Source organism: Gymnoscopelus microlampas (genome assembly GCF_963454915.1).
Source record: "Gymnoscopelus microlampas genome assembly, chromosome: 18".
NCBI classification, from domain to species: Eukaryota; Metazoa; Chordata; class Actinopteri; order Myctophiformes; family Myctophidae; genus Gymnoscopelus; species Gymnoscopelus microlampas.
The window spans coordinates 33,407,991-33,480,079 of NC_139955.1; the positions used below are offsets into that span (position 1 = coordinate 33,407,991).

The 72,089-nt window shown below is 41.7% G+C and overlaps 2 protein-coding genes across 8 annotated transcripts; both read left to right on the forward strand.

The window, feature by feature from the left end:
* The first annotated feature begins 1,012 nt into the window (after positions 1-1,012).
* tlx2 (T cell leukemia homeobox 2) lies at positions 1,013-19,743 on the forward strand. 5 transcript variants are annotated; one of them, XM_084085857.1, is made up of 6 exons: positions 1,013-2,372; positions 11,891-12,187; positions 14,429-14,666; positions 17,733-17,913; positions 18,655-18,753; positions 19,318-19,743. In XM_084085857.1, exons 1-6 carry the CDS (start codon positions 1,871-1,873, stop codon positions 19,327-19,329), a joined length of 1,329 nt encoding a protein of 442 aa, XP_083941983.1. In that variant the 5' UTR covers positions 1,013-1,870; the 3' UTR covers positions 19,330-19,743. The 5 variants fall into 5 exon arrangements, with proteins under 5 accessions (XP_083941983.1, XP_083941984.1, XP_083941985.1 ...); XM_084085858.1 differs by having other exon boundaries at positions 17,736-17,913; XM_084085859.1 differs by having other exon boundaries at positions 11,927-12,187.
* Positions 19,744-26,593: 6,850 nt separating this feature from the next.
* Positions 26,594-50,575, forward strand: npm1b (nucleophosmin 1b). 3 transcript variants are annotated; one of them, XR_014599532.1, is made up of 12 exons: positions 26,594-26,663; positions 27,651-27,733; positions 28,265-28,384; positions 28,615-28,708; positions 29,657-29,748; positions 31,709-31,770; positions 31,930-32,005; positions 39,411-39,509; positions 45,124-45,222; positions 45,399-45,473; positions 47,474-48,530; positions 48,565-50,575. XR_014599532.1 is itself a non-coding variant. In XM_084041300.1 (11 exons), exons 1-11 carry the CDS (start codon positions 26,612-26,614, stop codon positions 47,525-47,527), a joined length of 906 nt encoding a protein of 301 aa, XP_083897426.1. In that variant the 5' UTR covers positions 26,594-26,611; the 3' UTR covers positions 47,528-48,555. The 3 variants fall into 3 exon arrangements, 2 of the variants coding, with proteins under 2 accessions (XP_083897426.1, XP_083897427.1); XM_084041300.1 differs by lacking the exon at positions 48,565-50,575 and having other exon boundaries at positions 47,474-48,555; XM_084041301.1 differs by lacking the exon at positions 48,565-50,575 and having other exon boundaries at positions 31,709-31,767; positions 47,474-48,555.
* Positions 50,576-72,089: the final 21,514 nt, after the last annotated feature.

The window sequence follows — 72,089 nt, forward strand, 5'->3', positions numbered from 1 at the left end:
TATATATATATATATATATATATATATATATATATATATATATATATATATATATATATATATATATATATACACTTGACTTAAAACGATTTAAAAACAACTATATCTTAGTTATAGTGCTCAGTGTGAACGGCCCTTAATGTCAGATTAATAACACTGTATTAAATTTGCAAATTTCAATAATGCAGGCTATTCTATTTGTGCATGTGTGTTTTTATCATAAACAACCACATAGATTGGCTCCATGATTAACGTTGAGTGCTGAATCTGTTAACTTCATTGTATACGTCCCAATTGCTTGAATGACTTGCTGTCATAATTCAGGTTACTGTAATGCAATTGGCTTCGTCATAGGCCTGTATAGTCTTAGCGTCGCCGTGTCATTTCACGTCCTTTATAGGCCTATTTATTTACCTCATCATGGTACGACGTTGTGCAATTGATTCGGACCGGCGTTGAATATAATGAATGGGTGTATATCTTCAATGTGTTTAGCCGCAGCTTGCATTGGCTCATTGAAAAGTGTTGGGATAGGGTTCTCAAAGTGGGGTCTGGGGACCCCCAGGGGTCCTTGAGGGGGCTCCAAGGGGGCCCCAACAAAATGAGTTGATACAACATCACAATAACTACTACAAACCTATTTTACTTCGGATATTCAAAAATTGCAGATACAAGCTCACAATGCTAATGTGAAGCTTAGATGTGCTATTTTTTTAAACATTTGAAAAAAAATTGAATAGGCTTTTTTTTTTAATCCTCTTTTCTGGGGGTCCCTGGCACACCATCTTTTCAGATGGGGGTCCGTGACCAAGAATATTATCAATTTGGGGGTCCATGACATGAAAATGCTTGAGAACCAATGGGATAGAAAATGAGTTGCGGCTTCTTTAAGAGATGCGAGCAGGCAGGAAAACAACTGTGTGTCCAACGGGAGGGAAGGGGGGGGGGGGGGGGGGTCTGCTGGAGAAGACCATGTCTCACCTGCTGAAACGCACTTCAACATTCAACACAACACAGCTAGCTCTCGCTCCTCCAATTAATATTCATGTTAGCAAGGTTAACGTTTCATTTTGTTTCATTTTTTTGGGGTTGTTGTTGACGCGACGCAGTTGAGCAGACTATAGCTTATGCATGCCCTCCTCATGTGCTTATGGATTTGTTTGTTGCCACCAGAATATAGGCTAACAAAGACCATCAGGATCTCCTGAGAACTCCCCCCAAAATATTACGGATTTGGTCTGTATAAAGTCATCGGGAGATACCCGTCCGCCGTCTTCGTTTTTGTTTTTCTCGCTGTCTTTTGTCAAATTCGTTGGGAAATGAATGTTCTCTAATAATGGATGTATTTCTACATATATCTGCACTGTCGAGTGATATACAGATCATTTAGCAAACAACTGTGGACATATAAAAAATGGTAATGGCATATTGGATAGCGCTGGACACGTTCTTCTGAAGGAAGTAAAAATCAGGGCCGATCCTGATGCTCGTAAACGAGAAAACAACGAGAAACTACGACTGCGAATGTGGTGTCATCTCGGAGGACGGCGGCGTGCGCGTGTAGCCTATACCGATAAAACCTTTATGTTTTCTTTTCAACATTAACACATGATAAAGCATCATCCGAGGTGACATCAAACAGCGATCCCACCAGAAAGAACAGCAGCTGATACAAGCGCCACAACGCCGCCGAGTCACCGATGAATCGATGAATTGAATACACAGACAGGACCCCAATGGAAACAAGCCGTGAGGCTTTCTTGGGTTTATCCTTTTAGCATCCTTTTGTATGAAACTGTACCTCTGTGCTTTTTTTTGTTTTGCAAACTGTTAATAAAGTAGCCTCTTCAATCAAAAAACAAAACAAAACATGGAGCACACGGGCATCGAAGAGGTGAGTGGCCAGACCCACCACGAGCCCATCAGCTTCGGCATCGACCAGATCCTCAACAGCTCGGACCCGCAGCAGTCCAGCAGCTGCATGCTGCCCAACCGGACCGCCGCCGCCGACACGGCGGACTACGTGTACGGTTACAACGGCGTCTACAACCCGGCCTGCTCCATGGCGGCGGGGCTGGCGGGCTCCTACAACGTCAACATGAACATGAACGTGAGCATGAACATGAACGTCAACGTGAACTCCGGGAACAACGCCGCGGGCGGTGGGGTCGGCGGCGGCGGCGGCGGGGTCATACGCGTGCCGGCTCACAGACCCATGCCGCCGGCGCCTCACCCGCCCCCTCCCGGCCACCATCACCACCATCCGCCCGGGATCGCACCGGGGATGGCCGCGATGCCAGGCATGGGGAACGCCAACTTCACGTTTCCTTGGATGGAGAGCAGTCGGAGGTTTGCGAAAGACAGACTAACAGGTAAAAGATAAAATACGTTCATAAATACATAACAAATAAAGCCCGGGTGGTTGTTTGGTAGTGTTGCTGTGTATTCCCCGCTCACTCACCCCCATGTCAGTTCTTTGAGCCCCATGCACATAACCTTAAAGAGTAGTTCATCCAAAAAATGACTTATTTACTATCAATTACACACCCCATGAAGCCTTTAATTCATGGAGATTTTTATGTTTTTGTCGCATTCTCGAGCCAATAATTCGGTGACCGGGTGGCTGCTCAGTAGGAGACTCAATTGAGTCAAGTCTCCGCTGGTCATCAAATTATTGGCTCAGGAATGCGACAAAAACAAAAAAATCTCCATGAATCCAAGGCTTCATGGGGTTTGTAATTGATAGAAAAATAAGTAATTTTTTGGGGTGAACTACTCCTTTACTAGCGCGCTCCCATTGTAGCCAAAGTGTGTATGTTGAACAGTGTGAGAAATTGGCTCTAAAAACATAATGCTATTATGCTATAGGCCTAATTTGTGTTATAGGTTAATATTACAGCAGGCATAACCCATAAATATGCTTTACTTAATATTCCATATAGGCCTATAGCTTTTCAGAGAAATATTGTGGATTAGAATATCCACACTTAAATTCACAGGTAGAGGTATAGCCTGCAGTTTCAGAAAAATATTACAGCCATTGATAACCAAAAAGGGCCCTGGTGGCGGTTAAAGTAGCCTATATAAAATGATATGTTGTCAATGCAGAGATGATTTCATCGTTAGCTTGTGATCTAGGACAAATCATATGCGAACCAAGTCAGTTTTTATTATCCTGGCAGTGGCCCGTCTGATGAACGAGAGGAGAAATTGACACGGACACACAGATGAATCAGTATTGGAGCCATCACTCTCCATTTAGGACGGATGACGCTTAACGACGAGCCCCCTTTTTTCAGAATGATGAATTATATCGTTTTTTTCTTTTCTCTAAGCTTATTAAGAACACAGGAAGGAGATGAAATAATAGGATATGACAACACAATAGCTATAGCTAAAAATAGTACAACACAGAAATAAAATAAAAACAAACAACAGCAACACATACAAAAATAATAATAATAATAATAATAATAATAGAATATTAATAATAATAATATTAATAATAATAATATTAATAATAATAACAACAATAGCAGCAACAAAAATGGCGCCTAATAATATATCGGTTATATTTTAATTAAATGCAATGTCTACTATTCCTTTCTAATGCTTTAATAGCCTATAACTGTATAGCCAGTGCCAATTAAAAAGAGCTTTGCGTGCATAGCTTGCATCACTCGCATAATAACGGACATTGGGGCCTGCATGTTGCCAGCCATCTATCTCTAATAGTTATACACATTCATTTAATTCACTTTCAGTTGACAAGTGCAGCTCCTGCACCTTTGCATGCGCCTAAAGATTTTATATAGACATATACACCGGCCTAGGAAATCCAATATATTATTACTATACATCTGAAGGTGAGAATAATTAGAAGAGAAATTATATATCAATAGTTATTAGTTAATACATTTGCCTTCAACTCCAGCCTACACATTTCGTTATTTCTAGGCCTAGAATTACGTGCTATTAAAAAAAGGGGGGGAATGGCTTAGATTGCATCACTCTAAAGTATAGGCTCCTAGAGCTGTCATGTAATATCGCAAACTAAACTGCAATTTGTCTCAGCACTGAAATCGGAGGTTGTGCGTAAAAGTTGTTATTGAATATCGCTATAGGTCATCGACGTTACTTTCCATACACGTTGTTATTTACAAACCGTAATAGCCATGAGAGTCGCATATTGGCCATATGCACATAACTAACGAATAATAATGAATCCATGCACACATTATGCTGAGTTGTATTCAGCTTGTATTGCAGGTGGTAAAGTGTCACATTTTCTTAATTTAGACTGTAACTTCTTCTACTTGTCTCATCGAATTGTATTTCTTTATTGTATGCTGGAATGGGGTTTGCTTAGGCTATATTTGCTTTTATAAATGAAGGCATATTGACTATAATATAAAATGTGTGTGTGTGTGTGTGTGTGTGTGTGTGTGTGTGTGTGTGTGTGTGTGTGTGTGTGTGTGTGTGTGTGTGTGTGTGTGTGTGTGTGTGTGTGTGTGTGTGTGTGTGTGCGTGCGCGCGCGCGCGCGCGCGCGCGGGGGGGGGGGGGGGGGGGGGGGGGGGTGAAGTGCTTTTTCACCTCCATATATTACTACAGGTTGAATTTCCATTAAACTATAATAGCCTATTAGTCGCAGTGTGACGGCAGGTGCTATCGTCTGGTTTATATCCGTGTTCATATCTCTTAATGACGTCACCGTTATGAAGATGAAAATGAAGAGCAATCATGGCTGGGCCCCGCATTAAATATTCACCATTCTGTGTTTTTTTTCTCTCTCTCTTTCACCCTCCATCAATAATTAAGAACCATGGGACGATATGTCAACTGGAAAAAGATACAGTGTAAATAGGCTTATCAATTTTACTCATATAGCCACAATGGGCCTGCAGTTTAATTCCTCCCAGCTATGTGTCCTGCTGTAATTATTTTGTGTTGTTTCTTTCCACTCTATTGATTAGTCCAGCTGATTCTCAAACTTCTGCGCGTCAAGGACCCCCAAATTGACACATATTAGCCCACGGACCCCCATTTGAAAAGATATGCCAGGGACTCAACCAGGGACTCATTTTTATTTCTTGGGAGTCCCAATCTACACTGCAGTATCATCATCGGTGTTGATTTAACTCTAAGTTACATACAAATAAGGGTCAATTGGTTCCTAATTAATTTGTCTGGGGACCCCCTGGAACCCCCGCAAGGACCCCTGGCCCTGGGGGTCCCCGGACCCCACTTTGAGAACCACTGGATTAGTCAATAAGCTCAGCCCTGCATCCTTTCTGCCTCTCTTTTCTATTTTTAATACAAAGGGCTTCAACTGACTCGACTGTCGTTGGTGGTGGAGATCGTTTTGAAATTAAGTAATAAACAAGGGGCTTATAAATAAACACCATGCAGGGATGGTTAAAGACTTCACAAGATCCTGTATTTTAGTAAATAGACCTGTATGGTGATTTCTTGCATGTCCTGATATTTAAGCTATACTTTTACAGATGTGAATTTAAGTGTGGATATTCTAATCCACAATATTTCTCTGAAAAGCTATAGGCCTATATGGAATATTAAGTAAAGCATATTTATGGGTTATGCCTGCTGTAATATTAACCTATAACACAAATTAGGCCTATAGCATAATAGCATTATGTTTTTAGAGCCAATTTCTCACACTGTTCAACATACACACTTTGGCTACAATGGGAGCGCGCTAGTAAAGGAGTAGTCGAGAGACCGGTCACCGGTTTATAGCCAGGCGTTCGGTATTTTAGGTCAGTGGTTCTCAACCTGTGGGTCGGGACCCCCAGGGGGTCCCCACATGATTTTGGGGGGTCCCAATGATGACAGTGAAGTGACAATTTAAGGACTTTTTACATATTTTTAATACCTAATTATTATTATTTTTAAAGAGGGAAATAAAATAAAAAAGACCATCACTGCATCAAAAGTAATCAACAAACTGTATTATAAAAACTGTTCAAACATTGACCAAATATTATAAGAAAGAGGCAACAATTGTGAAAATAGCAGATAGAGACGTTGTGATCTTGTAGATTGGCTATTTTCACAATATTTTCACAATAAATGTAAATACTGCCTACAACTCCAAGTGCTTTTATCAGGGTGGTCCTCAGTTCAAATATGATTTTTTTTTTTGGGGGGGGGGGGGGGGGGGGGGGTCGCGGCCTGAAAAGGTTGAGATCCACTGTTTTAGGTCATATAATAGAGTCACTCGAATATAGACTCCCTTATTTTGAACCATTCGTCTCGTTTTAACTGCTGCGCCAAATTTCACCGCAACTGTCACAGCACAGCACGGCATGGAGTCATGGACCAGCACCAGCGGATTGAGACCCGATATTCATAGCAGACTAGTGGTCTATCTGGGGAGATGATGCTTTGCGCTGTAACGGAATACCACATGTTTTTATGTTAATTGACTTCTTGGCAGTTTGCAGGATTAGAGACGTAGAGAATAGCATTAACGGCTTCAAATGTCCAAGCATACACAGACAGCGTTAAACCAGGCCTCAGTGTGAAGGGAAGACTATGTGGGTCAATACATATCAACCATGTAAAAATACAAATGGCTTTGAGCTATATTATTCTACTGTTATACAGTTATACTAAAACACCTGATCTGGAGATTAAGGATATGGCCTAGGAGGTTATTTCTTGGGGACATAAAGCCAAATTAGTCTCTTTTTTAGACACATTTTCATTGCTCGGCAACAATTTTGACAATGATGAGTATAGGCCTGTTCAATTTATGTGCGTGACCCGTTGCAGAAGGCCTAGCCAAAAATAATCACAAATTCGTGCAACTGTCGTTTATTTCATAATGTTTGATTGGCCATTTTGATTGAATACTTTATTAATAGTTTGCAAAAAAGCACAGAGATGCTAAAATGATAACTAAAATTCATCGAAACATTTAAAGACAAACAATAATATACAATAATAATGCAAAAACATCATATAAAAGAGTAGTAATCCAAAATAAAAATATATACAGTAAACGGTGGACTGGCTCTTTGTGCGCTGCCTATTGATAGACAATGGTTTAAGTCCAACAGAGAACAACCAGGGCCAACAGAACCAGTCTTATGCCATATACGTCTCAGCATAATGTAATATAAATTCATGTCCATGCTTAGCTTTCTTATAGAGCCACGGACGGTTCTTCTGAAATCTCTCTATAAGCCTCGATCCTCCGTGTGACAGAAGTCAGTGTCTCTGCTTTGTCTCACGGTGTAATAAATAGCAATATATGTTCATGTTATATTTCAATATCCCCTTTAGAATCCTTCACGGATATATTTATTAGATTGCTACAAAGGTAATATCCGCAGTGGGGAAAGGGAGGCGCTGTCGCCATGAAGTGTTATTAAGTATAAGTGGTTTTATTATGGGCAACATATTCTCCACGGCGGCATTTTATTTTTTTGATATGCTTATGCTAAATTGTATTACCCAGGCTGCAGATTTAGTCTTCTCGGCCATTTCCTCTGTCATTGTGTATAGCAGAGTGGCTCACAGCCTCAGCCTGATGACCAAAATGTCTAATATCTCCCCCGGACCATAGGGAATTATCTTCAATCTAGCGGTTAAAATGTTGACTTTCCACGTGGGAGACATGCATGGGTTCGAATCCCAGGCGTTGCAATTGCACGGGGGGACGAAAAACGCCCCCTGAGAGCTATTTGAAAATAGCCGATCTACAAGCTCACAACGCCCATTGTAAGCTTACAGATCTGCTATTTTTAAAGAAAAGTCTTGGAGAACAAATCCACAAAATCTTGTATGGGGGGGACGGGGTCTCTTTGGCACATACTATTTTCAGAAGGGGGGGTCTGCAGACAAATACATATAATGTATTTTGTTGGGGGGGTCCTTGACATGAACATGTTTGAGAACCACTGGTTTAAACATGCACGGACAATGTTTGCAATGTTTTCTCGTGAAACGAGATTTAAAATCTCCCCCCGTTTGTTTGAAATTGAATAGGTCCAGTGTGGCTTCACTGGCAGTGGCTTGATCTCTGGCCTGACTGGAACACAATACATGTTATAACTGTTCCATTTGGGGGGTTTGAGTCCGGACTCCCGGCGCGCGCACGCACGCACACACACACACACACACACACACACACACACACACACACACACACACACACACACACACACACACACACACACACACACACACACACACACACACACACACACACACACACACAAAGGTGCTGCAGTAGGCCTTATAAACTCGGAGTGTAGGCTAGACAGGAAGGAAGCCTACCGGTGTTCATTTAACTCCGAGTAGGTCTATATTAGTACAAAATAACCAAAGGGATTGTGTAGGCCTATCACGATACATTTGCGGAGTATAGGGAATTGATTTGTTGTATCACCTAGTTAACGTTTCTCTCGTGCATTGTTGAATACTGCAGTTGTTGAATGAGGAATAGTCGTTCTTTAGTAAATATAGCATTATTAACTCTGTGTGTGTGTGTGTGTGTGTGTGTGTGTGTGTGTGTGTGTGTGTGTGTGTGTGTGTGTGTGTGTGTGTGTGTGTGTGTGTGTGTGTGTGTGTGTGTGTGTGTGTGTGCGTGTGTGTTTATGGGCACTGCGTGCCCATGTGTGTGCGTGCGTGCGTGTGTGTACAGTAAAGTAAATTCATATTTATTTATTTAGTCTAGCTTTTCTTAGAATTCATTTATTATTTATGACATAATTCCCGACATAACGTGTTGCCATGCAGCAGAGTCAGGCTACATTTAACCCTTTGTCACCTTTGTGGCAGCCAGACAGGTGACGGTGCTCTGTTTGGGGTTTTAGCCAAAGCATGCACGCCAAAATACACTTTCATATCACTAAGCTATCTTCCAACAATAAAGGCTACATTCCGTCTTTAATCTGGCATCATGTAGCCAGGCCTATCTGCCAATGCTATATTTGCTTATGCCTATTTGTCAATAAAACGGTATGCCTATAGGTAAATATAACATAGGCCTGCCCTAGGCCTATATCATGATTTAACCTATATAATTGCTATTAAAAAAACTAAGACTAAACTCAATATTTTAAAGCTTGCATGATATAGAAACCATTCCCAGGAGTGTCAGTTCCCTGCAAGTTGTCAGCAGCTTCGGATGTGCTTGTGTGTTTTTACTCGTGTTGTTTGTAGTCTGAACGTGCTTGTATGTGCCTGGTCCATTAGCAGCCTCGCAGATGGCCTGAAATAGCCGTCTAATGCAGTATTATCTGTTCCACATGGGCCTGCTGTTGGAGACAGCAACACACACGCTTCTTGGCTGCATGAGAAAGCCATATATAGGGCATAGCAGTGGCGGCCATTTTGTCGTGCCACAGATCGAAAGCCCGTTCATTTCCCCCATAGAGATTTCCGAAAATATCTAAATTAATTATTTTAAGCCTGGAACCAAACCATCCAGGCTCCTGGAGAATCATGACCATAAAACATTTGATTCTGTGTAATATATATATATATATATATATATATATATATATATATATATATATATATATATATATATATATATATATATATATTACACAGAATCAAATGTTTCATGGTCATGATTCTCCAGGATCCTGGATGACTTGGTTCCATGCAGGCTTAAAATAATTAAAGGTAGGGTAAGTGATTTACTTTGGTTAAAATAAGTGTTAAATAGCTCTATATTCTGATAGTACTCATTGCTATAGAGTGTTTGTTCAGTAAAGGGAGTCTCCCATGTCTCTCCAGCTCTTTATTAAACAGAAAATTAATTTTCAGTACTCTCTACTGATTGGCTTAAAATGTGTCACCTATACCTGAAAATGTATTTATATTCTATTTACTAAAGAGCTGGAGAGACCCCTATGACCGAACAAACACTCTGTATAGCAATGATTATCAGAATATAGTACTTTAACCTTTTAACAAAAAATATATATATATACTGTATACAGAGTGGCACCACTCACACTTTTTTTTTAGGGCAAAGAGATGTTATGCCATTTTTGGCGTTGCTCATCATAGTGAACTTTATTTGTGAACTAATTAGCTGCAAGTACAAATTGTCTGCTTGTATATAAAGGCTTCATTTTGACACTCGTGTTCATGTTATCAAGGGACGCCGTCAGTCAGTCCCCTGAAAATGATCATCGAATGCATAATAGCTTTGTTTTCCATTTCCCCATCAACATGGCAAATGAATGTTCAGGTTGCTGAACTCTGAACGCAGCGTATGCAGATGTTCTCATATTCATTTTGGCTCCTGGTGTGTTTTCTGACAATACGGAGAAGATGTTTATGATGTTATATGAGAATATATTCTCATATTCTAAGAATATGAATATGAGAACATCTGCACCTATAGTCCCCGAGGGGACACCTATGCAGATGTTCTCATATTCATTTTGGCTCCTGGTGTGTTTTCTGACAATATAAACAAACACACTGTCAGACAGCCGACACAACAGCTTGCTTTTGGGAGGAACAAGAGAGAAAAGTGTCACTGTATTGTTGTTGTAAATTTCCATTCGGAGACTAAATGAGAATGTGGTGGTGTGCTGGAGGAGTGGATCCATGGCCAGAAAAGATCACGTTACATGTATTGATCTTCTGTTTACCCACGGCTGACAAAATAGACAGGATTCATAGATATTTTATGATGCAGACGAATGATAAGTTGTTATTAATACATAAGATGCAGATTGATATATGAAAGTGGATTACTGAAAGTAGGCTAGATGGCATGGCATGCCTATAATAAAAAAAAAATAATAATCTATTCACGACAAGTAAATTACATATTTGAATGGCTGGCGACCGAAAATAAAACTATGGCTATAATTACCAGGGCTAATACGTCAAATTTGAAGTGTCTCATTGAGAAATATTGTTTTGAACAGTACAACATGAAGGCAAAGCACAGTACTCTGCAGCTGGAAGCCATATGCCCTTAGTTAAGCTATATACAGTATATATATATATGATTCTGTTTTAATTATTATAATTTTTTCCTCCCCTTTTTTCTCTACATATTAAATGATATATTTAAAGTAGATTTGTTTGTTTGTTTGTTTGTTTGTTAGACATAGGCTTGTGAAAATCAAGCACGCTTAGTGATTTAAAACTTTGGTAGAACCTTGCTTTGGGTATGATAAGTCTAAATATTATTTATCATATTTATCTGTTGTTTCTTTGCTCTTTGAACAAGGAACCAAAAGTAACGATTCCATTCACTCTTATTGTACCGCAACAAAAGTGTCAAAACCTCCCACTCTTTGGCACATAAATGAATGACAACAAAGCAGATTCTGCCAATGAGTCCAGTCACACAATAATAGTAATAGATATTATGCAGCATAGCCCCCTTCCCCAATGCACTGTCCCCAGTGGTGTAAAGGAAGTACTTTTACTCAAGTACTGTACTTAAATACAAGTTTGAGCTACTTTTACTTTACCAGAGTATTTCCAATTGTCTATACTTTTGCTTCTTCTCCACTACATCTCAGAGGCAAATATTGTACTTTTACTCCACTACAATTATTTGAAAACTTGAATTACTAGTTACTTTGCAGATGTAAATATATTACATTATAAAACATACATTAACCACTTTAGCCATATTTTACACCTGGGTAGATTTGCTATTTTCAAACATTTTTGTACTTTTACTTTTGGTACTTTAAGTACATTTTGATACCAATACTTTTGTACTTTTACTCAAGTAAATTTTGAATTCCGGACTTTTACTTGCTTACTTGTAACAGAATACTTCTACATTGCAGTATTGATACTTTTACTTAAGCAAAACATTTGAGTACTTTTTTTCCACCACTGACTGTCCCTTCAAACACCCGTGTGCTCCAGCATGGGGACCTTCACTGTGTCTCCCCTTTCCTTTAGGGGAGGAGGAGTCAGAGGACACTAGCCCAGCAGCAGAGGGGGCCACTGGGAGGCCGGAGGGGGGGGCCGCCACGTCCCTGCCAGACCTCTGTACTCCTCTCCTCAAGGGGGACATGGTCAAGGGGGTCCCCACGTGGAGCACTGTGGAGTCGTTAGCCAAACGCTATTATTATTGTTACCCCGAGCTCGCGGCTCACCTGCAAGATGGCAGTGGCCTTCTAGCCGTAACAGACTATCCTCTGCCTAAGGCCGCTTGCTCAGGTGAGTCAGCCCCCCCCCCCCCCCCTATCCTCCCCACACATCACACCCACTCTTTATGCTCCAGGCTGCTTTTTATAGCATGCGATTAAAAAACCCCAACTGTTTTTTGAAAAAAATATAAAAAATATGTTTTCACGATTTTTCAAAAATAGCAGATCTGCTATTTTTGAATAGCCAAAGAAATCTTAAGTGACACAGATGCGTTCCAGGTTTTAATGGGTTAACCCATTAAGGCCTGAGACCGATTCTACATAATGTCTTTTAAATAAATAAAGAAACAGTTTTCTGAAAATACTTGTGTTTCTATATCAGTGGTGCCCAAACTGTCAAGAACAAGGCTTATTACAAGGACCGCCAAAATGATATGTATTTGGCCGCGGACCCCCATCTCAAAATATTTTGTTCCAGGGACCCCAGAAGCAAAGATTTGAGTTACAAATGTTTGCTTAAAAAATATATTATATTCAATGATTTTTTTCACAATTTAAAAAAAAATAGCAGATCTACAAGCCCATAGCGTGGCACTATGAGCGCTATGGGCTTGTATATCTGCTATTTTTGAATAGCCAAAGAAATCTAAAATGACACAGACGCGTTACCGGTCTTAAACCCCATATGGGTAACCGGAGTCCCTCAGGGCTCAATACTAGTGTATTTTCTGTTTTCTGTTATTGTGGGGAAGCTTTCGCTGAAAATAGCCGATCGACAAGCTCACAATGTGACCCAATGCGTGGGGTTGCGTTTAAGGATATCTATGTTGTCACAATGATGATTATAAGTAGTAGTAGTAGTAGCAGTAGTCTTTTTAGTAATTGTAGTGGTGATAGTAATGGAAGTATAGGAGTCATAGTATTATACAGTAAATAGGAGTTGAAACAGTATGAGTATAGGAGGAGCATTAGTAGAAGTCATAGTAGTCATTATGGTAGAAGTAATGGTGGTAGCCATAACAGTAATAGTACAAGTACAAGTAACAGAAGCAGTAGCGATAATATACTAGTATACTGTATGTAAGCAGCATTAGTAGTATTAGCAGTAGTGGTAATAGCAGTACAGGGACATAAAAAACAACAACTATGGATGTCTTTCATTGGTTGCTTCTGGAAAATAATACTTTGAGTTTGTGGTGTTGGAGTACATATGGATCACAGTATGTAATACTATTACTTTCATGAGTAATTAAGTAGTATATTGCTGTACTTTTACAAATTGGGTAAAGTTATTACAGCTGTTTGTCAAGTAACAGTACTTTCAGAAGAAGAAGATATTGTCTCTATTAAGAGTCTAACAAATTAATGCACACTAATGAATGCATTTTGTGTACAGTACTTTTCAAAGTTTAGTTTTATTTGATGTGTATAAATGTAGAGGGTGCTGCAGCTTCTGAATTGTCTCTGTGTTGTGGCATTAAAATGTAGGATGCTAAAATAATATTTTAACACCAGTATCGTAGCCTTCTTCTTTATTCCATTTAGCTACCTTCTTCCATTTAAAAGGTACTGCAAGTGATATATTTGGTTTCAATAAAAAATGATAAAAAATGATAAAAAAGCAAAAGCTCTATATTATGATAGTAATAATATCTAGAGTGTTTATTTAGTTACATGGGTGTCCCTGTCTCTCCAGCTCTTTAATAAACATAAAATACATTTCTAGGTGGGACACCAACCAACAAATAAACCAATAATGTTTTGTTTCATCACTGCCAATTTCACTTGTTTATCATGAGTTTTCTCTCCTGATTCAATGAAATTGGTATCCTGGCCTGAAAATGTATTTTAGACAAGGAGACCCCTCTTACTGTACAAACACTTATTTTAACCAAAACTACCAGCCCGTTTGTTTTGTGAAAGTAATGCAACAATTTAATATAGCACATTACATGGCACACACACACGCGCGCACGCACACGCACACACACGCACACACACACACACACACACACACACACACACACACACACACACACACACACACACACACACACACACACACACAGTATATTAATGTTGTAATTTAACTAACTAAAAGAAAAAAGCAGTGTGTAATATAATATTTTGAAGTAATACCAAGTAGTTACTTTGGATAACCAAAACAACCCTAATAGCCTACTGATCTAATAAATGTAATATTACAATTTGATGAATAATGATATTTGTAGCCGGGACATTACGTGCAATGCTTTTTCTCAACTGAACTCAAATGAAGACTAATTCTTTTCCCCCTTTTTTTTCTTTTCAGCCGCTCTCTCACCATTTTCTGTGACTCGTCGTATCGGCCACCCCTACCAGAACCGCACACCTCCCAAGAGGAAAAAGCCTCGCACCTCATTCAGCAGAGTGCAGATCTGTGAGCTGGAGAAGCGCTTCCATCGACAGAAGTACCTGGCCTCAGCTGAACGCGCCACCCTGGCCAAGGCCCTGAAGATGACAGACGCACAAGTCAAGACCTGGTTCCAGAACAGACGGACAAAATGGAGGTAGGGTTCCAATGGACCGCTTGCTGTGATTCATTTTCATGTCAAGGACCCCCAAATTGATATGTATTTGGCCACGGACCCCCATCTCAAAAGGTTTTGTGCCAGGGACCCCCATACGAGGAGATTTGTGTTAAAAAAACTCATCGAAATTATACAAAATCTGTCAAATAGCCGAAGTATACAAGCTCACAACCGAATAACCGAATTTAAAAATAGTAAAATTGACAGTTAAAATTGCTGCACTGATTGGGATGCATTTTGTTGGATGCCCCTGGAACCCCCTCAAGGACCCCTGGGGGTCCCCGGACCCACTTTGAGAACCACTCTTTATTGAGTTCATGTGATATGTCATTTATAGATGTTATTGTTTAATAAGTGTTAGAGGTCCAGACTGACAGAATGCCATGTGGCTCCCCTGAGACTACAGGAGGGACAGGAGGATTCAGTTGCTGGCCAGCAGAGGCACCTGTGACTGACGGCCATTCACTTTTAGTTTTATTTCAATTCAGTGCGAAAAGACACTAGAGATAAAAGATTAATGGTCTCTCCTAATGCCCCCCCCCCCCATCTTTACACGCACGAGCACGCGCGCGCACGCACGCACACACCTTTTCTACTGTCTTGCTTCAATTTATTTGCACTATTTATTTACTGAAACAAACGCGGTGGTGATACTTGGGGTGTGTGTTTGCCATTATGCTCTCATTCTTGACCCTGTTTCCATTTTTCTTGCTACCCATGCTGTATCATAAAGTAATGGCAGTGTGAACCAGTATGAATTTTGCAACTGCTTACTGTATAGTGTTTGATGTCTTACTTGAAAACACAAAGCGAGATTGACTGCAGCTGAAGCGCTCAAACTGTACCAGACACATATTGTGCTTAGCTTAGCTACAAGTAGTATCTTGGAGGCCAGTTCACTTGACCAAGCACAATTATTGCTGGCCGCCTAAAAGGCTTTTTAGAAATTTGCTGTCCAAAGCAATATTGACCCACTCATAGAAGGAACTGACTGCACAGTCCATGGAAGGAAAAAAAAGCCCTCACTTCATTCTGTCCATTGCTTGCAGCCAATTTGAAGTAAATGAGTGGGAAATCAAATTATGATACCTCAGCCTTACTTAAGGGCGGCAGGCACGTTTCAAAGGTATATTAAGAGTGTCTAAATTACCTTTGAATAATCAAATTTAAATAATGTTAACGTTTCACAGGTTTGTTTTCTATTTCATAAACATTTTAATCATTTGAAACTGTTCTGCTACAAATATGGGTGATAGGAAACACACCTAGTGTCTTGAGAAAAGATGAATTTATATAAATGTTGGAAGAAATAAAACTTAAATTCTTCTTTGACAACAACAACAGCAACATGGTTTAAAAATTAGAAATCATATCGGAATAAGCCTTGTTCTAAATGAAGACAGAGGGATATAGAGACTGCAGAATGGAAATAGTGGAATAAGATTTTTGAATTAATAAATGACTGAATGTTATAAAAAAGACACAGGGGTGAACAACATGCTATGAATAACCAGGGAATTGGCTAACTCACTTTTCTGATTTCCTAGTTTTGCCGAGATTTATGTCATTTCCCTGTAGTGTGTACCTGATAGGATGTGGATGAGGGATGTCTCCGTGTGACGGCTACGCTAGTAACAAGCACATGATCAAATCAACAGCCAGTAAAATTAAATTATGATAATGCTGTTAACAATAACGTGTGGCTAATGGATGGGAGCCGGCGTGCATGAAAGAGTTATTATTATAGAGGCGTCCCTCAACCTGTGCTTTCACATTGTGCTTTTGTATTCCTCGCCCACTGTTTGTTGTGAATATGTATGTTGCTGCTAATTTGTTATCCATAATAGTAATCAATGATAGTGTAAATACAACAGTAAAATTTGTCCAGAAAAGCCATATGGAAATGTATTGTTTATTTGTTAAAGGGTACTATATATAATTTGAATCTCTATAGCCTTGGACCTGTAAACCAAGTATACAGTACAAATAATTTGTAGGCTCTCAGGGAGAGTTTCAAAGTACATCTATTATTAGCTACAATTTTATTTTTCTGTCATCACACACACTTTCACTAATGAGGAAATTCAAAGGACTGAACAATTTTTCTTTGCCGCAGCACAGACTGCTGTGGATTGAAAGCTTACAGGTTTAAGCGCACCACTGGCGGTGTGATCTGGTTTTGTGGATGTTCAGGTCAGATTATAAACGTTAGCACATGGAGCTTAGTAGAGTATAGGAGAGGACTATCCACTCACTGAGTGGAAATGGAGCCATGCTTCTGCTGCTTTCAGGGCTGTTAAGATAAAGATGGCCGTTGGTCACCATGCATAACGCAGTTACAGACTGGCTTTTTTGGAACATGTTGACATACTGTAGCAGACCATTTGGACTGCTTGTAAGCAGCAAGAGGTTGGCAACGGGATCTCACCGTTTCTACTGACAGTTGAATGCAGAGCTAATAGCTACAAATACTACAGATACTGCAAGAGGCAAATCATATAGGTCTAGATAGAATAACACAATGTACACTGTGACCACCAGCGGTCTTCAACGTTTTTCAGGCCAAGTACATCTTAGCTGAGAGACAGACAAAGCAGGGACCCCCACTATATACAGTATACTGTATGAAATTGTATTGTTTATATTTATCTGGGCAACTTGATAAGAGGGTTTCAAAGTTAGTTCACTATATGATTGCCTCATGTCTGTTGACACTGACAGTTGAGAGATTTGAGTATTCCGTAGGTTTTCCTTGTAAGTGCCTATGGTTCGCTGCAGCTTTGATGTCTTCATATAGATTTGTTTCACAGCGCTATCATCAGTGTTGTGTAAATTGCTTTTGTTTGTTTATACACTACGCGCCACGTTTCAAGCGTTTGTGGATCTGCTCCTTTTGACGCTTTAGTGTGACGCTACAGTATGATCAAGTAGGGCGTTAATGTATGAAAAAAAACACACAAAAACTAACTATAACTATAACCTTATGCAACGTTCCCCTCCCCTTCACTACCCCCCCCCACCCCTCCCCATCTATATTTGGTCCAGGAGGCAGACAGCAGAGGAGAGAGAGGCGGAGAGACAGCAGGCCAACCGGTTGATGCTGCAGCTGCAACAGGAGGCCTTCCAGAAGACGTTGAGCCAGCCGTTGCAGCAGGACCCGCTGTGTCTGCACAACTCCTCTCTGTACGCCCTCCAGAACCTCCAGCCCTGGGCCGATGAGAAACAGGTGACCTCCGTCACCACCATGGCTTCTGTGGTGTGATTGTGTGTGAGCAGCACCTGTGTTTGTTTGTGTGTGTGTGTGTGTGTGTGTGTGTGTGTGTGTGTGTGTGTGTGTGTGTGTGTGTGTGTGTGTGTGTGTGTGTGTGTGTGTGTGTGTGTGTCGGCTGGGTGGGGTGAGGAATGTGAAGCGTTTTTTTTAAAAAGCCTGATTTATACTTAGTTGTGCACTGGTGTCACACGGAAAATATCAGATCTACATGCCGCAATGTCGTAAATAGCATAATATGTACAATGTCCATAATGCATTATGATATGACGCGTTGTGGGGTTTGTAGATCTGCTATTTTTGGTGCGCGACATGGTGCACAACCGAGTATAGGGCACCGCAGTCTGACGTAATTTACGCATCCTACCTGGGTCACCTTTTTTTCCCCCCATTCTGAATTCCTATAGACGTGTTTAATATCGCGTCAAATAAGAATGTGTTAAAAACATAAACAAATGATCCCGGCGGTTTTACTCTTATGGATATGAAGCATCAACTGACGAGAAAACGCTAATGTTACTTTCACCGAATTAGTTACATTTTCGCCAGAAACAGACTGTATCAAATATGAGTGACTGACTATCATAAACGATACAGAGCCACCTCCCTGACAACATATCGCCGAGACAGTTTCTTTATTTTTGGACCACAATTCTTATATGAGACGATTCTAAGATGATCTAATGTTATTCTCCATAGAGAAATTACTTCCGCGACCCAGGGGATGAACGAGTGACGTCAGGACTTCTGTACTCTATTTTCGGTGCGCAGCATGGTGCACAACCGAGTATAAATCAGGTATTAGAGAGAGAGAGAGAGAGAGAGAGAGAGAGAGAGAGAGAGAGAGAGAGAGAGAGAGAGAGAGAGAGAGAGAGAGATGGAGGGCAAAGCATGATATGGGATGTGAATGACATCAGTGTAATAAATGGACAAACGGGAGGAGTCTTCACTCTGTTAGGAAAACCGAACCCCTCAAATAAACAAAAGAATAACGCAACACCATTATGGGAGTGTCATAGATGGGGGGGGCGGGGGGTGGGGGGGGGGGGTTTGCAATGGAAATAATTTTACTGGACATCACTGCGTTTTCTCATTCATTTTGATCGTAAACCAGCAGCATTGTGAGGAAGATGTCCTAGAGAGACAGCTATGTGTTACTGCCCAGACTCCAAGAAAGTACACTGTATGTGAGGACTGAAACACAGTATATATGGGGCCCTGCTGAGAATGATGAACGCTGATGTTTTGTCAGAGATGAAAATGAAAGCAAATGAGTCGTACGACTGTTGTCTTAAAAAAGTACCTGAAAACTGTTGAGTATAATTGTTCCTGCCTCACACAAGATTTCCACTCTCCCTTCAGCTGTCGGTCTAAAAAGAGAGGAGGGCACTTAACCCCCAGAGTGCCGGGAAACAAAATGGACACCTCTAATAGATGCCCAACTATCAAGACTGTCCCCTCTGTGGGCTCAGGACACGCCTCTGTTTGCAGCTCTCTGGAGGCGGCAGAGACACTGACATTCTGCCAAATGGCAAAAAAAATGGTCTCCCTTTTTTCCCCCCGCTTTTGACTTTGTACAATGTAGTAAAATGCATGTTTCAAAAATCTTTTTCTGTGTGCTACTCGGACATGACCGTTAAGGCCACCTGCCAAGGAGGTGGATGTGCTTTTCTCTCCCCGATTTGCAGTTTGCTGAGTGGTAGCCTGTTGATGGGATGGCCCTGCTCACGGGCCTCCTGCCTGTCAATTTAAAGGGTGTTTTATATTAAATGACATTGTGACTTTTTTGAAAAGATGACGAACATCTCTCTCATTTCTTGCCTGTGTCTTTTGTGTGTCTTGTGTCCTGCAGGGTCTTCCCCAACGCTGTTCTGCTTTTATGTCTCACTGTCACAATGTTCAATCCAATCTGAAACAATGAATGAATTACAGCTATATTCAGTAAATATATATATATATATATATATATATATATATATATATATATATATATATAAAATCACTGGTGCGTTCTTGGATATAATAATATAACGCTTTCACAGACTGGGTCTGTGTATAGAATTATTAACACAAGGTAATGATTTTTCTTCCAAAATCCATATAGTATTTTGGAATTGGACTCTTTATATTTTTGCTGAGGTAATCAGGTATTTAGTTTCAGGGCATTAAGCTATGATCTCACATTAAAATGTAAAAGCACTCCAAGGTAAAAGACCTCTGAATGAATGAATATCAAAACGATATTAGACCTATACTGTTGGCCACTATATTCTAGTGGAGGTATTCAGTGGCCAACCATTGACTATAAGACTATTACATGCAGGGTTCGATTTGTAGAAGAGGGGGTCATTTTATACTTTGCACTTCTTCGTATGACAAATGGCAAAAATAGCCAATGTGTGGCATTATCAAACATATATTATCAGTATACTTTTCCCAGAAGGAAATGTATGTATTCAATTTAGTCTGACCAGAAGCAGAGATAAAACCTAAAAAGGAATGACCAGGGGGGTATCAAAAACAGAGGAATGAATCCCCCCCATCCCCCCTGCAAATCGAACCCTGATTACATGTTTGTACTGGGAAGCAAGTGTGAAGGAATCAGCAGGGCAAGCTATTCCAGAAAAAAGGACACATTTTCCACAAAACCTTACATAGATGAATAAAGATAAAACAAAACAAAAACTGATGTCAACTAAAATGAAGAATACACAAGGAAGGTTGAAGCTGTGAAGCAAGCCAAGCAACCATCCTAAGCATATTAATGCCATGCGAGTCCAGCCTCCAGCACAGAAAGTTGATTTTTAAGGCCATTCCATTGTCTGAGAACTCAAGCCACAAACAACCCAAATAAACCACCCTGGCAATTCTGGTATGAGATCCCAGCGCCGTCTGGGAAAACGCGGCCACCTAGACACCAGACAGCTGTAAACATGCGTTATCATCCACGCTATCATACGAACGCTTATCACCTGAGTCATAACAAAGCATCCTATCTAGAAGCACAGCAACCAAACATACCATCAGAGTAGATCTGCAGGTTCCCTGCTCGGAAATGAGCCTTCCCATTAAGCCTTGTTGCCCAACCCCCCCCCCCCCCTCCCCCAACAGCCTTCACTCCACACAGTGGGTTGTGTGTTTTGGCCTCCTGTCAGTCTTTGCCATGCCTATACACATATTCCACACACACCTTGTCTTACTGTATGACTAAAGCCGTTGGTGCAGTTGTCCGGTGAACTGAACATCGTAGCATATCTGTGCACATCTTTGCCTTTTGACTGGGATATCAATACATTTTATGCAAAGGATTCCTCCCACCCCCCTGCTTCGCTCATTTCCCTACCTTTTCTCTCCTGTTCCCTCTCTCATTCACAAACGTCAACGTTATGTTTTAGTCAGTTTTGAGGGTGTTGTGCCTGGTTGGGATCCTGTCAATGGCAGGTAGTTCTCCAGGTGACGCCTACTCAACCCCCATTTCCTCTGCGCAGAACCGTGTCGCTCCACCTTTCATCTCTCCGTCTCAGCTGCCGTGAAGACGTGACTTGGCCCCGATTTTACAAAAATTCCACCCCTTCACTGTTTTCAAAGCCATGTATTGTGTTTTGCTACAGGTGCTTAAAGATTTTTTTCCCCCTCTGCTTTCTTTTCTCTTCTCATGGCTGTGTTTGCCCCCTCACAACCCCCACCTCTCTCTCTCTCTCTCTCACCGCCAAAGAGCCTTGTCCTTATCCAATAAAATGTCACCACACAAGATGAAGAAGAGCAAGAGGCTGTGAGTATATCAGACTTCCTATCAGGCACATTGTTTTGAAGTGAAGGGGCACCAAAATACTATACATCACACAGGCTATTATGTTATGTGTCACGCTCAGCCCTCGCCTATCACTTGTTTCCATCCTTGTAAAAGGCAGTGAACACTAAAGACATACTCTGGGAGCTGTCATAACTTCAGTTGCTCAATGGATACAATGGTAACACACGAAGGTTATGGGTTCCATTTACAATGTAGCTCAATAGGAAGACTATTGGGTGTCATACAATACGTACATATGTAATACAGTCATCGTCTAGTCACAGCTTCGGCCATACATTGTCCATGAATTACTTTTTTCAGTCTTCATGTTGTTTACATTTTCACCAAAGTCATTAAAATGTTACAGAACGTAACCTGAATAATTGAGTCCATGTTGACGAAACATCATTGCACAGTTTGAGTGTCTCTAAAGGCCAGTCCACACCAATGCAACTACTTGCAACTGCAACTGCTTGCAACTCCTTGCAACCATTATCCCCAAATGGGATACTGGCTGCATGTTACGACCAGTTCCATTGGTGTGGACTGGGCTTAAGTTGAATGGAATCTATTGACTTCCTTTAAAATGAAATAAACCACAGTTTGGAAACTAGTCGGCAGTCATGTCAAGTGCACCATGAATCGTAGCCCAGTCAATGGCCATATCACACCGGTATGGTCCTTTAATATCCTTTAACCTTTGCTTGGATTAAGGCTTTCTTTACTAATGTGTATATCAATACGTCACAGCATGTCAATGACACTGTCAAGGAGGGGTCCCATTCATTCTCATGCTCAATGGGTAGAACATGGTACTAACAACAACATTTACAACATTTTCATCAGCTTCATAGTTCATACAATTATACTGTTTTGTGGCCTGTAGTCCTAAACTGTAGTTCGTCCCAAACTGTATGGTCCTTCAAACACAAATCGGTTTGAAGGAAAAACTCGGAGAGTTTTAGTTATACATTTTGACGATTGTGCATCCTGATGGGATACTGTAAAACGTATAGGTGTAGGGGCGTACAGTAGCTACATGACAAAGAATGTAACAAGTCTACAACGACATTCACATTATGACAGTTGGGGCGGTTCATACAGTCAGTTTAACACAAAGCATGCAGCCGCTGCTGCTCAGAATCTATTAGATGGTAATTGGTAATGTTATGACATCTGAGAATGTTGACGAAAGCCTTTGTATGATTGTCATTTTCAAAAGACTCCAAAGTTAAACACAACCTTTTCTTTGGGGTTGGTTGCAGACTATGCAGACTACCTCGTGCAAAACAAAAACAAAAAAAAACGGTAGCAGTCAGTTTGATGTGGTAGAAAGGTATCCCAATTTACACTCTAAAGTGGGACTGTGTTTCCCCTGGAGTTGCTAAAAAGATCCAACTGGACCAGGCTCCATCTTAATTTATAGGGTTAATATGTGATACATTTACAGTAGCTGTAAACTTAAAATGTAAGTGCTGATTGGCCATAATGCTGTCTTAGCTAATCCATTGTCTCACTTTTAACACAGTCTAATAACGCTTGCAAAACCTTTCAACATAAACACTGTAGTGTGCAGTAAGACTCATTTTGTCTTTACATGTGGCTAAAGTAAGAATTTGGTAAATCTTTAAATATATAAATGAAAATATGTGTTTTATTCTATCGCTTGTTACTTTTGAGGCTGAGTACTTCAAGACTAGTCTCAACACAAGATGCAACCTTATTATTCCATGATCACACATGTGATACATTTGCTCAGTAAAATATTTTAGATATTAGATGATATTTATGTTAGAAAATTAGGTGACATTGCATCCAGAGCATTTTACACCGAGTACAAAATGAGAATGAGCTCCAATTCCTGCCAAGCAACCAGTGGTATAGGCATAATATCCTCCTGACATTAGATATAAGAAATATTCTTGCAAAACAGTGTAATTATAATACTGTATAAGTATGACGGCCTGCCGGTGGGCCCCGGGCCAAAGGTTGAGAATCACAGGCTTAGAGAAAAGCAAGCCAAGCAGTGAGCTGCATACAGATGTTTTCACACAGAGAGGAATGTCAAGTTGATGAATGAAGGAGTCACCATGCATTCTGCCTGCATGACAGTGACATGTGTGGCATCTGGCCAGGCTCACGGCTGATGACACCAGAAGCTTTTATTATTCACGTACACACGTATACACATGCCTGCATAATATGTGTGTGTGTGTGTGTGTGTGTGTGTGTGTGTGTGTGTGTGTGTGTGTGTGTGTGTGTGTGTGTGTGTGTGTGTGTGTGTGTGTGTGTGTGTGTACAAAACAACACAGGCACAAACTTGTGTGCATGCACAAGCAGACACACAACAACATACAGGCAGGCAGGCAGGCAGGCAGGCAGGCAGACAGACAGACAGACAGACAGACAGACAGACAGACAGACAGACAGACAGACAGACAGACAGACAGACAGACAGACAGACACACACACACACGGCAATGGTTGTATGATGCTTTCTGAACAAAATAATTATTTCCCCATAATTCTTTGAAATTTGTATTGAATTTGGAAACAACATTTTGAGAATTGTGTGGGAACCCCTAACAGACAGTACGGCATCAAGAAAAACACTGTATGTTGAGTGAGGGCATGCAAGTGCGAAAACAGGATACGATGAGCTACTGTGTGATGAGAAAGGCTCTTGAGACATGTCCGGAGCAGTTTGTGACTTATTAATACCTTTGCGAGCTTTCAGTCATGCATGAAGCCTAGTCATTCCATTGGGTTTCATAATACCAGCAGCAGCTCACTGAGTCAACATTTGCTTGATAGGGGCCATTCACCTTTGCGGTGTGAGGCTGTTATCAAAGGTTTGAAGTGTTTTTTTGTAATTAATACTATTGTATAATACAAAATATATATTTTAAAGATTAATAATAAAAGTGAGCTTATCACAGTGCTAAATAGTCAAAATAAATAACGGTCAGTTTGAATGACATAGAGCCCACAGCAGAGACTTAATAGTCTATTGATGTCATCATTAGAGACAACAAGGAGAATAATATTAAATGAAAATGGCTTCCTAAGGGGATATCCAGTAGCAATAGAAATTGGGCATTGTGAAAATGAATTAAGAAATAAACCAAATGTTAAATAAACAAATAATGAAAATAATATCATGGCCTGAGTTGTATTTATTATTTAAAGTGACTTCTTTCCTATGAATCCATAACACTGGAGACTAGGAAAAAATATAGATTGTATTTATTATTATTATCATCATTATTATAATAATTCATTTTACTTGATGACAGATCAGTGGAGACAGTATGCCTACATATGTCATTGCACTATATTAGATCACCTGCAGAGTATCCTGATTTATTCCTGGCAAGTTTAAAGTATTCTATACTTGCCTTACTGCAAAAACATTTGTCAACTCTACTCTACTAGTAGAGCACTAATAGGCTATAAACAACAATTTATGTTGTATACCGAATTTATATATATATAATTTTGTTATACTACATTCCCAAACATAAAACATTGGAGCTCATCTGTAGAGCCCAATGCCTGGCATGTGTCTCAATGAACATGACCTTATCAGAAGTAAAAATAGATCTATGCCTTGCCTACAGCTATAACAGCCATTCAGACTTAAAATTAATAGAAACTGACGATATTCAGGCAATAGCTCCTATTAATAGGAGCTATTGCCTGAATATCGTCAGTTATTGCATCCATAACTCTAGATGATTGCCCCCAGTGGTGTTAGTAACTAAGTACATTTATTCAAGTACTGCACTGTACAATTTTGAGGTATTTTTTACTTTACTGAAGTAGGCCTATTTCCAATTTTCAGTATACTTCTACTCCACTACATCTCAAAGGCAAATATTGTACTTTTACTCCACCACAATTATTTGAAAACTTTAGTTATAGGCCTAAGTTACTTTGTAGATTTTGATTATTATTACAAGACATACATTACCCAATTCAGCCATTTGAAAATAGCCAAACTACAAGCTCACAATGTGTACATTTGAAAACGTGTGAAATGGGACATTCTGCATTTTACTTTTGGTACTTTAAGTATATTTTGATGCCATTACTTTTGTACTTTTACAATTTTGATTTCCGGACTTTTACTTGTAACACAGTATTTCTGCATTGCCGTATTGATACTTTTATTTAAGTAAATTAATTGAGTACTTTTCCACCACTGATTGCGTCTAGCTTACGCCAGAGTAGACACTACAAATCTGTTACAACAGCGCCATCCAGTGGTAATCCCTTGTAATTGTTCAAGTTTTTTTTACATTTTTACATCCATTCTAATCCCGCCCACCGTGTTGAATTCTATTGGTCCAACACATTTACTCCAGAGTGTTTTCCCAACCCCCATTGGCTTACTGGCGCGTCGTTCACACGTGCTTTACGGAACCGTAAACACCAGTGTTGCCATGTCTGCTTATTATAAGCGACTTTGGGCTTGTTTTTCTTTAAAGTTGCTTGTAAACATTGGTAGTTGCGGGTTGCGGTTTTTTGGTCTCGTTTCTAAAGTGTAGTTGCTTATTTGGGCTTGTTTCCGAAATGTTGGTTCTCAAACATTTTCATGGACCCCCAAATGAATGTAGGCTATTTGTCCCAAACAGCCATCTGAAAATGTTTTGTGCCAGGGAGTTCCATACCAGATTTGCGCTAGAATGTTTCAAAAGATCTTCCAAATATTTTGATATATGATTTGATCATATTTTTATATAGCTGATGTAGATTTACAGTGTCTCTTCTTTTGGGCTTGTTTTTCTAGACACGGTTGCTTATTTCTCTCACAAAACCTGGCAACACTGGTAAACAGTAACACCCACACACACAACAAAGATGGAGGACGACATTCCAGATTTAAGCAGCAGACCACAAATGTATCTGTTTGGTGAGGAGCTCGTTTACTGTAGCTTAAAACCATGTGTTGCACAAAGCAGGGCTAGTATGATCATGTTGTTGTTCATACACTGTTTGTTTGGCCCTTCAAGGGTGATGATGCTTTGTGTTCCAACACAGATAATAACATATGATGATGAGGCTAACCTGCCTCCTGCTGGCGCCAATTCAGCTCTTTTGTCGCGGGAGATCCCCATTGAAATGTAGTCAGAAATGGATCAAAAAGGGTTACGTTTGTCTACATTGTTGCTACTACTCCGATATGCGCGTAGTCGATTACATGTGTGACACCAATAGCCTTGGATCAAGACTATCATAGCTGTATTTGATCGATTTTGACATTTGCATATCTATGATCGGCTTTCTTGGGCTTCACCCCCTAATTGTCACTGGACATTCGCCCATAAAGTCCGTATTACTCCGAACATGTACAAATGCAATATATAAGGTTCTTACCCGGTTGGCCCGAATGTTAACTCGGTATTCGGAGTCTTTGTGCACTGTATTAGTCCATATTTTTCAATAGAGATGTGTCTTAATCCCGTCTGTGCCATGAACGCCATTTTTCCCTACCTTGTTTACTTGTGTAATACCGGCTTTCACCGGATGCGCACCGTCACTACCGCCCATTGAGGGAATCAGGGAATTTCCGACAGAATCCGACACGGACGGGATTAAAACACATATCTATTGAACAATACAGGCTAATACAGTGCACACAGGTTCCGAATGTCGAGTTAACATCCGTCGCTACAGGGCCAGCACTTGATATGCTTTTTTTGTACATGTACGGAGAAGTACGGGCTTTGCGCGCGGATGTCCAGTGACAATCAGGGGGTGAGGCCCAAGAAAGACTATCATAGATACGAAAGTAAAAGTCAGACTCGATAAAATACATCTATGATAGTCTTGATCCAAGGCTATGACACCAACAATACGCTCGTAGTTACACTCTGCTTGCATTGTTTACATCCTATAGGTTGTACCCTCAAGTCGGACAAAAGGGAATTCAAAGTGGACGTTGAAGACGATGATACGGAGCACCAGCTGTCACTCAAAGCCGTAAGAAATATACACTCCTGTTTAAGCACTTATTTTATGCTTTATAAAATGTTTTGAAAAAATTGTGAAATAGCTGATCTGCAAGATCACAACTTGCTCTCGGGGCTGTAGATCTGATTTCTTCCCCCTATGCCCTATAATATATGGTCCACATGCCCAAAAAATATGGACGTGAGGGTATTAAGTCAATAAGGGAGAGCTTATCCTTCATCTCCAAATGTCTACTTCATGGTTCTTCAACAGGGGGTCCGGGGCCCCTAGGGGGTCATCAGAGTTACTACAGGGGCCCACCAAATCTTTTTGTGATAGGAACCTTTTTTTGTACATTAACACTTGAACCCCTAGCATCCCTATTCTGAGGGGAACATTAGCCGAAAATATCAATGACTGCGAGGCATTGTGCGCTTGTAGATTGGCTATTCTTGGCAAAGAGGTTTGGTGTCAGGAAAAAAAAGAGCAGACAATTAATCACAATTATTTGAGCGATAATTAATGGTCAAGTAAAATGTCCTAATCGTGACAACCCTCTAGGTGTGTGTGGGGGCTGACGCCGAGGATGAGCTCCACGTGGTGGAGATCGAAGGCCTAGCGTTCGACGGGAAGACGACCAAAGTCCCTCTAGCTGCCCTGAAACCGTCCGTCCTGCCTTCTGTGAGTACTGTTGTGTTCAAGCATCACACCCAGTAGTGGAAAAACTGCTACATTTCTTTACTTAAGTAAAAGTATCAATACTGCACTGTAGAAACACTCTGTTACAAGTAAAACCTACCAACTAAAGCCTAACATACAGTAAGTTACTCCGGATCAGAGTCTGCTATCATAGTTGAGAACTTGCTGTACTGCTCAGCACAATTTATAACCTTGTGTTGATTTGTGTCTAGTTGGGTTTAGGTGGATTTGAAATCACTCCTCCTGTAACCTTCCGTCTCCATTCCGGCTCTGGACCTATCTATGTCAGTGGACAACATTTTGTCAGTGAGTAGTAATACTACAGCTACTACTAAAGCACCACGGTTCATCCCCATTACTGACACCAGTTCTCATGGATTAAAGTTCTCAATCGCCACGACTGATTTCAGTCATTTGGATTCCATAGAAGCCAGCATGCCGTAAATGAAAGCATGTCCGCACACTACACCACCGATCTACAAGCTCTCAATGCATTGCAGCGCGACGCAATGAGCTTGTAGATAGGCTATTTTCAATATTAGTAGATAGGAACAATATTACTAAAACATCATCATTTTACATATGTTATTTGTTTAGGAGACACAGGGAAAAACCTTTGCCTCGATTACAATTAATAAACGATAATTTAAAAACAAATGTATACTCAAAACAGCAGATCTACAAGCTCACAATCTCTGTTTCGATATCTTTTTGGTTAATTGCCCTACTGCTAGTACTACCATGCATTTGGTTTGATGAGAAGCAGTGGATGACTCACCAGACAGTTGAAAGCTACACTTATGTATACAATCAGGCACAATTAATCAAAGCAAATGATGGACTAGTTAATGTGATGTTGAACTTTAGTATGACGTTGGGTTGTAATAGCAGCTATCTGGGGCATGATTGCGAACGCGGAAGGAGGCGCGCCGGGCGCACCTCCGCCCAAGTGGAGCTTACTATGAAATCCTGCTCGGCTTGTGCGTGTGTGTGTCTGTCTGTGTGCGTGCACTGCCTGTGTGCAGCCTCCAGAGTGCGCCAGAGTGCCGAGCAGGGTTTCATAAACACACACACACAGACGCCTGCACTACAGTGTGGCCATGAAGAACGCAGGAATGTAGACAATGCTCTGATTAAAATGCACACACCTGCAACATATTTCGAGCTGCGTTCGCTTCCAGCGTTCGCGCGTCTTACTTGTATAAATCAGAGATTCTCATACATTGTCATGCCGAGCATTTGTTTCCTTTGCAGGTGTGAAAGACTCAGATGATGACGAGGAGGAGAATAATACCTCACCAGTGAAGAGACCTGCCAGCCTGCAGATGGGGAAGAAGCCTCTGCCGGTAGTTACCATTTTAAAGTTTAATTCAAACATCAGATATCTACAGCATCTCAAACTTTTTCGTGCCAAGGATCCCCAAATTGATATTGTATTTGGCCGCGGAGGCGCGGACCCCCAACTGAAAATGTTTTGTGCCAGGGACCCCCAGAAGAGAAGATGTGTGTTAAAACATTATATTCTAAATGATTCAAAATTTCCCAAACATTTTAGGTATTTTTCAAAGCATAAAACGAAATAGCAGATGTACAAGCAGCTACTGTTGTGAGCTTGTAAAGCTGATGTTTTGGCTAAATATTAACAGAGCTTGTGACTAAATAATAACTACATTGGATCCATTGGAACACAGGTTTTTTTCCCCCCATTTCCTGAAAAGTAAGGGTTTTCTTTTGGACATACAAGGTTGCCGTCCCAAAACAGCGGTGATTGTGTTTTTGAGAGAGCGAGTCCTGTTGTGAGAGAGTCCTCTTGTGTATTGTGGGCACATAGTCCTGTTCAGTGTGAAATAGCTACTGCCAAAGGTTAACCCTTTAAGACCGGGAACGCATCTGTGTCATTTTTTAGATTTCTTTGGCTATTCAAAAATAGCAGATCTACAAGCTCATAGCGTGGCACCGAGTGCCGCACTATGAGCTTGTAGATCTGCTATTTTGGGGGAAAATCGTGAACATTTGTGCAAATCTTTGAATATATATATTTTTTTAAACAATACATACAAATACATTTTTGGGGGTCCCTGGAACAACATATTTTGAGATAGGGGGTCTACGGCCAAATACATATCATTTTGGGTGGTCCTAGACATGAAAATATTTGGGAACCACTGATATCATAGCAACATACATTTTTTTTAAAAACTGTTAGGATTTAGAAGACATTTTTAGAATCCCCCAGAAGGAAAGATTTTTGAGTAAAAGAAAATCACTTTAAACACATATATTCAAAGATTTGCACAAACTTTTTTTGCTTTTAAAAAGAAATAGCAGACCTACAAGCTCGAGCTTGTAGATCTGCTATTTTTGAATAGCCAAAGAAATCTAAAAATGACACCCAGATACGTTCCCGGTCTTAATGGGTTAAGTACACAGAACAGCATTATTGAGGAGATGTATGCACATGTACTTCTGACACAGATGGACCCAGAGCTAGCAAAACATGCAGCTGCATCCTCAAATGAACACGAGTAATGAGCGGCAGGTGCTGTCCGTTCTTGAAGCATGAAAACGCCCACGCCTTCAATTTGGTCTATGCATTTACACAACGATAAAACCCTGAAGCTCAGTTGTAATAACAACATCCATCAAAAAAAAAGGACAATAAATTACCATTATGTGCAGACAAGATAAAAACAAACCACAGTGATTATAAAACCATCTAATCAAAAAACAAATACTGTTCAGTTCATACAAGAGCCTAAAACCCCATTAGAGCTGCAACTATCCATTAATGTCTTAACGATGTATCGATCACTTTTCCGCTTAATTGAATAATGGATATCGTTGCTGTCGGGCAGAAACCATCAAAAGTAGCGGATCCACAAGCTCGAAGTGCAGCACAAAGCGACGCGTTTTGAGCTTGTAGATCTGCTACTTTTGAATTTGAATCCTGAAAAGTAACAGTTTTGGACAGGTTTCCACCCGACAGCAACAATATGCATGTTTTTTTTTTTATCTTTTATACATCAACAAATGGGCACAAAGAAATTATGATATATATATTTTATAATCAAGTAAATCAATTATTACTATATAATAGCGACAATATACAAGCTCACAATGCGTCGTATTGCGACAGCTTGTAGATCTGGAATTATAGAATGGAAATTTAACATAACATAACACTTAACATGACCCTTCCTATTCCTGCGAATGTCCATTATTTTACATTATTTTACAATCGATTAACTGTTGCGCCCCAAAGCCCTGTATAATTCCGGCCTGATTCAGATTGTTCTTAATCTGCAGAAAAAGCTAAAGATGGACTCGGACTCGGACGATGAAGACAACAGCGATGATGACGATGATGAGTATGTCTCTTAAATAGTTTTCTGTGTGTGTGTGTGTGTGTGTGTGTGTGTGTGTGTGTGTGTGAGAGAGACACGTGTCAACTACATTGCTAAATGGCATTTTGTTTGTGTTGCTGTTCCTGTTCTACTCATTGGTTTCCGTCCTGATTTAATTTCCAGTGATGATGACGATGATGAAAGTGACGAAGAGGATACAAAAAAGCAGAAGAAATCAGCAAAAGCGCAACCCAAAAAAGTAAGCCTTTGTTCCTTTCTGTTTATGGACAGATAAATTGTTTGTTTGTCCCGTAAATGCAAAAAACCCAGTAAGCACATGCCGAATAATGAACAGAGGCCCCCAAAGTCTGCTCCAACTGGTCAGAGTTGCAAGCAGTGTTCCTACCACTGATATACAAGGGTTCTCAACCTTTTCAGGCCGCGACCCCTCAAAATAATCATATTTGAACTGGAGAACCCCCCACCCTGACAAGCACTTGGAATTGTAGGAGTTGAGGCATTACATTCAGTTTGACTCGGTTCCACAGATAAATATTGTCACAATCTTTGCCTCTTTCTTATGTAATATTTGACAATTTGGCATTATTTAAAAAGGTCTTAAAAATCCTTAAATTGTCACTTTAGAAATGTGTAGACACCTTGTATACACTTGTATGTTGGTTTGTTCACTGTTGATTGAGAAAACAATGTTGCACATTAAGCTAATTATCTGGGGACCCCGCAAAATAATAATAATTTTGCTGTCCTTGACATTAAAATAGTTTGAGCAGCACTGACAGTGTGATAAAACCGGTTCCGGAAACATTTGCAAATGTGATGGGACCGATTCCAGTTTCACAATGTTGTATCCGGTTCCTCCGGATCCCAGCCCTACACACGGCCCAAAAGTCAATTCTCATGTCCCAGATAAACCCCACCCCAAACGTCCAAGCCTACTATAAAACAACTGACGTCAGATTTAAAAGTCCCAAAGCCACCACCCAAACATAAAAATCACATGATTTTACTGTGCAATTTGAGACATCAGAACAAGGGACTTTAGTGTACTGTAGATGAGTGTGGGGGATTGAAAACACCTAACAATATAAAGTTATTTGTGGTTTTGTTTTCTGACATATGTGCATTTAAGTTCTGTCTTTATATTCTAGTGAGAATGGGAAATTAATACCAGTCACCGTGACCGTCTAAAATGTATTTTGTTACTTTCATTTGGTAAGAAACTGTTTGTTTTCGAGTGTTTGTTTGGCTGATTTTTGAATACTTCAACACAACTTTTGATTGATTGAATACTTCATTCGCAGTTTGCAAAAAGCACAGGAAAGTGTACAGTACAGTTCAATACAAGGTCTGCTAAGAGGATTATCCATTGGGGTCCTTTGTACTCAATTCATCGAAACATTTGATGACAGACAGAGACAACCCCTGGATTAGGGTCTGGGATAAAAACAAGAAAGTGGATAGAGGTTTTTAGTATTTCCAGTCCTGTTCTGTGTCCACCAGGTGTCAGGGCTCGTCCTCATTTGCAGGGGAAGATAATAGCTCTTGAAGTCTCCACACTGGCAATCAAGCTTGTGCAGCTGCAGTTGTCCCTCGCCCCCTTCCTATCCCTGCCCTCGCTGACCGTCCGTCCGTCTGTCCGTCCGGCGCTCGTCTGAGAGACAAAACACGGAACGTTTTCATCTTGTTCCCTCTCTCGCACCCACCTGTTTTCAGAGAGTAAACCACAGGGTCTGGTGTAGGAGTAATGATCGGATTTCTCCTCTGTAATCTACTCGGATTCTCACAGTCTCACCGGCAAGAATGACTTGTAGATGTAGGTTATGCTATATAGCAGACAGCCACCACGCACGCACGTGCGCGCGCACACACACACACGCACGCACGCACACACGCACACACACACACACACACACACACACACACACACACACACACAGGAAGACCAGGCATACATGCATTTGCACACATGCTAGATAGTGTACAAGGTCACAAACAAGCGCACTAGTTGTGTGCATAATATCCTCTTATTTTTCGTGTAACACATGCATAACTTTGTCCCTCTGTCATCCCGCTGTTTATATCATTGCTCTCTTTTGATCGTCTCTCGTGCCATTTCTCCTTTGCACCTGGCCTTTGTCTTTGAACATTGTTTTGCGTGCTAGCGCAATCACTTGCATGCATACACGTGTCTCTCCGTGTGTGTGTGTGTGTGTGTGTGTGTGTGTGTGTGTGTGTGTGTGTGTGTGTGTGTGTGTGTGTGTGTGTGTGTGTGTGTGTGTGTGTGCAGGCACATGTAGCTGCCTCGCTTTTTTTTTTACGCTTGTGTGTGTGTGTGTATCTGTTTGTGATTTTTTTTTTTGTGTAAGGCAGCGTCCCAAATGTAAAACTGTGCCAGGCGAAAAAGATCAAAGCGGGGCAGATGCACATACCTGCGATGTGAGCGCCCATTCTTTTGCCGCAGGGCCAGATGACAGCTGAGCATTTCTGTCACCTGTTGATTTATACAGTCAATTCTTCCTCCTCACACCCTTCCCTTCCCCCTCCCCCTCTGAGGCCGTCACCCCCCCCTCCCCCCCCCCCCCCCATCTATCCCAATCACTTTTTGTATTATCACTTCTGTATTCTAATGACATAGAATGATCTAGACTAGTGGTTCTCAACCTGTGGGTCGGGACCCCCAGGGGGGTCCCCACATGATTTCTTGGGGGTCCCCAAATGACAGTAAAGTGACGATATAAGGACCGTTTAAGACCTTTTGAATACCTAAAAAGTAAGAATTGAATTGAAAAAATACCATTACTGCATAAAAAGTCAACAAAGTATACTATTAAAACTGGTCAAACATTGGCCAAATAATATAAGAAAGATCTAGATCTACAGGCTCACAACGCCTCATATTTTCACAATATTTATCTGTGGAACCGAGTCAAACTAAATGTAATGCCTCAACTCCTACAATTCCTAGTGCTTGTCAGGGTGGGGGAGTCCCCAGTTCAAACTTCAAATATGATTCTTTTGGGGGTCATGGCTTGAAAAGGTTGAGAACCACTGATCTAGACTAGAAAGGTTTTAACCAATCACTATCACCCTCGCATCCCCTATATTGGACACGTAATTCTTCTATTTTCACAGATTTGCAAAGATAACGGTTCTAAAAGCTTTTCGACGGGTCGAATTGCGACGCATTGTGTGAACTTGGAGATCGGCTATTTTCGATACGAATACATGTGTGCCTTGAGATTTTGACTTGCCCGTTCGTGTGGGGCACAAAAAGGTTTGCAAACCACTGGACTAAAGCAGTGGGGCTCTAGGACATAGGGAGGAGCTGCAGGCCAAAAGCACTGGTGGGATTTGACTTGATACTGAGCCAGAAGGGTTACAATGTGTGCTTCCAGAGACAGGGACTTGAGCCACTACACTACACTCTCTCTCTGAGGAGAGGGAGAGAAAGTTAAAGCAGTCAGTGTTGTAGTCTGTGTGCAGCCTGTTTAAAGTCCTGCTCAGTCATTGAACTTGATGCTCAAACCATTCTGCATTCAGATCAATGCATCATTTACTTTTAACCCATTAAGACCTGAAGCCGATTCTACGAATGTCTTCCCAACAGTATTCTGAAAAGGGTATGTTTCTATAATCAGTGGTGCTCAAAACGTTTTCATGTCAAGGATCCCCAAAATTATATGTATTTGGCCGCTGACCTCCATCTCAAAATATTTTGTCCCAGGGACCCCCCCCCCCAGAAGCAAAGATTTGAGTTTAAAATGTTTTAAAACGCTTTAAAACAAGATTTGCACACATTTTCGCGATTTCTCAAAAATAGCAGATGTACAAGCTCAAGCTTGTAGATCTGCTATTTTTGAATAGCCAAAGTGTAAAATAAGGCTTTTTAGCTCAAATAAAAAAATGACACAGATGCGTTCCAGGTCTTAATGGGGTAAACCTGAATGCATGTTGCTCAGCACTGCCTGCGAAAGAGACCGCATCGTTTTCTCTCTTCGCAAATCCAATCTGTCCCGCGTTGAAACGCTGTGTCTCGCTGCTTGCCCCCGTTGGGCCCTGCTCCATCCACCGCCTTCCATTACCTAAGTATTGCTCTAGGAAATTACATGTGTAATTGCCTTGTACCAGTTATGTCAACACGGGCAATTACAGTCCTCGCCATTCCAAAGTGAATACCAGGGATTGCGAGGAAAATGCTGGAGCTCAGAAAATGCATGTACTTGCCGAAGCTATTACCAGGTAATTACACAGGTGACTGAGAGAAACGCGAACCTGACGGGAAAGACCTGCATTAAAGGAGGAACAACAAGGGTTGTTTGTTTTCGGAAACTAAGTGAATGATCAGCAATGACAAATGGAGGACTATCCATGTTCCCTCCATACCGTAAGTTTCTGTTTGGATCCGTCTTATAGCAGCGGTGCCAAATATGTATTACTAGAGAAGAAGGAAGGCACTGGAGCAAACACAGACAATTATTGGATGACCTGATGAAGATGTATTGACATGAAACGTTATTTGCCTGCATCCTATAACTAAAAAAGGCTTTAATTGTCCGTGTTTGCTCCAGTGCCTTCCTTCTTCTACACATACTAGTCCCGCTCCTGAGATGCACCGGACCATCCTAAATTTGGCTTGAGGCGCGGTGTGTGGGACCCCTTTGTGCATGTAATACTAGAGGTTCGGGCCTCGCATGTAGAGTCCGGGCTGCTACACACTACACAGCCCTCACACCTATGTAAAGGCGACCGATATGTCCGAGTCACATAGTGTCGGGGGCTTTGTCAGAGTACCCGTCGTACCCGTCTGTCTGTGTCCCTTTTGTGCCCATATATGGAGATCCCTGATGTCATTAGTATATGACATCAGGGACCCCCTCAGGGTTCATTGAGGGGGTTCTAAATTGACCCTTACATGTCTGTAATTCTGACAGTATACAAATGGAACCAAATGGACCTCAACGGGTCCATTTGGTTCCATTTGTATACTGTCAGAGTTAAGGTGGGTCCTTGAAATTTAAATCTTTGAGAACCACTGGTATATATACCTGTATATTGGCATGCATTGACAGTTCTGGACAACTGGATATCCATATGCCCATATATACAGTCCATATATGGACATGTCGGACGGATCGGCGGTTCTGGACAACCGCATATCCGAACAACTTGGTGGCGGGCACCACACTCCCTCGAGTCCTTGATAATGCACAAGCCGAGTTTGAAGTCGGTCGGTCCCATATAGGCACGTGACCATATTATGTGCATAGCGGTCGGATCTGTGGCTCTGGACAACCGGATCTCCATATATTCCTATATACGGGCGTCTCGGGTTTGTTTATGGTTATGTTTGAGTCATAGTGACATGCCTATATATGGGCGTATCAGGTTTGTTTATGGTTAAGCCTGAGTCATAGTGGCGTGGCCGTGGTCCTGCCTATATATGGGTGTATGGAGTTTGTTTAAGGTTATGTCTGAGTCAGAGTGACGTCTGTCGGTCGGCCGGTCCTCCCTTAAGCCAATTTTAATATAGGTTGCTATGTGGATTCTTTAGCCACTTAAGCCTTAATATCATAAATGGCAAAAACAGCAGATCCGCAAGCTCACAGCACGTCACATGCATAGTTTATCAATGCTGAAGGAATACAGAGAAATCTTAATTCTATCTGCACTATAACTGTATTTTATCAATGCCAACTATATTATCATCATTAGCAATATGAACTATAATAGTCCTATCTCTTATCAATAAGCACATGCTTAAATGTCTCATCCATAATTTCAGAATGGTGCCCCCTTGTGGGAAACACACAGTCATCTCATTAGAGGCTTTGTTTACACCACTGGTGTCTCATTTATAGATCCCCGCGGGGAAAGGCAGGTGTTACAATAACCAGTAGGTGGATAAAGATATTAAATACAGCTTGAAACGAGGAATAGCATCATTATATATATATTAAACGGGTATTAAGTCATACACTCAGTGGCCACTTTATTAGGTACACCTGCTCGTTAACACAAACAGCCTGCTCCTCCAAACAGCCAATCATGTGGCTGCAACGTGATATATATATATATATATCGTCGCTGTCGGGCAGAAACCTTGTACCTGCATATGTTTTTTTTCTTCATAAATTAGTGCCCTACTTTGTTGTAAAAGAATGTCGCATAAAAGTAATGAATTTAGCCGATGTACAAGCTCACAACGCATTGTCAGCTTGTACATTGGCTATTTTCGCTTTTGGAAATATATTTACAGTGAAAGTGGATAATAACTACATTGGATCCAGGTTATTTCTTCCATTCCCTGAAAAGTAACCGGTTTGGATATACAGGGTTCCACCCGACAGCAACAGTATACTATAAAATAAATAAATTCAGACATGGGCAAAAATAACACATCTACGAGATCACATGTTGTTGTTTTTCTGCCCATTCATCTTAGCATTTTGACTGGGTTGCCATTTTTAGAGTTGGATGCATGATATGCATCACCTAGTTTTAGTCTGATGAACACTTTCATATCGTTGCTGTCGGGCAGAACCAGCTTGTAGATTTGCTACTTTTAAATTTGAATCCTGAAAAGTAACCGTTTTGGATGTTCACACCCGACAGAGACGATATGCACACAGCAGCATATCCAAACTATCTAGTCTTGTGTGTCTGTATTGCAATACTATTTCCAAAACCATTCGTTCTCAAGGAAAAGATACTTGTGCTTGTCGTGGAAAGATTCCAGGTTCAGTCCTTGCTACAGTCCTTTCTACACTGTTAAAGGTGGTGTAAGTGTTTGCTTGTATATATAATCCATTGTTTATTCAGTAACAGGGGTGTCCCGTCTCTCCAGCTCTCCAGTAAACAGCTCTTTATACAAATAGCAATGGTTACCATCAGAATATAGAGCTTTAAGCGAAAATATCACTTACAACATCTATCACCCATTAGTGTAAAAATGGAGCTGGAAGATCTATTTTTACAGTATGGCTCTGTAGGCAGCTACCATCTGTCTGTCTGTCTGTCGCGAATCGCTGGACTGATCAGTGTCACATTTCTTGTGCACACTGCCTGTAGGCCAATGTAGTACTGTCCCTCCATGTATTGTTTCCCCCACATATGTTTGATATTTCTTTAAATATTTTTACTTTAATTCTATATATAAAAACGTACTTATGGGTGGGCGGTGGTTGGGCGTCACAAACGTAACATCCGGATTTGATTGGCTAAGCTTAGTGTGACGCAGCGCTGTGATCAGGGCCACTAGATTTTCAGGCCTGAACATCGAGTTTTATAAATGGGGCTCTGGTTGAGTTGAAACCTTGACAAAATTTGGAGATTACTTATGACATAAATAAATATTAAAAGGACCGGCCTATTTTGTGTCAATTAGTTATCTCAGATCCACCTTCTCCATATTGACGTCATCATCAATATGTCAGAAATCCACATGGAAGCCATGCCGTGACTAGACCCCTTCTTGTTACACTCAGAGTTAAATGAACACTCAGGATTTTGTAGTGTACTGATGCGTTCTGTCAAAATATCCTTGAGCAAGACACCGAGGCGCTATCTGCACACTCACTGTGTGAGTCACTGAAGAAGAGCATCAGGTGAATGAATGACTAGCATCTCAATGTTTGCTTCCCCAGAGTCCAGAGTCTCCAGGCAAGAAGCCCAAAGGCGCTGCAGGAAAACAAAATGGCTCTCCAGGAAAACCAGGAATATCAGCAGTCAAACCCTCCACTAAGGTAGGGAAGAGCTACAACACCTGCTCAGACATCTTAACATTATGCTGTGAAGTACTGTGGTCGAAGGGCAGCTGGTATCATACTATCATACATACAGTACACGCACGCACGCGCGCACTGTGCAATATACACCAGAGAGGTGAGGCTTCAGGGAACATTTAAAGAGTTATCATAACATTTGCTGTATATGCATACTTTGTTTGTATATTTCTAATTGACGTTATTACAATGAAATGACACCTGGTAAAGCTATGTTCAGCATACAATGGGGAGACATGGAGGCCATTCAATTGTTTAAAGAATGGACATTTACTAGCAGGCGCAGTGCAGGCAACTCAAACCCAATGCAGTTGGTGTGTTGGCCTTAGCACTTAAAACTCATTGACAAACCTCACAGGACCTTGCCATTCTGCAAGACTCACCGCAATGCCCATAAGAATGTGATAAACCCACATTACAATTAGCTGCGGCCATGGAATACCTCGACTTGGGGACGACTGTCTTTCAAAACGCACCGATTTGAACTTTGTCTGTCTTTAAGCAAACACACCTAACCTCTTGACCTTCGAACGTGTTTCCTCAGGGCAGGGTTTAAACCTGTGACCTTTGTGGCCTGACCCCACCGTCTTGGGTTGCAGCCCACCTTTGATGCCCCCTCCCACCCTGTCCTACCTCTCTAACAGGGGCTTATGAGCACACACACAGGGATACACACCCACATGATGTACACACACATTTGCAAAGTTACTAGCTCTTTTTTTTGTATGATGGAATAGCTTCAAGATAAATGTTATTTGGTAACCACCTGGCGTCCGTATTTTGGGCATGATTTTTCGTGGACATATCAGATCTACAAGCTCACATTTTCAGGTCAGGATACCGATTTGATCCAAATCAGGATAGAGAACTAGGTTCTCTTACATTAAACAAGTGAAATTGGAAGTGATGACGCAAAGACATGAGCAGACAAAATTGGAACTGGAACACTATAAAAATGAAGCTGATAAATGGGTACTCTCTCCTGATTGGCTGAAAATGTGTCCCTACCTGAGAATTTATCTTCTGTTATTTAAAGAGGTGGAGAGACAGGGAGAGCCCTGTGACTGAACAAACACTCTATACAGCAATGATTACTATCAAAAAAACTATCAAACAAAAAAAAGTTTTGTTTTAACCAAAACGTACCCTACCTTTTTGAAGTAAGTGGTTAAAGAACTAATTATTGTCTGGCTGCATGTATTGATATCAAACACTTATAAACCCTGCACACTGTAAACATGAGGGGAAAAAAGGCTGAATCTATCGGATCCCTAAAGGGCCCAGAAATTCAGACATGACGTACAACCCAAATGTACGCCCATGTGATTTGCAGCAGAACAACCAAAGCATCTCCTGTGCCGTCAGTTTCGCCGGCCCGTTGAGCTTTGAATGCCCCCCCGTCCCTCCCCATCCCCATCCCGTCCCACCACACGCCCCCTCTTTTGCACAACAACTGTTCCCTCCTGACAACCTCTTGACACCCCTCACTTCCTGGACCACACCTTCTCCCAATTGCTCTCATTACCAGTGTTTGATGTCTAGTGCCGTTCGGCGCTCCCAGATGCCCCTAAGGATTGAGGAAGCGGGTGTGGATTTTTTTTTTCTTCCTTTCTTTCCAAAGTGCAGGTGACTGGTCATTAGATTGGGCTTGTCAGATCTTTTGCCAGTACCATATTTCTCGCCTCTCACATCCCAGCGTGCAGCGACACCTTGCATTACGCGCTCGTACAAGAACTAATGGTTTACAATCGGAAACTTGCTGATCTGGAGTCTGTCTCCTTAGTCAGGTCTTCCTTTTTCGCTCTTTTTTTTTGGGTTGACAGATCTGGAGAGGCTGACTTAATGGATGCCTCTGAGCGGACCTCGTTGGTGTAAACTTTTTAACCTCTTCACTTAACCTTCTCCCGAAACAGTGTCAGTCATTTGTTTTTGATGACTAATTGACGTACCGTAACAGGTGTCCTTTCTTGTCTACCTGTTTTGACTGATTTGGCCTTGGAGTCCCCACCCACAATTTCCCCAAAGAACACGGTTTTGTCTAGGGCCTCTTTAGCCAGTGGTTCTCAAACATTTTCATATCAAGGACCCCCAAAATAATGTGTATTTGGCTGCCGACCCTCGTCAAAAAAGATTTTCTGCCAGGGAGGGACCCAATATAAGATTTGTGTTGTTAAAAGGTTTAAAAAAAAAAAAGTGTCAACGCAACGCGTTGTGAGCTTGTCGATCTGCTATTTTCAAATAGCCTACGTATGTAGGGTAAAATTGTTTAAACTGATTTTGATGTTAGAGTAACCCATTTTGCTGGGGACCCCCTGGAACCTCCTCAAGGACCCCTAGGGGTCCGCGGACCTCATTATTAGAACCACTGTCTTTAGCAATATGTTATCCATGTGGTTCCAGATGAGCCCATAACATTATTGTATTGCTGTCACACTTTAGATTTTAGGCTTACAGCTTAAACCTGATTTATACTTTGTCGTCCAATCATATCACTCCCTGAAAATAACACATTTTCAACTGAAAAGATGATAAATTACCCATTTACTATTAGATTGTGACAATACAAGTAACCACTTGAACCCTAGCGTCCCTATTCTGGGCATGTCATCAAGGCTAACAGATGAAAATAACAGATGTAAGCTCACAACGCAAGCTTGTTGATTGGTTAACTTTTGGCAAAGAGATTTGGTGTTGAGGCAAAAAACAATAGGGGTGGCCAAGAATAGTCCCCTGGGGGACCGTGGTCAACGAAGTAACACAGGTTTAAGTGGTTAGCCTGCCATGTCACAGCTATTGTGTAGTTATAGGACAAGAAACAGGGGGTCAAGAGCTCAGATGTTTCTTTCCCATCCCCTTCCCCTTGGGCCATCTAACCCAGTGGTTCTCAAACTTTTTCATGTCAAGGACAGGATGTATTTGGCCGTGGACCCCCATCTCAAAATATTTTGTTCCAGGGGCCCCCAGAAACAAAGGTTTAAGTTACAAATGCTCGCTTTAAAATATATTTTAAAGCAAAGTTTTCCCGATATCAAAAACATAGCCAAAGTATAAAATAATGGTAATAAATGGTTACACAGATGCGTTCATGGTTTTATTGGGTTAAGTGGTTAGCCTGCCATGTCACAGCTATTGTGTAGTTCTAGGACAAGAGTACAAGAAACAGGGGGTCAAGAGCTCAGATGTTTCTCTCCCATCCCCTTCCCCTTGGGCCGTCTAACCCTCCTCATTCCAACAAAGTGACAAAACCACGGGCCCAGCCAGACTCTGGGCAGAGCAGAGGTGTCCCAGGCATGTGTTGTGTGCAACGGACTGGAGACGAGCGCTTGCATTAAAAGATAGCGTGCCAGCGATTAAGTTCCATGTCCCGTGGCATCTGTAATCAGCGTCTGGACCAGATGAAAAAGCTTTGTCTGTTTATCAGCTGTTTGAGGCCCACAGCTGTCCTTTTGGAACTGGAGTGCCGCCCCTAAATAATAAATACGTAGCGCATTTGTCTGGCTTCGAGCCAATGGCATATATATGGTCGCTTTTTCAGCAGTTTTGTACGTGTGCGCGTGCACGTGTCCAGGCGCACGTAAAGGTTTTCCTGTTGTTTTCTTTCCGTTTGATCTGTGCCATAAAATGTTAATATCTAGGGGACAGGGGCAGATTGCATTTTTCTGCAAACCACAAAGTGGAGGAGTTTGTTCTCTAACTGTAACGTCCAACCTCTTTTAAGTGTATTCTGTTGTTCGTCTGAGAACAGTTTTTAATTTGTTTAAGAATCGAGTAGCCTTTAATTTTTTTTCTTAATTATTCATCTCTAGATGTGGTCCTCGTACATTTTAAAGCAGAAATGTCTACTTTAAGGAAGCAGTACTGGGAACTTTAAAAGAAACCACATCCACCGTGCCCCAGCTGTTTGGACCTGAACCCTACATGTTTTCTGCAAGTCACTGGGCAAAAAAATGTCCTCTATAAGTCTCTCCTCTCTTGTTTCAAATGTGTTTTCAGACTATCAATGAAACCCTGCAATTTCAGTGGATTCCAGCCTGGCCTTACATGTAGGAACAAGCTCCATCGCTTGTGTAACATACAGCCCATCAGCCCATGGTGTGTGTGTGTGTGTGTGTGTGTGTGTGTGTGTGTGTGTGTGTGTGTGTGTGTGTGTGTGTGTGTGTGTGTGTGTGTATGTGTGAGAGAGAGAGAGGGAGTGTGTGTGTGTGTGTGTGTGTTGGGTCACATTCATACACACACACACACACACACACTTCCTAATTTGAGGACCTGTGAGGCCCAGGCTGCCCAAGTCTGGACACACCTGTAGCGTACTTTGCAATAGTGTGTTCCCAGAATGCACCTCTCAGTCTAACACAAGCACTGGTGGGGCCTCTTCGCGTGTCAAGGGAACACTGTTCTGATATCGGCACAGAGGGACAGCTCAGAAGTGATGTTTTCTTTAGACTGTTGGCTTATGACAGATTATCGTCAATGTATTATTCAACATATAAACGAAAGGATTATTATTATCTGGTGTTTAGTAGAGGTATTATGATGTTTTGTGGACCGGAGAGTCCAGCAACATCTCCACTTAACAAAGGGAAGACTGACCCCTTCTTTTTCATGTAGCTGTTAGGAGTTTCCCGCCACTGACTAACAAAGCCTTTTCCCTTTTTTTCTCTCCTTTTCTTTCTGCCTCTCTCAACAACAATGTGCTCCTATTGCTCAATAGAGCTTGGGCTTGCCCTCTCCTGCTATGAGACAATAAAAAGGATAATTTGTACCCGATGTATTGTGTAGTTAGGGTAGAATTTGTTGCCCTTTTGTATGCTTTTATCTCATTCCAGCTGGTTGCCCATACCAAGGCTGTCGGAGCAGGTGCGGATCAAATGGGTCACAGTAAAACTGGAGCCCAGAGCCTGGTCCTGAATATAGGCCATTGACCATGATCACACAGTGGCTAATTTTCTCTTACATCAATTCGGGCTGTCACGATTATGACATTTTACATGACGATTAATTGTCACGCAAATAATTGCGATTAATGATTTAAAGGGATTTAAAGGGGTTCACCCCAAAATGACTTTTTTTCTATAGTCACCGCATGGAGACTTGAATTCATGGATATTATTTTGTTTTTGTCGCATTCCTAAGCCAATAATTTGATGACCGGCAGCGGTTCCGGTAGGAGACACAAAGAGTCTCCTTTGTGTCTCCTTCAGAACTGTTGCCTACCGGTCCGCTGGTCATCAAATTATTGGCTTAGGAATGCGACAAAACCCCAAAAATATCCATGAATTCAAGTCTCCATGGGGTGACTAATCGATTAAAAAAAAAATTACATTTCTGTTTTTAGGCTTTGAAGTTGCACAGGGCAGATATGACAAATAACCTGATTATACAAATAATGATGATATTTAATAACTTTACACTTTCAAAAAAACATTAATAGTGGAAATAGCCACTGCTTCTACTACTACAGGCCTAACATCAATAGAGCAGATTTGTAGACACTATGGTCGTATGATGGAGTATAACCCCCCCCCTCAAATTCATCAGCAGTAAGTTTACATTGGACATTTCTTTTCAATTCCAGACAACCCCGAAGACGGTAAAAGACAAGGCTGCGGCCGGTCCATCCAACTCTCTCTCGTTGGCTGACATCAAGAACAAGCTGGCGTCGGCAGCCAAAGATGTAAGAATATCATTCATCTTCATACATGATGATGATGATGAATGGCTACACATAAAACAAAAGTACTACGGTTTTGATATGGATTATGAGATATGTGGAAGCCACTTACATTGTTAAGTTCATTTTATAACTGCCTTAAATCGTAGCTTATGACATCGTAATTCTCTTGCTTTCAGGGAAAGGGATTACCGAGGACAGAGCAGAAGTTCGAAAATTTTGCCAAAAGTTCTTTTAGAGTCACTGATAAAAAAGTAAGTAAACCTTTTTTTGTGTCTCTCTTTCTGATTTGTAGTTAATGTACGTGTAATCACAGTCTTCTTCTCCCCGGGTGAGGTGAGGGAAAATAGGATCGATCATGTGGGGACCCCCTGGGGGGGTCCTCACATAATTTTGGGGGGGGGGTCCCCAGATGACCTGGGGTTTCCGGCCCCCACTCGTATTGCTTTTTAATAATTTACTTTAAAAAACACAATATTTGTTTCTAAGCCAATTTTTCTCTGCTTTTCTAACACCTTCTGAATCGCTTATAAAACGGGGAGTATGTTTTATGCAGCTGAACTGGAAAAACAAATACGATAGTTATCATTTTACCAGTGTTTAATCAACCCACCTGAGGGCAAAAATAATGTACAGTAAAACGGAGAGAAAGAGAGCGAGATTGAGAGAGAGAAAATGTTGACCATATGGGGCCTATATAGACTAAACTACTACATCACAACATATAGATTAACACCCAGGCATTAGTTGTTGCCCTTGGTAACCATCCTCGGGCAATGATGAATGCCTGGGTGATAATCTATAATATGTATTGTGTCATACGAAAAAGTACAAAAACAAAAAAAGCAGTAATATTGTGTAGTCCCAATAACAAGCTACCTGGATTCCTACACAGTCCTCCTACCTCATACTGTCCAGCATATCTCGCACACGGCTCTGCAACGGACTGCGGCACAACGTGATTTATGTTCATTTTGCGTCAGTGGACTGTTTGGGGATGGAATGGGAGTATTCCTGCCAAGGCAAACTCTTTTCCCCAGTGATTTACTGGTCAGCTCTCTCACAAGTGTGTCTTTTGTAGCCTTAATGAAGGGACTAGGAGGTAGTGTATGCCGACCGGTACCAGTCTCCCTCATGTTCAAGGTCTTTGACCAAAACCCTGAAAGCAGCTTTTCTAACGTCAGGATTTAAAGCTTTTTTCCTACCACCACCACCATAACACCTGCCCTTTTTTACGGGAAAAGTAGCAACCTCCAGGACAGTTGGTTTACCAACTTAGACCTGCTTAGATGGGTGAGCAAAAACAATCCTGTTTAGCCACGATTAAGCTTCGTCTTTGCTTAGATTTTGGCCCATTTATACAATGCAATGCTGATTCCGAAATAATGTGGATACCACACAACATATCATCTTTGTCGGGTGGAAAGCTCATATGACCAAAACTGTTACTTTTCAGGATTCAAATAAAAAAATAGCACAAGCACATAGCTCAAAACGTATCGCTTCGTGCCGCGTTTCGAGCTTGTAGATCTACTACTTTTGATACTTGTGTGTGACACTGTAGTATGATCAAGTAGGGAAAAAACAAAAAGTTTGAATATGGAGATAAGAGGGTTCTGCCCGACAGCAACGATATGCATTTTCCCAAGTATCTTGAATACAGCCATTTAATTTGCACTATGCCATTTTGACATGTATTTTTTTTTCTTTCACTGATGCAGTAATGAGCAGGTGAAATCTCTTTTTAGACATGAGCGAGGACTGGGGTGGACAGAGAAGGGAATGGGGTGGTTGACGGTGGTGGGGGGGGGGGCTGTTGTTGATCCCAATGTGTAGAAACATCTGTGGAAGCGCTTTGGTTTCCTCAGCCAAAGCTGAGATCTGTCAGAGCCGGAGCACCTAGTCATATACTCTGGTATGTAGTGCTAGCCCCCACCCATCCCCTTGCTGTACCCCGACTGCTCCGGATAAACTCATTGTTCCCACAGGCCAGGCGCTCCGAAGCAGCGCACTGTAGTAAAGGGGGGAAAAAGAGAGAGAGGTGACTCATTCCTCTCATGCTGGATAGCACATCATTTGGATGCTTTATAATTAGTCTCTGTCTTTGTCTCTCTCTTTCTCTGGCTCTGTCTCTCTGTCTCTCTCTGTCCTCTTTACTGTGGAATCTCATCCTTTGCCTTTTGCTATCTGTCTCTACCTTTCGTCCTCGCCACCCCCCCCCCCCCCCCTCCCCCTTTCTCTCTACTTTCCTCAGGTAATCAAGGAACTCTGGAACTTTTTAAACACACTGAAGACTGCAAAGAAATGATAAACTTGTGTTGTGAAAAAAAGAAAAGAAAGAAAAAAGAAAAACATGTTTTTGCATCCTCTGTAAGACATTTAAAGGCACAGTCAGTGAGGTTTCCTATTCAGACTAGTCACTGTCAATCCTGCACAGTACAGTATGAGTATGTGGGTTAATAATAATAAAAAAAACAACAACATTCAAACTTGTCATCGTAATGCATTGTTTTAGGCTTCATGATATTTTTGCTTTTCGGTTTAAATATGCAATAGGAGATACTGCAGAATGTGCCTTTAAATAACTGTACTGTAAATGCAGCTGAAGTCTTTTACAAAAGGACATGATACTACAACAGCATAGAGCTCCCATGACGTCGGACATTGTACCACCTCATTATTGCAGAGTCCTGGTCTCTTCTCTGCAAACTGCACTTATACTGTTAAATTCCGGCCCAGCTCCGGTTTCTTGAACAGTAATTCATTTCAGGGGTAGCTTCATAATAACTTTTAATTCCTTGTGTTACTTATTGTCACCTTCGTAAAATAATGGCCTACGTCATTTTTTTAGTAAATGTTTTGTTTTGGCCTAAATCAGCTCTTCATGACACTGGCCACCTGTGGTAAAATCACCTACATCCTTATTGAGAAGGATCATGCTGTTCCCACCCCAGTAATATAATGGCCTATCTCGAGAGTGTGACCTAGGCCATTTAATGGCCTAAGTCACTAAGACAATGTGACTTAGGCAAAAAAAAGTCTGGAGTAAGTCACTTACTCCATTCATAATTTGGCCTTAGTCAGGTTTACAATAATTGCCTAAGTCAAAACACAAATTGGCTTAAGTCATTTAATCCTCTTGTGTTGCATAACTGACATACAGCGTTATTTGCATGTCATTAGTCTTATATTGCTATAAACGTTTAGGGTGAAATGATTACGAAATATCATATAGTTTTGTTTTGGTTTAGTTTTTTTTGTCAGTTTTCTGAACAACTTGAAAAAATGACATAGGCCATTATTTTAGCAGGGTGACGTTATGCTTTTATCACCTGGCATTCAAAGGTGACAATTTGTAGTGTAGGTGTCTGGTTTGGCTGCATACAGGACACTCACATGGGACAGTTTCTTTTAGGGTCTGATCAAAGCTCTACAGTATAGTACCAATATGGCAGCTTTAGACATATTTTAAGTGTATGCTTAAATACATCAGCCGGACTAATGGCTTATTTAGCAGCTTGGATCTGTTTATTGGATCTTCATAGTGAAATGTTATTAAGGTGATTTTTTAATTTTAGTTAAGTTTTTTGGTTGTTCAAATTGTTTATTTTTTTAAATGTTCAGTTCAGTTCCCCCTTTTACATGTTGTCGTTTCTAGCCTCGTTTTAAATGTACCTTTCTTTCTTTTTAACACATTGTTTGTGATATCATGATTTTTTATTCCCTATTTGGATGACTTTGAAACCATTGACTTCAATACGTCCCACTGAAACGATTGTAGCCATTGTTGTTGAGATAACTGATCTTTGGATTGAATTATGTCATCGCTGTCGGGTGGAAACCTCATATGTCCAAAACTGTTACTTTTCAGGATTCAAATTCAAAAGTAGCAACCTCAAAACGCCCGTTCGAGCTTGTGGATCTGCTACTTTTGATGCTTTTGTGTGACGCTGTAGCATGATCAAGTAGGGCGTTAATTTACGAAAAAACACGGAAAGTTAGAATATGGTTAGAATATAGAATATGCTCGCTGTTTGGTTGGAATCCTGTCATAATAAAACTCCTATTAATTTGTTAACTGGTGTTATGATTGTGTGCTTCAAACATTTGTGTCCAGACCCAGTTTTTTGATTAATTCAAATCACTGCTACTGGCTCAGAGGTTTTTAACCCTTTAAAACCTGAATCCGATTCCACAAATGCATTCTAAATCAGTAGTGTAAAAAAATAGCAGATGTACAAGCTGCCATGCTGTGAGCTTGTATCTGCTATTTTTGACTAGCCAACGCAAAAATCTAAAATGACACTTTCCCGGTTTTAATGGGTCAAGTTTGGTTGGTTGTATGTTTAGATTAATAATTACCTCGATCCACCCAATCTATAGCCTGTAATTGTCATGACATGGTGCAAACAGTGACACTATTTGAAACTTTGTGTGAGACCTAAACTCCATTGTTATCAGTAGGAGAGTGGAGAGAATGTTGGTGCTTCATGGTTTGTGCATCAATTGGAAGTGGTGGAAGAAGTACTCAAATGTTTTACTTAAGTAAAAGTATCAATCCCGCAATTCCTGTAGAAACACTCTGTACAAGTAAAAGTCTGGTAATCAAAATTGACTTGAGTAAAAGTACAAAAGTATGGGCATCAAAATATACTTTAAGTACCAAAAAATGTAAACTCTCGAAACTTGCAGATCTACAAGCTCACAAGGCGTTGTGAGCTTGTAGATCTGCTATTTTCAAATAGCCAAAGTATGTATGGCTGAAGTGGTTAGTGTATGTTGTACAAAGTAACTAAAGTTTTCAAATAATTCAGTAGTGGAGTAAAAGTACAATATTTGTCTCTGAGATGTAGTAGGGTAGAAGTAAAAGTATAGAAAATTGGAAATACTGTACTTAGTACGTACTTATCTCGATTAATTGAATACACAGGACCTCAATGGAAACAAGCCCTGGGCTTATTGGGTTATCCTTTTAGCATCCTTTTGTATAAATCTGTGCCACCTGCCTTTTTTTTGCAAACTGTTAAAGTATACAATCAATCAAAAAGTTACTTTCCACCACTGTCAATTGGTCATTTGGGTGGAAGGCCCTGGGACCATTAACATAAGTGACGTCTGACCATGGGCCATGTCAGGTGCTTTTCTTCTCCCCACAAACTAGTTTCTCCTCTCTCTGGTTCAATGTTTCACAATCAGTGATATGTGTGTTGAGGTGATGGAGCAAAACGTTCATCGTCTCGGACCCATCCACAACACGACCACACCGTTAGATTTTGATGAAGAAAGCTAGTAATTTGTGTGATTTGTATGATGGCCAATACTGTATGTATGTATACGCATCTCCGTTTATTTGCCTGTATCATTCACCCGAATAAACTGAGTTCTAGTTAACTTCAAGAGGACATGTTATTTATTATGACATATACATAGATGGAGACAAACAATCTATTTGATGGTACCTTCTGAAAGTATATGTATTCATTAATTAGTTTCAAAGAAAGTGATTAAAGTATCACATTTCAGCAGTCAATATTTTCAATACAACAGACCCAGTTTATGAATGCTATCATTTTTGACAACCACTGTGGCGATTGATTGAATACTTTATTAGCAGTTTGAAGCAGTACAGCAGTATATTACAAACTAGAAAAAGTGCTCCTCGGAGCACAAGTCTCCGCCAGGTCAGGTAGGTTATTATGGCCTCCTGGTGGCGCTATAATAGGCCAATGTGAAAAGGGTGCCATTTGTACCTCAACGTAGTGCAAATGTGCATTCAAAGTTTCACCGCAATCGGACGCTGCCTTCATGATTTGCGGCATTTTGTTCAAAACGGGCCACTCCTGCAAACATTACATGTCAATGTTAGCCAATCAGGATGGAATATGAAAAATCAAACCGTCTTGATCACATGACTATAAAGATCATGTGTTTTTGGATCAAATCTGAAGGCTTAATATCAAAAAATGTGTTTTACATAAGTTATAAAAGGAAAATCTGAAAAATGCAGGACAAATGTTTTTCCTTGGCCTCTAGAGAGTGTGCATACAAAGTTTTACACTGATCGGTGCAGTTATAGGTAAAAACACGAATCGGCCTGTTACAGCGCCACCATGAGGCTGATTTGAACATTTTCAAATGGCATTTCTTCCTCGGCCTAATGGGATTGTGTGTGCAAAATTTCACTGAAATTGCATGCTGTGTTCATGATTTGAGGCATTTTGTTCGAAACGGAGTACTCCTGCAAACTTTGAAAGACAATTTTTGCCAATCAGGATGGAATATGAAAAATCTGAAATGAGCCGTTTCTTTTAATGACTATAGAGATACTGTGTACCGATTTGGGGGATTTTTGGCCAAAATCTGTTGGAGTACTGTTCAAAAATGTGTTTTGCACAAATCGGCCTCCTGGTGGCGCTATAAAAGGCCCATGTGAAAAATTTGGAGCAGAGCACTCCCTGGCATCCAGGGAGTGTGTGTGCACAGTTTCACTGCGATCAAGCCAACGGTGCCAGAGATTAGCTGTCCACAAAATGACAGAATGACACACGGACGGACACACACACACACACACACACACACACACACACACACACACACGGACGGACGGACGGACAGGGGATAAAACATACTTTCTCGCCATGCCTTTCGGCCTGGCGGAGACAACTATGGCAAAAGGCTGGGGGGGGGGGGGGGGGGTTTGTTTTCATTGTGATCCATTGTACTCGATTCAATTATTGCAGTGGTTAGCACTGTCGCTTCACAGCTAGGATGACCTGGTTTCTTGTGTGTTCTCTGCATTTGTGTGGGCTTCCTGCCACACCAAAAGACGTATCATAGGGCAGCCATGAGCTGAATGGCTAGAACAAGGGTTCCCAAACCTTTCAGGCTGTGACCCCCCAAAATAATCATATCTGAACTGACAAGCATTTTGAATTGTAGGCATTATACATTTAATTTGACTCGTTCTACAGATATATATTGTCAACGCCTCATTATGCGAGACGTTGTGAGCTTGTAGGTCGGCTATTTTCACAATGCTTGCCTATTTCGTACGTAATATTTGGCCAATTTGGTATTAAAAAGGTCTTAAAAGTCATTCAATTGTATTTGTATGTTGGTTTGTTTACTGTTGAGTGAGAAACAATGTTGCACATTAAGCTAATCATCTGGGGACCCCCCCAAAATATTTTGGGGGGGTCCCTAGCCCCTACCGGGCTAGAGAGCCTGCCTAGGAAGCGGAAGGTCCCAGGTTCGAGCCCCGGCAATGTAACAAGGTGTCCCTGAGCAAGACCCTTAACCCCTAACTCCCCCCACACACCGCTGTGCTCACTTGAGAAGCGTTCAGCTAGGTGAAGCTAAAAACGGAATTTCCCCCGTGGGATGAAATAAGTCTAATTCATTATTACATGCACGCTATAGGTACATACTCCTACTATTCCCCTTTGACCAAGGTACTGGCATTACAGCTGTAGTTGGTCCCCAGGCACTGTGCTGTGGCTGCTCAGTGCTCCTAATAGTAGTTAGGATGGGTCAAATGAAGACGACACATTTCCTCAAGGGGATACTAAGGATATCGTACCTTATCTGGCTACGGTACATTGTTTTAGGATTTAGCAGAAAGTAGCAACGTAGTCAATGTCCCTGGCCGTGGTCATAACTTGGTTCTTAGTCACGCTAAATCTGGGTCTTCAAAAAGACATCTGTTCAAGTGCAGCATTCTAATTAAATATGACTTATGACATACTGTAAGACTCCTACCATCAGACAGCAAAATGAGACACATCTTAATTAAACTCAGTCCCAGTAACAAGGTTCCTAAGTGATGAAAGCAGCAATGGATTATGATAAGCAGTGCAATAAACTTTAATGAAAATAAACGTATATTATACATTAAGAAATACAACAACAGCCTGGATCATATCTCCCCAGAACCTTCCTCCTGTGATGCTGTACTCTAATTTCTACCTCTCAGCTTTTCCGGCCGTTCCAACAAAAGAAAAATACGAATAGGATGAACTGCTTGCTTTACTTGAAGGAAGAAAAAGATGCCTCTTAGTAGTATAATTACATGATACACCTGAAGCAAGTCATTCATATTAAGACCATGACTCATGCCAATTACCGTGTGACCAGACTCCTCCAAGCCAGACAAGTTGCCACAAAAACTGCAATGGTTATATTCACATCACAGCCTACTGTCAATTGACTTGTCATGAAGTGCATGTGTTGAGGATTTTAGCTTTCATAAATTCCAAACCACAACCCCTGACAATGATGATCCATGCTTTTAATTACCATGACATAACATCTGCATTGTCACCACTTGGTGGCACTCACGTCCAAGTGGCAACTTCAAAGCCAGACCCCATAATGAAATGAATTGATTAGGCTTTTACTCGAAATGTGTGAGTCAGGCATTACTTAAGTTTACCGTTACCAAGAGTTTTTTTTTTTCTTCTTCCCCGTAGTCGATAGGAAGTGAAGGCAGGCTATAGCGGATGCAGTGGCGGGATGACACATTAATTCTAATGTTCCAAACAGACAATTGAGAGGCACGTGGAAATCCCCCCTCTGACTTAAATTCCAGGTTTGACTAGACCGGTCTGGAGATATGCATGCACACACCACACACACACACACACACACACACACACACACACACTATTTCTCTCTCTCACACACACACACACACACACACACACACACACACACACACACACACACACACACACACACACACACACACACACACACAGAGTTGCTTTTCAGAGAGAGATTCAAAGAGGTAGACGTGTGTTTTTTTTGTTTTGTTATTGTAGCTCAACAGGCATATAGTGTGACATGGGGAATGGAACCCGGAGTAGTTCACCCAAAAAATGACTTATTTTCTATCAATTACACACCCCATGAAGCCTTGAATTCATTTTTTGTTTTTGTCGCATTCCTCAGCCAACAATTTGATGACCAAACCATTGGCTTAGGAATGCGACAAAAACAAAAAATCTCCATGAATTCAAGAGGCTTCATGGGGTGTGTAATTGATAGAAAATAAATCATTTTGGGGCTAAACTACTCCTTTAACCCTGGCAGTGTTGGTGCCATGCATGCTACACAAGATAAACAATGCAGCAGGATGAGAGAAGGAAAGGTAAACGTGCGCGTATAGCCGTAGACACGACATGAAACGCATTAGGGAAATGTCGCCCTTTGTCTCAGCCTGGCAGTCACACGACATACAGGACAGACAGGACACTGCAGCTGCTCACGGCTCACTGTTCGTGACAGACTGAGCAGAGTAATGGACATCTCCATCTGAGAATGATATCTTCCACCTGTTTATGCATTGTGACTCATATGAATGAACTTTATTTGCATGTGTGTCATAAAATTGAGCATGGATGCATGAACGCTGCGTGTGCGTGCGTGTGTGCGTGTGTGTGTGTGTGTGTGTGTGTGTGTGTGTGTGTGTGTGTGTGTGTGTGTGTGTGTGTGTGTACTGGTGTGTATAGCTGTGTGACTATAGAAGAGCAGGACATAGCTCAGCAGGTTGTTAGATGTAAAGCCAGCCTGTGCAGCCATCTGCCTTATTAAGATACAAATTGTGAAGACATTGTCAAATTTGTGAATGGCTTGTCTTAGATCATCACACAAGTCCTATAGTGGTGTTGGGAGTCGATCAGCATGGTTGTTCCTTGAAAAGAGCAGGTGGTCCCAATATTTTGTATAATCATCTCTGCCAGCCCTGAAGGCTGGGAGGCAAAGATGACATTTTTTGCCCCTGTTTGTGTACGTTAGTGAGTGGTACCTACGAACGGTGGTGCCCACTAACTAACAGTGCTGGTTGGTACCAACCAGCACCAAACGTTTTGCACACAATCTGGTAGTAGGCTAATAGGAATACACTATCTCTTGGTACCAACCAGCACCAAACGTTTTGCACACAGTCTGGTAGCAGGCTAATCTACCTTACAATTTGAATCCTGCGCCATGTCGGTTGTCCGTTGTATGTATGTATGTACGTTGCAATCTGGCAAGAGTGATGCAACACTGCATCACTCTTACTGTCTGTCTGAAACTTTACACTACATCATCACAACAAACCAACCTGTTACCAAGACGACGATGACGATGAGACGGTCGTCCCGAATATGGACACAACGCCAGTGTGACGTAATCTCACGACAGCATGACATCACATTGGACCCGTTTTGACTTTATTATGGAGATCTCTGGATCTGTCTGTCTGTTTCCCTTTCATGCCCATATATGGGGAATTGGGGATCTATGTATCTGTTTGTATGTGTCCTTTTATGCCCATATATGGCATATATCTCTGTCGCTTTTTGTTTGTTTCTTCTTTAAGCAGAATATGCAGCCTGCATAAATCTGCATCATTCAAGTCATCATCCCAGATGCTGGACTTTTCACTTTTGACTGGGCCAGGCGACAGTTTCCAGTCCGCACTGCTTTCGCCACCACCATCAACAAATCACAAGGCCAGACACTTACAACAGTTGGGGTCTGGCTTCGATCCCCTGTCTTCACTCACGGACAACTATATGTTGCCAGCTCAAGAACGGGTGACCCAGCACGCCTAAAGTATGCCATACACCAGCAGGAAAACCACACTGAAAACGTCACAGAAAACGTGGTTTTCACAAAAGTGCTTCTTCCCCACTGAGGTAAGGCTGTTGCATTCTTCCATGTGTCATTTCTCATTGCTCAACATAACCAACAATGCCTACAACTTCACACAAAAATCACTGCCTTCACTATCACATGATCCATGGTGGACGTCTCACATTGTCTGCTTGACTCCTGCCTTCTCCTTTTCTCCCATTCTGCAGGCTCTGCCATGACAACCTGTGGACCTGACGACGTCGCCACTGTCTTTCACACCATTTCATTCTTATCCACCCTTTACACAAATAAACTGCTAACTTCATCTCCTGCGATTTCAACTATCTTTTCACATTGTACACCACTGCACACTCCCCACAGGTCTGCCATACCAGGTCTGAGTAATCACAAAGTGGGTTTTGGTCATTGGAGAGGTGATGCACGTCACCTCTTTCTGAAGTGGGTACTTTCAAAGCCTGCCGTGGATTTAGGAGAGCACAAAACTCTCTCTCACACTGTGAGGTGCCTGTAAGGTGGCACTGCAAAGTGAACGACGCGTCACGCTAGAAGTTCGGGCCGCGTAGCGGCCCGAACTTCTAGTAGGAATACACTCTCTGAATATGTCCCCAATCCGCGAATGCCAACTGTGTTATATCGTTGCTGTCAGGCAGAAACGTCTTATCTCCACATTCTAACTTTTTGTGTTTTCCTTGATCATACTACAGCGTCTCGAAACAACACGTTTTGAGCTTGTAGATCTGCTACTTTTGCTATTTTTTAATCTGAATCCTGAAAAGTAACAGTTTTGGACATATGAGGTTTCCACCCAATCCAATCCAACCACTTTATTTATATAGCACACCCGACAATATAATAGTTTTTGTGCATGAGTTACCCCCGCCCACCTAGACCTGGATTGGGCCATGATGTGGCCATTTAATACAGAAGTGTTGCGTGCGGGTGATGATGCATCCTTGTTGATTGTACTACCTTGAGGCCATGTGTAAAGTGTTTCCCCCCCCTGAGCCCAGTGCATGTGCTTTGAATTGTTTTCAATGGGAGCGCTGCATATTTACAGTACGCTAGCCGCATGATGAGGCGGTGAGCCGTGCACATTTGGTGTTTGCATCTGGTCGCAGGGAGTTGCCAAACGTTCAACTTTGTATATAACGCAGCGCTCATCTCTGTCAGTGTTTACCCTGCCGTCCAATCACAGTGGAGGAGGGGCAGGACAAAGACCACAATTCACTCCTCAGAGCTCAGATCCGGGCTAGAGCCCGCCTACTGTGTCCGATAATTTGCTCACATTAACACAAACATGCACACAGACCATTATCGTGTCCGCTCTACAACGGATCTGCAACTTGCAAAGCGAATTGATCCCAACCTATGGCACTGCGCAAGATTATTATTCACAGTCAAAAAGTTCTCATGTCGAGATGGCAGGAAAGAAACAATAAAAAGTCCAATTTATATCAGATAACTCCAAACAATAGTCAGTGACTTACAGTGAATACAGTTAGTCATGCCACTTTGTCAAGCTGTAAGCAGGAGAATTGTGTTATTACTGTACCTCCGCCAGCCAGGCCAGCAGGGTGGGAGGTGGATATTATGTTTTCGTGCCTGTTTGTGTGTGTGTGTGTGTGTGTGTATTTGTGCATGAAGCCAGTAGGCCAAGGAAGACACTCAACCCCACATTTTTCAAATTGGCCTCATGGTGGCACTATAACAGGCGTCTTTACGTTTTGGCCTATAACTCCTCCAAAAACCCTTCTGCTCGTAGGGGACGCCACAAATCATTGTATAAGTGATTATACAATGATTTCCTAAGGTCCTGACAGCTGCAACCATGGCTTACATAGCCCTGGCTAGGCAACCCAGCCTGGTGGAGATAGGCCAAGCCCCCAGAGCCACGGTAGAGCAGTGAAGCTGCCGTCGCCTGGTGGTCAAATCTGGGATAGCAACACTTCCGCATTTGGGATGCTACTGCGTCTACCATTTGAAACCCTAGTGTGCCTGCTTGGTGCTCCAGACTTCCGCATTTGGGCACCCAAATTTGGTACCCAAATGTGGAAGTAGAGCGTTCTTCCGAATGCTTCAAATGCCAGTGAGGACCTTTCATTGAAATGAATAGCTGGGGGCGGGGCTGTCCGCCCTCTAGATATATTATAACTCTATGAGATAGGCAGTCCACAGAGTGCCCCTTTCTAGTTGGAGTGTGCAGCCATTGCAATATGAGACAATACATATCAAAACTCTGTTTTTATAGGCGAGTCTCCTTTGTGCTTCTTTTTCTTTTTTTCACAGTTTCTTTTCGGATACAGATTAGTTGCTAAGCAGAGGGGAAGACAGCGTAGAGTAGACGAAAGAGGAGGCTCTGACAGGATTGGATCCAAGGCCAGCAGGGATACATGTGGTTCCATTTGTGTTAATTGTAAGTTATTTTAGTGTAAGCCTACTTGCTCCCTGAGGTCATTAGTGTACTTGGGGGGGGGAAGCAATATTTTCTCTTTGTTCACTGGCTGGCAGCTTAGCTAGCCAACAAGTACTACTTCAGCTGTCTAGTGCTTCTTTTAATTGATTTTGAAACACAACGGCTTTGACATTGAGTTGATGGATGGTACTGCTGTTTTCAAAAAGAATACTAGGTTGATGCATATCAGTACCACCCGAAGAAAAAAAAACATTGGTCTGCTGCAACAAGTGTCTACCAGACAATTTCACACAACTGAATATAGCTTGTTAAAAAAACATTTAGTACTGTAGTGTAGCTAGATCTGCATCATGCCTGCATCATGTACTCTAGCAGGCTACATTCAGAATAAGTAGTTTGATCTTCCGTACAAATAATTGTCTCCGCCAGGCCGAAGGCATGGCCGAGACTATGTTTTGCACCCTGTCCGTCCGTGTGTCCGTGTGTGTGTCAGTCTGTGAACAGCTAATCTCCGGCACCGTTGGCATGATTTCCGCGAAACTGTGCACACACTCTCCCTGGATGCCAATTTTTTCAGATGGGCCTGTTATAGCGCCACCAGGAAGCCGATTTTTGCAAAACATATTTTACTCCTACAAATTGTGTCCAAACATCACGCAAATCGGTAAACATTATCTCTAACAGTCAAGTGATCAAGACGGATCTGTCCGATTTTTCATATTCCATCCTGATTTGGCGAATTCCGAACATTGCTGGCCCACAACAACCTGGCGGAGGCCTGTGCTCCGAGGAGCACTTTTTCTAGTTCCCTCCTGCATCTGCCTCCAAAGATGCCTCATTCATTTTCTGTCTTGTTGGAGGGTTGTGAGATTTGTACTCAAAAGAGCCCTAGCTGTGGGAAGCTAGTCCTGTGTGTGAAGGCTTGGCAACCTGGACTCCAGCTTGTAGAGGCATCAGTCTGCCACAGGTGGCAGTGAAAGAATGTTGAGGTCCCATTTGATATCAAGTTCATTTAAGGACTCTTAAATGAAGTAAAAAATAAAACAAATGAACTTGTTTTAATGTAGCATTTTTGAAAGGGAATCTAATGAGACTTTCAGTCAAGTGATGACAAAGAGTAGTTTTTAAACATGTATATCATTTCTGTCGGGCAGAAACCTCTTATCTCCATATTTTAACTTTTTGTGTTTTTTTCGTAAATTAATGCCCTACTTGATCATACAACAGCGTCACACAAAAGCATCAAAAGTAGGAACGTGTTTCGAGCTTGTAAATCTGCTACTTTTGCTATTTTTTTATTGGAATAATGACGTTTTTCTACTGTAGTAACCAATGGAAAAATATTGTAAGCACAATATTACTTGTTCTTAAATAAAATGTCACTAATGCATGTTTGCACAATTTAGATTTGTATATTTTTGTATTTAGAATGCATAATTTTAGTTACAGCCTCTACATGAATTATGTTGTAACCACAAGGTGTTATTTGGAACAATTATGGTTTGCCCTTAGGATAATACGCAGGTTAGTAGTGTATGCTATAATAAGGGCATAAAATGAAGTGCTGCTAATGTACGCAAGGCAATAAGAGCAGGGCTTTTTTTTAAAACGGCCTACTGGTTCCCATATTGGTATTATTTCTACTAACCAGTACCAATTATGCTACAAATTTCCATTTGATACAATCAGCATTGTTGCTGCCAAGAGTTACTCCACAGTTCTCTGGCTGCACACGTTCTTGGAAATGTGTTTCATTCTTAAAGACCAGGCACTCTTTTTCCATGCATCTGTGGCAGGGATTATGCAATCTCATCCCGCACAATATCGTGTTTGCTACCTTGAGGGCTATAGTCATAGTATGTTACTTTAGAGCTATAGTCAAAAGTCTGACTCAGGCTAAAGAGGGGAATTACACCAGAACTCAGTGAACTACACTTAAGATCTGAATACACTCCTGTATTAGTCATACTGTATCTATACTCCTATCATCAAAGACCATGACTAACCAAGCAGCTGTCGAATACATGATGTATTTATATTTACGGTGGATCTTTTTTCAGTTTTGTTTAGTGCATACTATATGAGCAACCGCTTGAATTAAATTAACGGTACATGTAAATTTGTTCTGAATGAATCAATATAGCCTTAATCAAGGGTGCATTGACAGGACACAAAGTGGCAGTTGGGATTGAACTTGGGAACTTACCAATATGGGACATGGTCACTTAAAGCAGAAACCTTCACATTTTAACTTTTTGTGTTTTTTTTCCGTAAATTAATGCCTACTACTTGATCATGATCACACAAAAGCGTCACACAAAAGCATCAAAAGTAGCAGATCCACAAGCTCGAAACGCGGCGAGATATTTTAAAAAAAATGACAGTGCTGTACCTGCCAAGAGGTGGGCATTTCATTTGACAGGCAGATTTGTCACTTTGTTGTCAGATACATCTGCTCCCCTGGGGAGTTTATACCCTGTCAACCAGTGTGGTCTCCAGCCACGCCCCCCCCCTCCCCCCTTCCCTCAGCCCCCCATGACGATTGTTCTGACCTTTGCTTTGAGGAAATGAGAGTGCACACTCTTGATGTGACAGGTTGGCAGTGATGGAAGAAGTACTCACATGTTTTACTTAAGTAAAAGTATCAATACTGCAATGTAGAAATACTCTGTTGACTAAGTAAAATTCCAGTATTCAAAATGTGCTTGAGTAAAAAGTACAAAAGTATTGGCATCAAAATGTACTACTTAAAGCTGTACCAAAAGTAGAAGTACTCATTGTGCAGAATGTCCCATTTCACGTTCAAGTTCAAAATGCATTTGTGATAATAATCTAAAGCAGTACATTATTAAAAGTAAAAGTAAAAGTATTGCAAATTGGAAATAGTGAGGAAAGCAAAAAGAATATTGTACTTAAGTACAGTACTTGAGTAAATGTATTTAGTTACTTTACACCACTGCAGGTTGGCACATCACCTGGATACCGGCAAAAAAAAAAAAAAAAAAGATTGTGGTGGGGGAGTGGGGTGGGGGAGTGGGGTGGGGGGGGATATCAAGGGAACATTTCAAACATTCACGGAGAGGCTTTTAAAAAAAATGGAACTGGAACAATACGCTGAGCCCCCGGGGGAAAAAAGTGATCATGCTGGTATGTTTATATTAGACAGGAGAGGAAGCCATCATTGTCACCGTCGGTGATTTTCTCTTTTCCACAGCGTGGCTCTGACACTTGACTGCATCTTAATAACAATTCCTTTGAATGTATATGAGTCAATTGCCACACACTCAATGCGCTTATGTAAACATATTTGTTCACACGCATGCACGCACACACACGCACACACACACACACACACACACACACACACACACACGCACGCAAGGATGCACTCACGCACACACGCACACAGGAATTTTATAGAGTGAGTTGATTCATCTTTTCCTGCCAGGATTTGTCAATGCTCTGTAACTATCTCTAGTTGTGTGAATACCACTGTAAATGTTGACAGTTCATTCTTCATGTCACCGTAATGAATTATGCAGAGTGTGCCATTTCTTTTGTACCCTTTTCCAAATGGCACTATCATGAATGACGTTAGTTAGAGTTGCTTTTGGGACCGGTTCATTCAATATTCCCAAATGACAGCTGTGATGATGTCATCTCACACTGTCATTTTAATTCAACCTTTTCATCTTCATTAGGTTTCGTGCTCATTGTGTCACAAAAGGTCCTTGGCACTGCGGCGGTTCTAAGTGCTGGGCAAATGGGGTGATGGGGATGGGGGGGTTTGGGCGTGTAGGTCATCCAAGGATTGGGAACACAGGTCAGTGAGACAGACATTGGAGTGAATGAAGTACAGTAATTGTACATGAGATAGAGAGAGAGGCTAGGCGAGGAGGAGGGCATCTATCTTCCCGTAAGCATAGCCCCAGTCCTGTAAAACACAAGCCTAGTTTGCTGTGCGGTGCAACAAGAATAGGACGTGCAGGTTATTAATACCAAGGAGGGAGGTGCACTCACCTCCGACAAGCGCCGACACGCGAGCACATTACCTCTACGGCTGGCTATGGCAAAGATGTGAGCTGCATTCCTCTGCCCACAAACTCCAGAGCTTTTTTCCCTCTCTAACGCACCGTAGAGGTGAGGCACCACCTGGGAGAGGTTCTTGGTTCATGGAGATTTTGCTGAGTGTTTAGGTGCCAGCGTTGGACTGAGGGGACCTAGGCTGATGCTTAGCTTTCATGCAACCCTACAGTTCACATCATTGTTTTCCATCATTCATTTAACAAAATAAAACGAGATGAAACTGTAATGATAGCTCAGGTGAAATTTGGTGATGCTGCCAGCTTTACTATAAATACTATTTGAGACCAATTTCATCCCAGTCCCTTTGCCTGGAAAGATTTTTTGGCAAACATTTTGAACATCTAAATGCATTTTAATTGTTAATTGTCCCCGCCAGGTTCAGCCACACGGCTGAAGGCCAGAAACTATGCTTTCGCCCCTGTCCGTCCATCCGTATGTCCGTGAGTCTGTGAACAGCTAATCTCCGGCATTTTGAACACACTGGCCAAGGAAGAACCATAACAAGGTCACTCTGGCCTGCACATGCTTGGCCTGTTGTCACTAGGCGTTGCATCGCTCTGTGTAGTCAGTACTGGGAATGAATGGCAGCCGGGCGCTTTGTAGCTTCAGCTTGTTCTCAGTTTTGGTTTGAGTAGTCCTTAACACCACTAAAATATACTTTCAGCTCCAACGCAGCTATTTGAGACATTACAAAACGCGTGCACACGCACGCACGCACACGCACACACACACACAGAAATATATATAAATATTTTGCACCTACAGATTTTGTGCAAAGCTCACACAAATTGGTACACATTATCTCTGTGGTCACGTGATCAAGATGTATCTGTGAGACCTTAACGACTTAACGGCTATTGTTCCAGTTCCATTTTGAAGAGCCTCTCCGTGATTGTTTGAAATGTTCCCTTGATAATCCCCCACCACTTCCCCACACCAATCTTTTTTTGTTGTTGCTGGTATCCAGGTGATGTGCCAACCTGCAGTGGTGTAAAGTAACTAAGTGCCACAAAGCATGAACACAGCGTCCGATTACCATGAAACTTTCCACGCACACTCCCAGTAGGGCAAGTAAAAACCGTTACCCCCAATTTTTCAAATCAGCCTCATGGTGGCACTTTACGTTTAACTCTTGACCTGTAGGTCATACAATCAAAACGTTTTCCCCTGGATTTCTTGAATCATGATGCAACTCCCCATATAGTTTGGGGAGTTTGCTACTAGTTTACTACTCCTACACATTTTGTCCAAAACTCACAAATCGGTACAAATTATCTCTGGAGTCATGTGATCATGATGTATCAGTTAGATTTTTCATATTCCAATCCAATTGGTCATGGCTGACTTCCAAAATTTGTGGGCCCTGGGTAGGCAACCTGGCCAAGCGGAGACCTGTGCTCTGAGGAGCACACTTTTCTAGTTTATTATTTAACACTGGTCTGGTTATAGACAACCATATGACTCCTCTGATATAGATGGAGTCCCATCCCCTTCCCATCACCGATGGCACCCCGTTCAACCAGTAGGAGTCACTAGTGCAGTGTTTCTCAAACTTTTTCATGTCAAGGACCCCCAAATTGATACTGTATTTGGCCGCGGACCCCCATCTGACAAGGTTTTGTGCCAGGAACCGCCAGAATATTTTTAATCACAAATATTCAAAAAATAATATTAATATTCTTCGATATTTTTCTAATATTTAAACAAACATGTACAAGCTTGTAGATCTTCTATTTTTGAATAGCCAACATTTAAATGGATGGAAGTGGTTAAAAGGTTTAGGATGGCGAAAGGGCCTTTCTGTGTGGAGTTTGCATGTTCTCCCCATGTCCCCTAGGGTAGGTACCCTCACAAAAAACATGCAGTAATCCTGGTCTCTATACACGAATCCACGGAGCGCTGCCCTGTAGGTGGCGCAACCATTGCTGCGGTGTCAGTGAGCTGCTGCTGCTGCGGTTCTGTCAGTCTGTTGACGTTAGCAGAGCAGCCATAAACTAGCCTGCTGGCACCTGACATAGGTGGTTCGTCCCAATTTTCTGTACATCTTTGTAAAGTTAGTGTTAGTAAAAGTTGGTAAAAAGCAGGTAAAAGAGTAACGTGAGCAGTCAGTGACTGCAGCTGACTGACACCGCGCGGCAGCAGCTGACTGAGTCTGACACCGCAGCAATGGTTGCCTACAGGGCAGCGCTCCATGGATTCGTGTATACTGCCTCCCCCTGGTCAGCCGGGGCGTCTGATGGAGGAGAAAGGAACTGGTTGGAATAACGTGTTCCTTCCAAGCACTACGTCCAACCGGGAAAACTCCCCCCTGTCAGGTGATAAGAGGCGGCTTGCTAGCTCCTCGTGCATTGAAGGAGGCATGAGCTCAATCCTGGGCTCTCCCTAGGCTGGCAGAGGGAGATTAGCGCCCAGGATTACATAGTAGGCAATTAGCACTGGGTGAAAAAATGGGATACAAATCGTGGGATAAAAATGTAAAGAAAAAACAAGGTAAAGAATACCTCGCCATTGTACTTAAGTACAGTACTTGAGTACATGTAGTTACTTTCCACCACTGCTGCATAAGACCTAATACCCAATGACCATAGCCACAGTGCACATAACTGTATAGTGAGTATGAGACTTGCGTACATTATATAAAATAACTTTGATATGAGGCGTTACCCCAAAATGTAGACACATTGTAGTCACAAATTGTCTACCACGTCATTTGCCATCACAGTGCTGAACATAGAGTTTCCTTTATCTCCATAACATATTCTTTTGCTTATCCCTCCAACTTCTACCTAACAGCATCCTTAGGGACCAAATTTGTACTTGATATTTGTCAGACTTGTCTCACTCATCCCAATGGGGTTCAACATGGCAATCTGTCAGCTCCCTGTGTTGATTTTTCTCTTTAAAAAAACGCGAAATCTCTAAGACCGCAGCCCAGTTCTGTGAGGACGTTACAGTTACCCTGCCTCACATGTTGTCTCAGTTAACTTACTGGGGGCAAATGCAGCACTCAAAAGCCAAGGGAAACCCCTTTTTCCCAGCTCCTCTATCTAAGCTGTGGGCTTTTATCAAGATGAATGAACCCATTTACGGTAAAATGGTGCGTGACAACCACCATGATTGGTTGCCCTTTCTGTCTCTTTGCCAATGTGATTGGCTCTGTGTATTGTCTTGGATATCAGTCGGAGACAGACAGAATAGGAGGGATACACAGGAGGTAAAATGGGATAAAGCCAAGTGGAATTATTTCATACAGTAAATCTTTTTTAACAAGACGGTTAATCATAAATGTGATTTATGTGACAACAAAGGGCATGAATACATAAAAAAGAAGATAACTATTACAAAATTGGATAAACAACACAGTAATTTGGTTCTGTGTTGTGAAATGATGACAAAAAATGTATCCTTCATGCGCTCCTCAGATTTATGCAATTCTTACATTCTTAAACGCATGCACCATGGGTAGAGACCTGGACGACACATTTTAAAGATCCAGGTGCCTTTTGAAAGCCTTTGAGGAAAACTTTGACATGGCATTTTAACCATGATTTATGGCAGCCTAAACAGAGCTCAATGTGGTCAAAATCCAATACGTTCAATCCAACCAAATTTTCAATGAGAAAAAACAATAACTTCTTGTTGAACTTCACATGCAATGTTATATCTATATATACCTTGCCAACATCTAGTCAACATTGTTCTCATTCTAATCTCTCAAGACGGACAGATTTGATTCTAACAGCAGAATCTGCCTGCCCTAAACATGTTGCCTAATGTTTTTCTTAGTAGGAATAAACACAGAAGCACACGGGAGGAAGTGGACTAAGAAAGGGGAGGAGCCAAACCGAGTCCCTGTTTCTACAAAAAAAAAAGAGGTAAAAAATAAAGGCAAAAAAATAAACGGGTTCCCAGATTGTTGTTATTCTTGAGTTTGAAGTAACTTAAGTTTTAAAGGAGTCATATGCAGCACATTGAAAAGACAAAAGACTATGTAAACTGCACTCATAAAACAATGAAAGGGGATTTATCTTTTAAACGGGGGCCTTTGTGAGCGGCCCCACTTAACAACGTGTCCTCCCTGTAGACTGTAGAGGTAGGAGAAAATGCAGGACTACAGCCAAGGAGGATTTAAAAAAAAATGTTCTCACAAAGAGTAAGGAGGAGGGCTGACATATGACGGCCAATGTAAAACACCCGCTCACGTTTGCATTAATGCACGACTCGACCTCAAACACACTTTTACCCACACTGCATTCATTTAAAAGTTCAGTTACTGTGTCATGTAGTTCTGTTTTATACCTATATTTAGGTCCCCCCCACTACTAATGACAGAGTTTATTAGGGCTGGGCAATATATCGATATCATGATATGAGTCTATAGATATGTATTATCGCCTGTCATTTTTTATGATTTGAGGCATTTTTGTTCAAAACGAGCCACTCCTGCAAACTTTAGATGCCAATCTTAGCCAATCAGGACAAATCTGTGTTGATCACATGACTATAGAGATAATGTACACAAAATCTAAAAAATGTGTTTTGCAAAAATCGGCCTCCTGGTGGCGCTATAAAAGGCTGATGGGAAAAAAAAACCTTGGCCTCTAAGGAGGAGTGTGCGTGCCTTCTACCTGCGAAATAGCGACATCTGCTGGGCCCATTAATAGGAACTGCTTGCTGTAAGAGAACCCGGAAGAGAGCTTCAATTCCAGCGCAGGGGGTTTTCCCCTTGGTAAAAACGCGAATTGGCCTGTTATAGTGCCATCATGAGGCTAATGTAAAACACGTAGGGTGGCATTTCTTCCTTGGTCTAGTGGGAATGTGTGTGCAAAGTTTCACGGCAATGACACGCTGTGTTCATGATTTGAGGCATTTTGCTCAAAACGGACCACTCCTTTGAACTTTGGAAGCCAATCTTAGCCAAACAGGATGAAATATGAAAAATCTGACATATTCATCTTGAACACATGACTATATGGATACTGTGTACTGATTTGCATGATGTTTGGACAAAATCTGTAGGAGCAATATCGTTTTTTTTTGTAAAACTCAGCCTCTTGGTGGCGCTATAACAGGCCGATTTGAAAAATGTGGAGCAGAGAGTCTGCTCTGGCATCCAGGGAGTGTGTGTGCACAGTTTCACGTCGATCGGGCCAACGGTGCCGGAGATTAGTAGCCTGGTTCCAGACCATAGACCCCGCCCACTCTCTGAGTGGGGCTCCTCTTGGTCTGGTGTCATAATGTGAGCCTATGGCTTTTCACGGTAGAAGAAATACCTGTCAAATCAGAGTCGGAGGTGGGGGTGGGTCTAACGACAAGCCAATCAGCGCCACGGGGCGCTCTCAAGCTGTGCGAGACTAGCCTGCGACGTCACATGTAGGCGGATCCTTGGATCTCTTGTGATTGGTTTAGGGAAATGCTAATCCCCTCCCCCAAGTAATCGACTACAGTGCAGGCAATTTCAGACTGAAGCTCCACGCAGCTTCAGTCTGATAATCTAGCTAGGAGATTAGCTGTTCACGGACGCACGCACGCACGCACGCACGCACGCACGCACGCACGCACGCACGCACGCACGCACGGACGGGGTGCAAAACAAAGTCAGAACAGATTGAAAGTGTACAAAACTCACAAATCGGTAAACATAATCTCTGGACTCATGTGATCAAGATGTATCAGTTAGATTCTTCATATTCCCTTCGATTGGCTATGGCTGACTTCCAAAATGTGTGGGCCCTGGGTAGGTAACCCAGCGCATTTTCAACTTTAGATTAATGTAATTTGTCCTCACTAATTCTCATTATAATGCCACAATTTCTGTCTACTCGTTCTGTGTCTCAGAGGTGGACTGTGGACAGTTCAGAAATGATGATGTCATTGGTAGGCAGATTTCTGAACACAGTCACAGTGTAGAGTAGAGTAGGGGAGTGACATACAGCAAATGGTGCAGTAGGCCTGCGAATCGAACCGGGGACTCGCCGGAACTACCCGGCCATTGGGTCATCCCAGAAGCGCTCTATTCTAAATCTAAATAGTAATCATTGCTATAGACTTCAGTAACAGGGGTCTCGCCATCTCTCCAGCTCTTTGTGGGTTATCCAATCAGGAGAGAGAACCACAAAGATCCTTTAATGTTCCATATCAAATTTTGTCTGCAATTTTGTTTTGTTTTCATCGCTTCCAATTTTTTATTGATTGATTGAATACTTTATTAACATTTTGCAAATGGTAGAGTGGCACGATTTTACAATGATGCTAAAAGGATAACACAAAAAGCCCTAAGGGCTTGTTTCCATAGTGGTCCTGTTTCACTTGTTTATCCTGTATCCTCCTGTATGGGTTCTGTCTCCTGATTGGATAAAAGTGGTATCCCGGCCTGAAAAATGGAGAGACAGGGAGAACCCTGAACAAACCATAGAGTTATATAAAATCTAGAGGACGGACTCCCCCGGCCCCACCTATTCATTTCAATGAAGCTGCTCACCCAGCGCATTAAAGCAACAGAAGTACACGCGGATTGGTTCCGCACACTGGTGTTTCAGATGATAGAAGCATGCGCAGTAGCATCCTAAATGTGGTCGTTTTGCTATACCAGATTTGGCCACCAGGCTTCTATGGCTTCGATAATGGGGGCTTGGAACAAACACTCTATAGCAATGATAACTATCAGATTCAGAATAGAGCTATTTAACAATTATTTTATCAATAAACTATCACTTACAGCTTACAACTTTACATTTTGGACTCATGACTATAGAGATACTGAGTACTGATTTGTGTGATGTTTGGACAAAATCATTTTGGCATATCAATCAAAGCATGCGGCTAAAATGTAATGTAAAATGTAATTATGACCTTTAATTTCACTTTAATTTCTTGATGATGACAGTTCCGTAATGCTCACTTCTGTTCTAATGGCAAAAAAATTAAGTGATGTCTTAAATGATAGCAACCTGCATTCTCCACTAGCTTCACTGAACACTGTGAGTTACTTTGGTAATCCAGAGCTACTATACAATTCATTAATCACGTTTGGCTTTATCTGTCATGCCCTCTAAAAATAGTAATACAGTGATGCCATGCGTTGCGCATTCTGTCCAAGGACATACGTACAGAGCAAAGGGGGGGGGGAGTGGGGGGGTAAAAAAAACAACAACAGCCACGATATCAGTGCTGGATGGGTGTGGACGCGTCCCTGCCTCTTTCCTCGGTGGGTGGAGGTACCAGCCTGCCTCTCGAACATCTTACATCTGGAACGCCGGGCACATTTTTCCCCCCTTTCTTTTTTTTCCTTCCTAAATAACATCTGCAGCTAAAAAGCCAGACAGGTAGTTAGAGTTGATTGGTCATGGATGGATTTTCTCTCTCTCTCTCTCTCTCTTTCTCTCTCTCTCTCTCTCACTCTCTCTCAGTACCTCTACCTTCCCTGTTTTTTTTCCTATGCCTACAAAGCCCAGAGGCTAGTATTTCACTGATTACAGAGTCCCCCCTCCATCTGAATGGTCGTTTGTGTATTGTCAGAACAAAGAGGGCAAGCGGCCTCTGAAGAGGGTGCTAGACAGGGGAATGGATTGGGCTGAGCCATTAGGCTGAGTGGAACTGCAGGTTCAGGCTAGCTGCTCTGTGCGGAGAAGGCATTGGAGGGGGGGCTCCACTCCAAATGTTGTTGGACTTGTAGTGCATAAGGTCCCCAAATCTTTTCGGGTCAAGGACCCCACACAGAATAACACGCATATTTGGCCACATACCCTCCCATTTGATACAATTTTGTCCCAGGCCCAACCAAACATGAGAGATTTGTTCAATTAGAAGTATAATATATACGGCCGATATATTGTTGTTTTGAGATCAGTGGAGAGAGTTAGGTAACGCTTCTCGTGAATAAAGTGGTTTAAGTGACGCTAAAATGTTGCCAAAGAAGATGATTGACAAGGTAAGATCATCAAAGATAGTACTACTAATGTACCCAATACGACCAAAATGGCGCTCTGACACCTCTATTATAGGACGTGTCAAGTATTTCCCGTTGGACAGTGAAAATTGTCAACTCGTTCCCTTGACAGGCCTTTGCCTTTGAACACTCACTTAATACTTCTCACCTCTAAATATGAAGCTAATGACTTTTAAATGAAAGTCCATTAAAGGAGGTGGCTGAGCCAGGTCACACACGTAGTTTGCTACTTGCACTTCTTCAAAGGCCTTTGCCATGAGTTCCCACGTTATTTATGGCGCTTGTTTTAATTCATTGCAGGCAAAGACATTTTTAAGTGTAGAGTTGTAGCTATTTTTTTTTGATGTAGACCATTTTCTCAAAACTTTTCATTTCATACAACTGATTGAAGCCTTTTGTCTAAGCTGTGAGACTCGCAGCAATTTTATGCCACATTACAAACAACCAGCCCCCTTAATTTGGTAATTACAGCCATTCAACAAACAATTATGGGGTCGTTCAAATTCTATGGGGGAAAATTTCTTAAAACACTTACATCACCTTGCTTCCCAAAACCTTCGCCGCCACCAGTCCACCCAGTTGTGGAGCCTTATTAAGTCATTAACGCATAGCCTAATTTATGCTCCATTGTACAACCGTGTCGCGCATCAGAGATAGCAGATCTACAAGCTCACACCGTGTCGCATGCATGATGCGTTGTGAGCATGTAGATCGGCTATTTTCTGCACATGACACCGTAGTGCGACAAAGTATAAATTAGGCTTCAGTCATACTGACAACTCACATTGACAACAGAAATTAGGCATTACCTCTGGTCATCCAAGTGACTTGTCATTCAGCTGACAAACGTTGGCCAAAAGCTTGAATACTTTGATTGTAGCTTCAAATAACACTTTCTGGGAATTACTTTGTCTTTTTTTCAGTAATCACCAAGGTCTCTCCCTTTTTTTTTCTTGAATAGTTGGCTGATAGGTGAGGTTGGTGTATGCAGTCATGAAAATTATAGCATGTGTTAGCAACTAGCGACAGGAGACCCATACTTGTGTTTATGTTTTTGGACAACTTAAAAACTCCCCGTTGAGCAGAGAGAGAGGAGCAAATCATCATTAATGTCAAACAGGGTGACTGAACTTAATGGGAACACTAAATACATTCTGCGCGTACCACGGTGCTCAGGGGATGATTTGTTGAGGAGTGATGCTTTAATTTTCACCCGTCACTCCCACTTCCCCCACTCTCTCCCCAAGTGCATCCGCGCCCACACAACAAAACCTGGCTGCCTTCAAGGCGAAGGCCTAAATGGCTTAAATGACTCCAAGCAAACAGCGTGTGACGGGGGACAAATTACTACCCCCCCCCTACACACACACACACACACACACACACATCTTTTTGTACCCTCTTTCAGGTGATATATGAAAGATATCTACGAGGAGGCTAGCTCTATACCCTTCTCTGGGTCCTCTCTCTGTCACCCTTCACCACGTCAAGGTGTCGCGACCCTGTTATGACCTGGCACCCACCTCGTCAGCCCCATGGTGACCGTGGATCTTCAGCAGTCAAGAGGAAAGCATTTCAGTAGCCAAACTAGCCATCACAGTGGAAAGGGAGAGGTCTGGGTGTCTGTGTGTGCCTGCGTATACGTGCATGTGTCTGTTTCTGTTTGCATGTTGTGTGCGCGTGCGTGCATGTGTGTGTGGGAGGGGAGGTCACCACTGATGGGGTGAGGTTGATTTTAGTGAGATGAAAGGGGAAAAGAGGCCATGCCGTGTGGTTATTCAC

What these genes read in the sequence shown, in the direction of transcription:
- tlx2 (XM_084085857.1), top strand. Translation starts at nt 1,871, where the DNA reads ATGGAGCACACGGGCATCGAAGAGGTGAGTGGCCAGACCCACCACGAG. An exon ending in AACAGACGGACAAAATGGAG is followed by an intron (nt 14,667 to 17,732) that starts GTAGGGTTCCAA and finishes TATTTGGTCCAG; the next exon opens with GAGGCAGACAGCAGAGGAGA. An exon ending in CCTGGGCCGATGAGAAACAG is followed by an intron (nt 17,914 to 18,654) that starts GTGACCTCCGTC and finishes TATTCTCCATAG; the next exon opens with AGAAATTACTTCCGCGACCC.
- npm1b (XM_084041300.1), top strand. Translation starts at nt 26,612, where the DNA reads ATGGAGGACGACATTCCAGATTTAAGCAGCAGACCACAAATGTATCTG. An exon ending in AACCGTCCGTCCTGCCTTCT is followed by an intron (nt 28,385 to 28,614) that starts GTGAGTACTGTT and finishes ATTTGTGTCTAG; the next exon opens with TTGGGTTTAGGTGGATTTGA. An exon ending in CAGTGGACAACATTTTGTCA is followed by an intron (nt 28,709 to 29,656) that starts GTGAGTAGTAAT and finishes TTTCCTTTGCAG; the next exon opens with GTGTGAAAGACTCAGATGAT.